This window comes from Podarcis erhardii, assembly GCF_964252035.2.
Source record: "Podarcis erhardii genome assembly, chromosome: 7".
NCBI lineage: Eukaryota > Metazoa > Chordata > Lepidosauria > Squamata > Lacertidae > Podarcis > Podarcis erhardii.
Window position 1 is genome coordinate 68,747,815 of NC_138511.1, and position 72,089 is coordinate 68,819,903.

The 72,089-nt window shown below is 44.5% G+C and overlaps 1 protein-coding gene across 1 annotated transcript; it reads right to left on the reverse strand.

Moving 5' to 3' along the window:
• Window positions 1–13,076: 13,076 nt before the first annotated feature.
• OPRD1 (opioid receptor delta 1) lies at window positions 13,077–50,990 on the reverse strand. The gene is made up of 3 exons (XM_081869348.1): window positions 50,423–50,990; window positions 17,926–18,275; window positions 13,077–16,162 (listed from the first exon to the last, which is right to left on the reverse strand). Exons 1-3 carry the CDS (start codon window positions 50,647–50,649, stop codon window positions 15,630–15,632), a joined length of 1,110 nt encoding a protein of 369 aa, XP_081725474.1. The 5' UTR covers window positions 50,650–50,990; the 3' UTR covers window positions 13,077–15,629.
• Window positions 50,991–72,089: the final 21,099 nt, after the last annotated feature.

A 72,089-nucleotide genomic window follows, 5' to 3' on the forward strand; every position in this document is an offset into this window, starting at 1 on the left:
TTGCCATTCTTCTTTGGTTGGGACCTTGCCCATTTTTGGGCTAACAAAACATGGGCCACAGTAGAAGGCATACATAAATAACCTCTTTTGACACCTGGGAATTTCAGTCTGAATTATCCCCAACAGAAAGGACTCTGATTATTTGGGGGGGGGGGGGAAGTACTTACTTTAAAACATTTTTTTCAATTTATTATGGATCATTTCCCAATACTCTTTTACCCTTTTACAAGTCCACCACATGTAAAAGAACGTTCCCTCAACCTCTTTGCACCCCCAGCACTTTTCTGATTCAGTCTTATACCTCTTAGAAAGCCTACTTGGAGTTAAATACCAACTGTGAATCATTTTCAGGTAGTTCTCCTGAAATACTTCTCACTTTGTGTTATGCAGGAGTGGCTGGCAACAACCTCCCCAGAGTGATATCGCTGCTGCTTACCAGGATTGTGTGGAGTCAGGCAGGACGGTGGTGGTCGAGACAGTGTGGGTACACCAGTGGATCATGTGGGAATGTTCAGGGATGCAGGAGAGGATATATTGTTTGATTATAGCCTTTCCAACTTGTGTTAACAGGTTTCACAATTTAGCAGAGTAACATTCCCCTTTTAAACTTACAGTGGATGCGTTTGCTCAGGCTCGCTAAAGCCTCAATAATAACTATTCTGGTATTTTCCCCTTATTCCCTCATAAAAGAAAAGACACAACACAGTCCTCTATAAAAGTATAAAAAAGAGTTTATTCACATTCTGTTCACAGTCGGATCTCAGAAGGCAGACCTAGCTTAGAAAAGTAACATATACCTAGAAACTATCTCATAAGAAGACAGTCCCTTTGTCCTCCCTTGACTGGAAGCCAAGAGAGCATCTTTGGCTAAGCAGATGTTGCTTCTTCGATGCATGTAGTCACAGAGAGAGAGATGGCTGCCCTGCCCTGTGCTTTTGTCGTTACCTGCACATTTGGTTGCATCGTTCCCTAAGATACACATTTTGCTTTGCAAAACAATTCTTTCATCCACGCTCATTCAGAAATGCCTCTTTTAGTCCAGTCCCCATCTGCTCATTCGCAGCAACCAAGCTAGCCAAATTCATGACACCACATGATTTACCATATAGGTCATGGATCTGAGAGAGGGCAAGAAGGGAAGAGAGAGGGTGTGAGACGTCTCTTAGGTATGAGCTGTGCTGGATGTTAAGCCACCAGAGATCAAGCCTTGCCTTTCATTACTTTCCCATTACTGAGAACAATTACCTGGCAAAAAATCTAAATCAAAATTATGCTGAAGCAAATGCTTTGCTATGCCTGCAGGGTCCTGGACCACAGCTGGGGAAGAGGCAGGCTGGATGGTGGAGGAGGATTATTATTAAAGCAAATGAATAAGCAGAGGGAATGTCATATCTTGCCCAGGGTTAGCTCTCTGGCCCATTTATAAGAGGCTGGTGAGTAGTAGGGATGATGGCAGTTTTTGCAGTTGGCTTGTATTTATGGGATGCTCTTCCTTAGAAAGTAGGCACAGCCCCATCGCTGGTAACTTTTAAAAGAACTTAGGTAGAGCAACCCTATCTTACACTGGTGGGATAGGGGTGGTGGAAGAATTGGATTCAGTTCACATTTAGAAGAAGAAGAGTAGAAGAGTTTGGATTTGATATCCCGCTTTATCACTACCCGAAGGAGTCTCAAAGCGGCTAACATTTTCCTTTCCCTTCCTCCCCCACAACAAACACTCTGTGAGGTGAGTGGGGCTGAGAGACTTCAGAGAAGTGTGACTGGCCCAAGGTCACCCAGCAGCTGCATGTGGAGGAGCGGAGACGCAAACCCGGTTCCCCAGATTATGAGTCTATTGCTCTTAACCACTACACCACACTGGCAAGCATTTAATGGCAAGCCCACCTATTTTGCATTTTCTGAAACAATATGTCGACTGAAACGTGGCTGTACAGTCATACCTCGGGTTACAGCCACTTCAGGTTGTTGTTTTTTCCGGGTTACGGATCTCTGAAACCCGGAAGTACCAGAACAGGTTACTTCTGGGTTTCGACAGTCGCACATCCACAGAAGTGCTAAATCACGCTTTGCGCATGTGCAGAAGCGCCGAATCGCAACCTGCGCGTGTGCAGACACGGGTTGCGAACGCTGCAGGTTGTGAACGTGCATCCCGCATGGATCACATTCGCAACCCGAGTGTCCACTGTACTTCCTAACAGTTTTCAAGGGTAGCTCCCTGGAGAGCATGTTGCAGTAGACAATATCAGAGGCTTTCAGAGCATGCATAACTGAAGCCAGATTATCCTGAGATTGTGAAGGAGGTTAGGAGGTGGCCTTTCTGCATCCACCCCCAGCATGCCTCATTTCTCCTGCTCGGCTGGCAAGACACCTATGCCAGCAAAGATTTCTCGAAGCAGAACAGAGGACTTCCAAGGGCATGCGCATGGCATGTTGTCCTTCCAGCATTTGCACCATTTTCTGAATTTCCTGCACCAATAAAGAGAGAATCACTCATTTAAGATGTTTTGCCTATAATTTGCTTTTTAATTGATTGACTCATTCTAAGGGGCTTCAATCTGGGTTTTAATTTTATTTGATACGGCTTTTATTATGCTCTACTGCTCATTGTAAGGGGTGTAATGTGGGCTTTAATTTGATGTTGCAAGTTTTTATGTTTATACAGTTTTATGTTTACTTTCAACAAGCCTTCTAAATGGATTTTCTTTTCTATCCCAGTTGGCATCTATAATGGATTTGAAATTGTTTTATTATATATATATGCAGTTGTTTTAAATATGCTTTTATTGGATCGTGAAATCACTTTGAGCGACTTCATGGGAAGCAATCCATAAATTAAATTGTTACTGTTATTAATTTACTCCTCCTTCTCCTCCTCCTAATAATAATGCTATGCAATTATTTTGCACACTGTCTTGTGAGGGCCAGCGCTCTGAAATATAATGGTTCTGGTTAATACAGGTCTGGAAAAAGTAAGCTTACCGGGCAACCCTCATGATATCCACTCATTCGAGTGTACTATTGAATCCTATAGGTCTTACTCACAAGTAAGTGGGGTTAGAGTTGCAGGTCTAGCATTGCAGCCAATGCTAATCCTACTCAGAGTAGATCTATTGAAATGAATGAACATGCCTAAGGCTGCAAATCCCAACCACACTTACCTGAGAGTGAGTTGCATATCTGTGGACTCAAACTAGCTCCAGAAGCAATGCACCAAACAGCAGTATATTATAACAAAACAAAATAAAAAAATTCCTTCCAGTAGCACCTTAAAGACCAACTAAGTTAGTTCTTGGTATGAGCTTTCGTGTGCATGCACACTTCTTCAGATACACTGTTCTTGGTATGAGCTTTCGTGTGCATGCACACTTCTTCAGATACACTTACTTCAGAACTATACACTTCTTCAGATACACTTCTTCAGAACTAACTTAGTTGGTCTTTAAGGTGCTACTGGAAGGAATTTTTTTATTTTGTTTTGACTATGGCAGACCAACACGGCTACCTACCTGCTATTATAACAAAGTATAAGATATGTATGCATTTTGGATAATGTTGTGTGAACGTGGATTAAAAACCCAGCAGTGAAATCGCAGTGAGTGCACAGTAAACAGGAGTGTGAACACAGCCTGAGTCATTCACCTGGGAGAGTGTGAGGCAACTTGGGGGAGTGTGTGGATATCACATTGCTCCAAACGCCAACTGTGATTGAAATGTAAAACTTGAGAAGGTTGCCTCTGCAAATATCAGGGTTTAGAAGGTACACAAAATCCAGCTGTCAACATGCAAATCGCCTACAAAATCTTCCTGGTGAGCAGCTGTTGTCACTGAGCCAATCATAATGCTAATTGGATTGGAGCGATTGAAGAGGGGTTAAAGAAAGTGACAAGGAAACAATTTGTCTTTTCCTTGTTTGGTTAAGCTTTCAAGATGTTTTTCCTTTCCCGCTTTCTTGAAAGGTCACTCCTGAATGCATTTCTTAAGTGAAATGAATAATATATTCGGCTTCTCAGATAAACATCCTCTTTCTAGGCCACTTTGCCTTTGGATATTCACACTAGGTATTAGGAGGGGGGGGCGGGTAGCCAATGTGTTACAAAGACTGCAGGGAATCTTTGGCCCTCCAGGTGTTGCTGAACTACAACTCCCATCACCCTGGCCATTGGCCATGCTTGCTTTGGTTGATGGGAGTCGTAGTTTCCCCACACATGCTGCGCTTGTCCATTCCTAGGCAAATGTATACAGTGGTACTTTGGGTTACATACGCTTCAGGTTACAGACTCCGCTAACCCAGAAATAGTACCTCAGGTTAAGAACTTTGCTTCAGGATGAGAACAGAAATCGTGCTTCAGCGGCGCGGCAGCAGCAGGAGGCCCCATTAGCTAAAGTGGTGCTTCAGGTTAAGAACAGTTTCAGGTTAAGAACAGATCTCCGGAACGAATTAAGTACTTAACCCGAGGTACCACTGTACAGCAAAAACAGCTGATGTGGCGCCTGTCAGATGATGCTGAATTTCACATCCTTCCCTCCCTGACCATTTGTCACACTGCCTGGGACTAATTTCCATTGCAGTCCAAAACATCAGACAGCAACATGCATACCCACCCTCCACCATCAGCAAATGCGAAAACAGTCTAGATGTCGAGTGCCAGGATGTGTCTAGTTCCCTGGTGAAGCATTGCTCTGGAATGACGTTAAGTCATGCCCCAGAGTCATGGTGGGAAATTACAATGGTGGATACCAGCCAGAACCACCCTGCTTTCATGGCTGGGCAAAGGAAAACTGGGGTGGGGGGGTCACCCAACGCTGAGAGCACTGCAAAGCCCAGGTGGCTCCAGTTGACATTTGGGGTGGGACTCGCTGGGGGCCTAGGCTGGGATGGGAAAACTCTTTTTTAGCCACAAAGCCACCTTCCCTTCTGAACGACATTTCAAGAGCAACAAATGTGAATTTTACCTCTGTACAGTAGGCTAGATTCTACACATATCCACAGACTGCTCTCTGTTCTCCATCTGTCAGGCGGCAGTAAGCAAGTCCCACAGCGGGTTGTCAGGAATGTAGAAGACAAGGAAAAGTTCTTACCATCTGCTTTTTACTCAATATTTACACAGAGAGGCCTGGAACACAGCCTCTTGGGATAATGGCCTTGTCCTGAGTTAATCTCCACAAACCCCCCATCTCTCCCACTTTCTCATTCGTCATGCTTATCACATCTACAGGTGCTGACAAGGGCCCTCTGCCTTTGAGCTCTTTCCTCTCCTACTTTCAAGGCTTGCCGGGTTCTGGGGGAGGGTGGACCTGAAATGCTTTCTAAAGACACTGTGTCCATCAGTTGTGACATCCCTGGTGCTCCCTCTTCCTCCTACTCCCCCATTATTGCCCAACTTTCCCCCTATCTGCCTCTGAGCTGTGACCTCCCTCAAACCCCTGTTGTAATTCTGAACTGTCTTCCTCTTCTCTAGAAGGGTCAGGCTGGGGAGGTTGTCTCCACCATCCCTCCTCTGCCCAGTCCCTGACACCATCCAAGCAAGCAAGGGACATTATCAGCATCCAAGCAGACATTCCTGTCAGACAGACACACCCAAGGAGAGTGTGAAGAAGGGCCTGTCAAGGGCGTGACCTATTGTAGTGGGTATGGCCTGTGGAGAACCCTGAGGAACTTGATAGAGAGGTTCCTCATCGCTGGTTTAGGCCATTGGGAATTGCCTGTTGATGTTGACCCCTGATGCCAGGCCTGCCATCGGCTTGGGTTACCCAAAACCTGGCTGCATCCCCACAGCCCTGACACATTGCCTAACTGATGATAGGCTTGGGAGTTGCCATGTGCAATAAACCATCTCCCTGCTCTCATCTAGAAGCGTTTTGCAAATGATTAGTGCCTTCACAAATGCTGGATTTATTATTGCCTTGTTACTTCTCGTTTCTACTCGGTTACAATTAAGAGTTAGGGCCAAGGCTGCTTTACAGTTTTGTTTGATTAAAATCCCTGGCTTCCCATTCACATTATTAGAATAGAGGTAATAAAGTATGCCTTCGTTTTATGGGCACTTGTTCCTCCTTTGTGTAGGAATGGCAGAGAGACTCAAATCCAGCTCAGTCGTCAAAGTAAGGGCACATGTGGAAACGGTACGTCTCATTTGGGTCCTTGGCATTTCAGCCAAAGCAGAGGAACTGGTATCTCAGCCAGCAGAGGAACATAGGAAAAGTGCTTGTACTGAAGCCATATCCATGCTATACATTTAAAACACCATGATACCTCTTCCCCCAAAGAATTCCGGGAGCTGTAGTTTGCTAAGGGTGCTGAGGGTTGTTAGGAGACTCCTCTCCTAGACTTACAATCCCCATAGTGGTTTAAGAAGAAGAAGAAGAAGAAGAAGAAGAAGAAGAAGAAGAAGAAGAAGAAGAAGAGTTTGGATTTGATATCCCGCCTTTCACTCCCTTTAAGGAGTCTCAAAGCGGCTAACATTCTCCTTTCCCTTCCTCCCCCACAACAAACACTCTGTGAGGTGAGTGGGGCTGAGAGACTTCAAAGAAGTGTGACTAGCCCAAGGTCACCCAGCAGCTGCATGTGGAGGAGCGGAGACGCGAACCCGGTTCCCCAGATTACGAGACTACCGCTCTTAACCACTACACCACACTGGCACTGGTTAACAACCAATCCCAGGAAATTCTGGAAATTGTAGTTACCGTATGTGAGAGGAATAAGGGATCTCCTAACAATGCTCCCTTTGCAAGCTACCTGCTCCCAGAATTCTTTGTGGGCAGCCATTTTTAAAGTGGTATTATGGTATAATAATAATAATAATAATAATAATAATAATAATAATAATAATACGACACCCAATAAAAGATCAAACATTAAAAACTTCCCTAAACAGGGCTGCTTTTGGATGTCTTCTAAAAGTCAGATAGTTGTTTATTTCCTTGACATCCGATGGGAGGGCATTCCACAGGGCGAGTGCCACCACCGAGAAGGCCCTCTGCCTGGTTCCCTGTAACCTCGCTTCTCACAGTGAGGGAACCGCCAGAAGGCCCTCAGCACTGGACCTCAGTGCCTGGGCTGAACGATGGGGGTGGAGATGCCCCATTGGGTATACCGGACCAAGGCCGTTTAGGGTATTATGGTGGTAGATGATTTTGCCTACCATAACCAACAACCTCTCCATCGACACTGAGCTGGATGAGTGTATTGGCAAGGCAGCTACGCCAATGATTTGCCTCTCCAAAAGGGTATGGGGGAATGTGATGCCAATGTCTAATACAAAGATGAAGGTCTACTAGGCTTGCATGTTGAGCATGCTGCTTTATGGAAGTGAGTTGTGGGCAACTTACAACCACCAGGAGGGACACATAAGCACCTTCCACATGTGCTGCATCAGGAAGATTTCAGGCTATAGCCCTTTCAAAGGACCTTGTGTAATGCAGTGGAATCTACAAATACTCTGTTTACTATTCTAAAATAATTTGTGTTATATATGCATAATTGGGTGGAAGAAAAACAGAAAACAGGGTATGGTGAATGGAATGGAGTAGCCTAAAAAGCCCATGGCTAGCTGAGTGGCTGGAATCTTGAACATGAACAGTCTACACTCCCAACATTTTGGGGCAGGCCCTGCTTGTTCACGCTTAATTCTAGCTTCTCATGAAGGACAGAAATATAGGAATCTGTCTTATATCGAATCAGATTGTTGGTCGATTTAACTATGGGTAGCCTACACTGGCAGGCAGCAAATCTATACAGGTGCTGGGAATCAAAGCTGGGACCTTGTACACACAAAGCATGCTCTTATATACACAGGAAAGAAATACTTCACACTTATGGGTCTTCCTTTAAAATGGTGGAGGAGGGAACTTGGCATTCTGCATTTGTTTCTAAAAGTGCTGGGTGACAGAAGTGGTGAAAGAAAAGCTTTTATCTCTAAGAGCATCTGAAACAGCTTAGCGGCTGCATCTTTTGTGGGTTTTTATATATACTGTTTTTTAAAAGTATCTTTTTGGAACAGAGATTGAACAACCCTGAGAAAAGAGCTTAGATATTAAAGAATGCATCAAGGAGGCTTGGTGTTTTGCTTTAGAGCTGGTGAAAATAAGAAAGTGGGCACAATCTGTTTGGAATACGCAATAAACCTTCCAGGGCAGAGAGACTTTGTTGTGTTAAACTGCATCAATTAAACTCTGCCAGTGGAATTGTTGCAATTACCGTATTTTTCGCTCCATAAGACACACCTAGTTTTTAGAGGAGGAAAACAAGAAAAAAAAAATTCTGAACGAAACAGTGGATGTATGATTTTTGTGGTTCATGCTGTGGCCACAGACATGATATCTGATTTGACGGTGAGTTTGGGGTAGCCCAATGCAAAAATCCTGAGAATCCATGTGGATCTGTGCTTTGTAACCAAGTTTTTGCGCCATTGCAGCCCCACGAAACAATGGATGCATGGTTTTTTTGTGCAGGCTGTAGCCATGGACATGCTATGTGATCTGATGCTGAATTTGCGGTGACCCAGTGCAAAAATCCTGAGGATCCATGTGCTTTTACCCCCCTCCCAGGCAGCCTCCTTATCTCTAGAGTACCTTATCTCCCTCCCGATCCCTTGCCGATCAGCTGCTCAGCGGCTTTGTTTCGACACCCCCTTCCTTCTTGTTTGCCTTAGTGTCTTTTCCTTAGATGGAGCATTTTTTTGCTCCTCCTTTTCTTCTAATTTCTCTCCTCATTGCTTTAATCTTCCTGTCTCCTCTCCTTGCAAGTTCACTGTCTTTACCTCCCACCTCCCAGGCAGCCTCCTTTATCGCTAGAGTCCCTTACCTCCCCTCCTGATCACTTGCCGATCAGCTGCTCACCGGCTTTGTTTCAACACCCCCTTCCCTCTTTCTAAAAAATAAAGCACGACCTGCTTTTTGCCCCTAGACAATTCGGCTCCAGGGACAACGCATTCGCTCCATAAGACACACAGACATTTCCCCTTACTTTTTAGGAGGAAAAAAGTGTGTCTTATGGAGCGAAAAATACGGTACATTGGACTTCCAAAGGTTTTTTTGTTTTTGTTTTAATCAGATATAGAGCTGAGCAAAATTTTGTTCCACTAGAATTGAAAGGATTTGGGGGAAAGATTGCCTGACTTTATCCCCAGTGCTTTGGTGTGTGTGTGCTACCACCACAATGTATTTTACAGTCCTGGCAATTACAGTGTTGATGTTCTTCAGAGGCTAAGTAGCTGGAGAACAGCACCATTTCCCCTCCCATCAGCCTCCTGATTTCTGACTAGGGTTGGGAGAGAAAATTCAGCTTGGAATCTAATGCAAACCTGCAAAAAATATTGCACTTCCTGAGCCAACACATGAACCGATTACACAACTCTCTTTCAAAATTCACACTTGTCTGAATTCTGCGATGCAGCCCTTCAACCAAATAATGTGCACAAAATGTCTAGATTAGTGAGAAGTGCATGCAAAAGTGAGTATCAGAGTGAAAATAATGTACAAACAGGACTTCAGCTAGAGAGAAATTGTTTGCAAAAACGCATATGCCAAGCACTGTTATAAGGTATGAGGTTAATGGGAAGCCTCCCCAACAAAAATGACCTCCAAAAAGTGTTGCTATCTTCATTTTCGCTCATTGAAAGTGAGGGGAAAAAAATCTGAGCTCAATCTGTAGTCCAGCTTTAATTCTGCCACCTCAAATCTCTTCTAGCTCATTCTGCGGTGTGTGTAGGCCAGGCCTTTGATGAGCCTGTACATGTGGACTATTGGGGGTGGGGAATTTGGGTCATGCATGCAACTCATCAGTGTAATGGAGCCCGTCAGTATAATGCTAGCAGGAAAACAGACATGTGGGTTTCTCCAGGTTTTTGAGATGCTTAGGGCTTCTTCACGCATGCTTGCAGATCATTTGGTTTCTTTCCACTTGGTAGAGAGCTGAATGTATGAACAGACTCTACTGTAGAAGTGCTGCATCTGATGTGCTTGGATGGCTCCATCTGTGGTGATGTGCCTGTGATGTCTCATTTACTCTTGCAAATTGTTTCCTGATGTTTCAGCCCTCAGACATCAGCAAGATGCATCTGCTCTTGGGAATGCCAGCTTCTGTGAGTGGACTGAAGTGAACAACTATCCTTTCAGTGGAATCAGTGTGCTTTTGCAAATACAAGTTTCCTTTCTGCCTCTCAATCGGAAATGTTCTATGGAAGCAAGAGAAGAGATACCATGGAGAAAGTAGAGCAGGGACTCTTGAGACCACAGCTGGGGGGAGGTACAGAGACATCTTTGTGAAATGAATAAAATTGTTGGGAATCACAAAGGAAGAGAGTGATGTTGCTTGGAATGGAGGAGGAATCTGCAAATGCTGGATTCCAAAGCAGACCCACCTGATACGAATCCGATATGGATCACAACCCAGTTTGAATCATGAGTCCCCTTCAGAATCCACAACCCTGTGGATCCCTTTATGAGGTACCTGAGATCTGCAGTTCCCAAAACACTGAGCATAGGGCTGGCAATGCCCCCTGTGCTGTGGTTCCCAAGCACTCAAGAGCCCATGGATATTGGGTGCATGAAAGTCTCCATGAAAGAGACTTTGATAGGTGGGCGGGTCAACCCCTGCCAATCATGCAACATCATGATTGCCCTGCTGTACTGTATTCAAGGTGCATGGTGGAAAGGAGCCCTTCGTGCTAGTTGCTTGAGGCTCTTGACAGCTGGGTGACCTGCTCAGCAGCTTTTGAAAAAATGTTGCTATACAAAGGCAGTTTTTTTTAGCCCTTGAACCACATTGTAAGCACTTTTTTAAAAAAAACACACAAAAACCTTAATATTTCTACATATTCATATTTCTTCCCACTTTAAAATCAGCAGAGAAATGGAATGCTACATTCCCAGGCAGAACAAGGACAGACCAGACTTTAATGGGTCCATCTGACCCTAGCTGTTGCATTCAGGTCCTGCTTTCAGACACCTGGTTGGCCACTATGAGGACAGGATGCTGGGCTAGTGTCAGGCTTCAGGGAATTGGCTTCCTCCCTTGTGGCAGTAGATAAGCAGAACAAAGGAAAATGAGTCTTCTTACCAGTTAGAAACTTTAATAATCACAGCAAGAAAACAAAGAACACATCTCCTAGAAATGGCAGTGCTCCCAATTAAGGAATCCATCCCCTGTTGTCCCTATTAATCTAAGTCACCTTTATGTCTTGTAATCTGAGTTTATAACCTTTGTGCTTTCTGTTTTGCCATTTTCTGAGCTATCCTTGATTTTGGAGAAGGGGTGTGTGTGTGAATGCTGTCCAGAGACTATGAACCTGTTAACCCTCTCTCTCCCAGTGTTCCTTCTCCTAGCTGTTCCTCATCCAGAATATCCCAGCTTCTGCCTTCAGAACTATGTCCCTCTGCAAACCACTGTTCCAAATCTATACTGTCCTCCTGCTCCTGGGAAGATTCAGGATCTGGACCAGGAGCAAGGGGAGGCAGAGGCTCCCACCATTTCTCCTCAGTGCAGCCCTCCTCCTCATGGTCCCTGACAGCTCGTTAGACTTGTGGCTTTTATTTATGCAGCACTGTTGCAGACTGCAATGCATCTGGCCCAGACACCACCTGCTTCTGGATGAACAAATGGGCTATTTGAGTACAGAGCTGGTGTTCCCACAAGGTGATTTTTAGGTAGCACAGCATTGTCTAGAGAGAGAATAATGTTTGCTATAGCAGCTTTCTCTCCCAGTGTGACTTGGTGGTGACTCCTACACTTTGATGACTGCATCAGGCAAGTCTCTAGGGAAAGGTCAAGGGGCCAGCAGCCAATCTGAGCATTAGTGAGAGGTTGTGGGCAAGTAATCCCAGACATTGAAGATGTAAGCATTTGGTTGGGTGACCTTTTTTTAGGATTTTACCCCAGGAAATAAACTGCCACAGGGGCCGGATTAAAACAACCGGTGGGCCAAAATGCACTTTGGACATGCCTGCTTTAAGGAGTCCAATGTGCTTTAAAACTGAACAAGCCTTGTGTGCCATCTTAAGCCCTCAGACTTTTCCAGCTCCTTGTGGTGTCCCTCTCTCCTCATATTGTTTAATGAAAGAAGCATCCTCAGCCACCCAAAACTCACTGGGAGCTCTCCGAGGTGCTGATCAGCCTGCCTGGATTTGTAAGCTTTTTGTGCCTGTATCTGCCCTGACTACTGGACATGTCAAGTAGAGTCAGGCTACTGTGACTATACCTAAGGGGTGGAGAGCCTCTGAACATGAGGCTGGATGCCACCTGCATGTCCCCAGGCCCTCTGAATCCCCTCAGGCACACCTACTGTTTAGAAGGGAGCAGCAGAAAGGGAAAGGGGACTTGGATGTTCTGCAAAGTGTGCAATTGTCTCCTTCCTCTGTGAGAAGATCTGCTTTGAGGAGATCAAAGCACGGGGGGAAGCTTCTCTATGCGGAGAGAAAATTTTGTTCCTAATAAATTTACAGAAAGCCATTAATCCATTTTGTAGTTGCATACTTGCAGGGGTTTTGTTGTTGTTGTTTTTTTAAAGTGCAATTGCATTTTGAATTTTGAGGTTTGTGAATAACTGCAAGACAGGGTTTGCAGTTCAGCTGTGCATTGGTGTTATTTACATTCTTCTGCTGGGACTGCTGAGTCCCTTTTTTGCCTTTTGTGCAGTGAGGACCACTGAGAGGTTTGTTTGTTGTAAAATTTAGTCATTTATAAATGTTTTCAAATAAATAAAGTTTGCTGGAGATCATTTTTATTTCTTTATTTTACAAACTTTGAAAAGAAAATCTATGGCAAAAAAGGGAGGTGACACTTGAGTGAAATGGCATGACACAGTTTCCATGGGAAACAGCTTTGTGTCTGTGCCTCAGTCCACATTTGGGTTCAGTCCTGCCCATGACTGGAGTGCTGCTCCCAACAGGTTTCCACAAGGTGAAAGTAGGACTTAGTCTGAAAAAGGTTCACTACCTTGCTGCACTTGCTGTGACTGTGCCTACCTAATAGGATGCAAAGTGATGAGCATTGCAAAACAGGATTCTGGGGTGCTGCACTAAATCCTTGAGGCATGGCAGATTGAAATAAATCGAAATAAATATCAAATACTTTGCAGTTCATTGACCCCTTTTATTGAGTCAGTTTTGTTTTTGAAATACAAATGTTCCTTGTCTAGATTTGTGTTTTGCCACCAATCCCCCCCCACTCCAGATACTGTGACCTAGGTAGGTCAGATATCACACCGGAGAAGCTGAGGGGCCATCTGACTCGCATGGGGGTAAGGCAGTAGTAAACAACAATGCAGAAAGCGGTTGAACACCAGACACACCAAAATGAAACACAGGCCTCAGTTGCTGATGTCCCAAAGCTTGTTCACACAGGAACTGCCACCCAAGTAACGCTGGGGCATTCCTGGGACATTGATATGTACAATAAGGGGCAGTTCAATGTGTGCCTTTCTTCGCTGCTGGAGTTCCTGAGCGGATGTAGCAAGGCTTTAGCTGGCTCCCCAGGGTTCCAATGTCAGAACGGCGAGGAAAATACAAAAGAGAAGGGAGCCTTCACAATTGAAGGAAGGCTTTTGTGCTATTGGAGAATCCTGATTTGAACTTGTAGGCTTCCTTGGATTTGTGTTGCTTTGGCACAGTAGAGCAACGAGGGTAAAGAGTGACTCTCCCTGCAGTGGTGCAACTTGCTGTTGATTATGAGGAGGATCCAAAGGCAACCCATGCACGAGGTGCCACCAACTTTTCATTTCTGTCTCCCTGTCCAGAGTTCAATTGGGTGCATGGTCCTCTTCCCAGAGCTAGAAGGGCAGCTCATATTAGAGAAGCAAGTTAATGGGTTTACCAATTTTTGCTTATCACAGAGAGATAAAACTGTAATAACACAGATGAGCAGTGCATGAAAAACCACAACATTCCCATTTCTGTTGCTGAGCAGTACTGATTACTTTGTGATAAAGCTCTTACCAGCGGAGGTCTAGAGTCCTTTCCCAGTACTGTGGCATTCCCTTCTCCTCGCCTGACAAGAGCTGGAATAAATTGACTGTTTCAAATCTGCAAATCAAAATCAAATATCTGTTCCTCTGAATGAATAACTGAATTTAAATTTGGTAGCCAGTGGCATGTTCACTAAAAAACAAAAGGAAACAAAAACATTATCTTATGCAACGTGTTGTACTTCATCACTTCAATACTTCCATTATCTGCTAAAGTGGAGTCAAAACACTAAGGGTGTGCACTGGCCACAAGATTCAGTTTTTATCTGTAGCTTTGGGAAGCAGCAGTTTTGGAGCCACTCTGTAGTTTTCCAGTTTGACTCATAATTTGAGACAAAATTATATTTGTTGAGAATGAAGCTCCCCCATCTTCACTAAAACGAGGAATCTAAAAGAAAAGACTATCTATATATTTTTTTTCATATGAGTGGATGAAATTTGCAGGCACGTTAGTTCCTCCAGAGTGGATTAAGCCAGCCAAATGTTAGGAGATACAACTAGGGTTTAGTGTGTGTGTGAACGACACTTTTAAAGTTTGATTTAGGAAAGAAAGAAAATGTATTTTGTTTTCTGCCAACATGTGATGCAATTTGCAGGCATAGTCTGCCTTTATGATGGGATGAAGCACACCAAATTTCAGAATGATAGTTGAACTGGTTCCCCTGCAAGGGAAGCATTACCGTTTTGGAGTGGATACAGTAGTATGCACAGGGGGTAATAGGGGTGGGGAAAAGAGCAAGAATCTTCAGGAAATACTAGGATGGGGGAACTGCCAATGCACTCCAGCAAGAACCTTACTACCCCATGTGTTGTTGGACTTTTGCTCCCCTGCTGGATTTTGGGGGATACAACCCCTTCTGCCTCAGGGAGGGAGATATCACCACTGACTTGTATAGAAGAAGGGGTGATGCAGCAGGTGGAACGGGACATGATCCATGTGAAGAACAAACTGTTTTAATATTTAGTCAACATTTCCGCTCCAAATCACTGTGAATGGAGTGTTCTGGGAAAATAATTGCCTCTACAGGGCATTTCCCTAGCCAGTTTCGTTTTGCTTTGATTAAAAAAGAAATGCAGTGTGTATTTTTGAGTGGGGACACAGAGTCCACAGAGCAACTTGCAAGTTTAGAGAGTCAGTGATCTGACTTGAGATGTCTCTTCAACAGTGCAGTCTGGTAATCCAGGAAGTATACAGAGCCACCGTAGATCCCTACAAAATATTAGCAAATAATGAATGGAGGAACAGAATGAACACTGATGTGTTAATCAATGGCCCAACCATCTACAACATAACAAAGATATGTGCAGTGAACTTTTCAAAATTACTTAAAGCCGACACAGGATGGTTAAGAAAACATCCACCCTGTAAAAGACATTGAATCAATGCCAGTCTTAAGAATTCACTTCAGAACCAAAGAAATTCACAGCCAAATATCACTTGGCAGTTGATGCCTCTCTTGTGGGTACTCTGTTTATGGTTGTAGGGGGGAACTTAACATTTGCAACTACTTGCAAAAGTCCACAATGTTTGTGCACTGCTCCTTTCTCCCCCTTCTGGCCATTCCTACAGTTCAGTTAAAATTCTGTAGTTGTGACCTGGGTCACTTCTGACTGCAGTTCATCCACTCTGCGTCCACGGGAGCCCCTCTTGTGGCTGTCCATGTCTAGTCATGCTGACTTATTGAGGACTTCAGAAGGAGTGCAAGTCGAGACACGCTCTCGTGTGGTGTTTCTGGCCCGGCTGAAGCTGCTCTGCTCCATGTGTGACCGGAAGGGGAGGCAGAATTCTCGGAAGCACCTCTTGAAGTTCTCATCCAAGAAAGCATAGAGGACAGGATTGAGGCTGCTGTTGGTGTAACCCAGGGCAATGCAAAAGTGGAGGCTGGCCATCACATAGGGGTTCTTCTTGTCGATGCCCACCAGGGTCCAAACAATGACAAAGATCTGGATGGGTGTCCAGCAGATGATGAAGGCAGCCACCACCACCAGCACCATGCGTGTGATACGGCGCAGGTTGCGGTCCTTCTCCTTGGAGCCTGAGAGGAGGCGGACGCTCTTCAGGCGGAGAATCATGAGCCCGTAGCAGATGGTGATGACCAAGATGGGAACCAAGAAGGCAAAGATGAAGACGCAGATCTTGGTGACTGTGTCCCAGTAGATCTGAGGTTCAGGAAACTGCAGGAGACACATCACGATGCCACCTGCAGCAAAAGGAGAGGAAGAGAGTGAGGTGACTTTCATTCAGCAGATGGAGATACAGAGATAGAGAGGTGTCCAGCTTGGACATTATTTCCCAAGGCTCCATCGGCACAGATGCTGATTTTCACTGCCATCTGTTCATTGAAGCAAATGTAGGAATATCAGGACTTGCTGATATTGTAACTCCTAACTCATGCCAACATAATGGAGTATTCCTAAGAGTGTCTTCTTTATGACTCAATCAACTAACTGGAACTCACAAAGCGAATAAAGTAGATTTCATTTTTTAATACCAATAGTAATATTAATAATACAAGTAATACTACTACTGATATTAATAGCAACAACAACAGCAGCAGCAGCAACAACAATAATGCAAGTGGAAGCTCTTCTCTGTGAGCCTACAGGCTCTCTCCCTCACCACCCAAGCCTGCCTCCCTGTCATGATCTTTCAAAGACTTTCAGCCCTCTTCTGGTGTTCTGGCTGTGGCCAGCCAAGGAAGGAAGGGACATTTACCTCTCACTGCTCCAGCACACAAAAGGCAGGGTCAGTGCAAGACATTGCAGCTCCTGAAACTGCCTCCGCCACCTATCTTCCTGCTGCTTCCTCCAACCTAACTTGCCTGCTGGCCTGGTTGCTTGCTCACTGCTAGCAAAGAGGCTTTAAAGACTTAAGGTAAATGTTAAACAGTAACTCCAAGCAACTTCACCCACAGTGCCTCACCCATTTTTCAGAGCGAGGCACTGAGCACTCATGCCTTTGTTGGCAGCTACCATGAAGGTTGGAGGAAAGCAGCAGGGTGGGGCAGAAGTTGGTAGGGAGAAGTGGTGGCAGGGCTAGCAAGCTAACCAATCAACTGGCCAGCTAGCTGCCACTCCCAATTCGCCATCTCAGCCATGTGACTCATTGTGCCCTCCACATCCAGTAGGGGAATCTTCTCTGGCTCAGAATCAAAATCTGAGATGGAGAAGAATTTGGGACTTTCAACACGTGCTTTGTCTTTGAGGCGGAACAGTATAAGCCCATGAGACTTGCATTTCCCATTCCAGAAATAGGAGTCTCTGGAACCATGCTTTTAGATAGCTCCTTTTCCTGGAGTTTAGACAAGGTGGTGGTATTTAGTGTCCTGTAGTTTAGAACTACCTTTTTTTTTTTTTGCTTTGTTGTTCTTGGTGGTTCTTCAGATCCACCTCCTGATGACTAGATGGTTGAATATACTTTCAATGGGTGATATATGGTTTTAAATAGGCAACAAGGTTGGGGATATGGTGTGCATGGAAGGGTTCTTTAACTTTTGAAAAACCAAACACTATTTTGTCCTCTGCCAAGGTCCCATAGGAACAATTTTGGGGAGGGAGACATTTTCTATCTATTGCAGGAAAAAAGCTGCTATTTGTGGCAGAACAGTTTCAAAACTGCTCTGAGAAGTCTGAGGAGGTTCATGACTGACACAGGGACTAGCCAATTAGTATTGTGGTGTGGGGAGGTGGCCTCATGCTTGAAACAGTGCTGTGCTAATATGCCTTCCACTGAAAACGGAAAGATCCAATGTTCCCTAAGCTTAGTTCAAGTCAGAAAGTTCTACGTGTGTCCAAAATGTGGTGAGGAAACTTTTACAGCAGACTCACTGATAAAATAACACACATCTATGTACAGCCTTCTGGGCATCTCTGGCTGTGGTTTAGAGAGCAGGAAAGTGGTGTCTCTGCCTTCCAAAGCCCACACAAAGGAGGATTGACTGGAATGTGGCAACAAGACACTTGCCTTGAGATCGGGTGACAGCCATGATCATGATGGGCACCCCAATGACAGACGAAAGAACCCAGATGCAAACATTGATTAACTTCGCTTTTGCTGGGGTCCGGAAATCCAGGGCCTTGACTGGATGGCAGACCGCTATGTACCGGTCCACGCTCATCATGGTGAGGGTGAAGATGCTCGTAAACATGTTGTAGTAGTCAATGGAGAGGACAACCTTGCAGAGCAGCTCCCCAAAAGGCCAGGTCTCCATCAGGTACTTAGCACTCTGGAAGGGCAGTGTGCTAGTGGCCAAGGCATCTGCCAAGGCCAAGTTGAAGATGTAGATATTGGTGGCTGTTTTCATCTTGGTGTATCTGCAGGGAGGAGACAAAGGGAAAGTCGTGTCAACTGTAGATTATGCTTGCTCTCTGCCTAGGAAGCATGGGTGTTTCCTGGTCGAGATTAATAAAGGCCCCCAAGCTGTCAGATTTCTCGGCTTTGTTGTTGTACCCTTGTTTAGCTGATGTGAAAAAAGAGGCCTGCAATTAATGAAACAGTTAGTTCAAAATAGTATGTGAAATTCAGGCCTCCACCTCTGGGGATGGATTTATCATTCTTCCTCTGGTCTCAGTCAGTTTCAAATGCATTCATCTATACATCTGGTCCAATGGCATTAATCTGCTTTTCTAATTAAAAAAATGCATGAAAATCCATATTTTTCCCCACAAGTTCTGCATTGCTAAATCAGTACACATATGCGTCTCTTTACCTTTTAAAGCAAACAACCACATCACAAAGTTTGGAGAAGTTGCCAAATTACAAGGATAGCTCTGCATTTCATGCTCATTAGTTCAGGAGGTGTCAGCCAGGTCAGTTCATGCTGAACTTGGGAAAGAATTAATTCCATATGCATCCTCCCCTCCTAATCACTTTTGGTAGGACTTTGTAAGTCAATACAAGGACCATGAACTTGGCTGGGTAGCAGGTGGGTAGCTGATGCAGCTGTTTTAACAATGCTGCTACATATTCTTAGCCAGAAACTCTCATCAGCAGTCTGGTCACTGCATTCTGCACCAGCTGGAGCTTCCAAACCAGACCCAAGGGCAGCCCCACACAGAGCACATTGCAGTAAACCAGCTTTGAAGTTACCAATACATGGACCACTGTGGTCAGTCTATGTTGTACCCCCACTGGCGGAGGCAGTTTGCTTCTGAATACCTGTTGCTGGAAATCACAGGACAGGAGGGTGATCTGGGGACCCGAGGTTGGGAAAAGCTGGACTAGCCTTTAGAATAAGGAGCCAGTGTGGTGTAGGGGTTAGAGTGTTGGACTAGGACTTGGGAGACCAGGGTTCAAATCCCCACTTGGTTATGAAGCTCACTGGCTGACCTTGAGCCAGTCACCTCTCAGCCTGACCTACTGTGGGGATAAAATGAGGAGAGGGAGAACTGTGCGCACCACTTTGAGCTCCTTGTACAAAAAAAGGTGGATATAAATGCAATAAAATAAATGCAATAAATAAATGTTAGCGCTGGAAGACCCTACTCCATGAAACCATCTGGAAGACCTGGAGACTGTTGCTGTTTATTAGCCCAAACTTATTCACAGGGCTGTCAGGAAAGATCCAGTGTGTGTGTGTGGGGGGGGGGGAAGCCATTGAGCCCTTTGGAAGAAGGATGGAATGAAAATGCAATATATTTTTTATTGAAACATGGGGAAGGAGAGCGAAGAAATGACTATAGTTTCTCCTCAGCAGGCTCCTTATTGTTCTGCCTCCTTCCCTCATCTTTCGCCTTATTCTTTCATTTCCTTCCTTCCCACATTAATCTCTCCTAGAGGGAATATATCTGACCAGAACTTTGATTTTCTTCTCTCTTTTTTACCACCAGGATCCATTTTCTTCATTTTACTGTCTTGATGAACAAGAACTTATCCATTAAATATGGATTTGAATGCTTAAATTATTCAAGGAAGCAAAGGGCTCAAACGAGTGCCTAGTTTTCCCTCCATCATTGCAGGGGAAAAGTTGAACATCTCAAAGATGCTGCCGCCAAACATGCCCAGTAGTTTCTACTGTCACATTGGAACCAGTGCTTTCTTTTATTATAGGCCAATATGCACACTTACGAGCCGCCTGAACCACTAAGACTTAAATGCCGGTAAGTATGTGCCCAAATCTGGGTGGGATTTTTAAGAGGGTTAGAAGGGATAGTTTTGCATTTCCAGCAAATCAGCTGGACTACTTGAAAGTAAAGCATAGAATTACAAGAGAACTTAGAGGTCAACTAAGCCAACCCACTGTTTATTTTTGGAAGCTGACTGCTGCAGCAATCTTGAAAGGTGGTCCTCAAGCTTCTGCTTGAGAAACTTCTAATGAGAAACATCGCTTTCCAGGCAATCTGTTTTACAATTTCATTGTGAAAACTGCCATTTTCATTAAACCTTGGAGGATTTTTATTTTTTAAAAAAGATTTATATATTTCATCAGTTATTCTTTTTCTTTCATTTGTCTAATTTTTCTGGCCCTGTTCTTTCTTCCCATGAATATTGTTAAGGGCCCATTAAATCCTGGATATCGGTTTTCAAAAGCATCGTCACCAGAGCAGTTAGAAAGCAAAGCAGAAAACCCAGGATTCAGTTGCTTTTGGAAAGGCAGCATTTACGATATACATATGAGAATGTTCCAGCATGTATCTCAGTTATTTACACAAAGAGGGGAGTGATAACAATATTGATCTCTCTGTACATTGTGACAAAATGACTAGGCTATCTTGATACACATGCACACCAACCATCAGGGATACACTTTAGAACAGAAAAATAAATAAGTACTGTTCCACCATTCAAGCCCACTCATGCAGTCATCAGATAGGTTTGCTGCATTTTGCCAAAGGCATTCATCTTAAGGCTTATCAGTATTGGCATAGATAACTCCTACCTGCTTCCAATGGCCATGTGACAAGAGGACTCTCCCCACCCTCATCAAATAGCCACATTCATTGTCCTGACCCCAATAGTCCAAAATCCTTCTGCATGCAAGGAAGGATAGATTAATCTGCCAGTTTAGGTTTATTTCAGTTTCTCATTTTCCCAGTATAAAATTCAGCTCGCCACACTTCCACATTGGTTTGCGATTTTTGAAATTAAAAAATCCTCATTGAAATGTGTCGGCTTTTTTTTGCAGGCAGTTTCCCCTGATATAATGCATGTTCATGAATGCTTGTATTTATACACAAACTTTCCCCTAATATATGCATTCTTGCACATGCACATTAGAAGGAGATTTTTTGCAAAATTCTGAGAAGTGGAAATTTGGGATGGGGGAAATAGCTGGCTTTGTTTAGACCAGAGGTCGGCAACCTAAGGCCCATGGGCTGGAGGTGGCCCATGAGGGTCGCTTAACTGGCCCATGAGCTTCCCCCGAACCAAGCTGCTCACTCGGTGAGTCCCCGCATGCTGCGCTAAACTGGTGCAGCGCAGCGCGGGGACTCTCTGCCACAGCTCCGGAAATCACTTCTGCGCATGCCCAGACGCCAAAAATCGCTTCTGCACAGGTGTGATTTTCAGCATCTGGGCATGTGCAGAAGCAATTTCTGGCCCCGTGGACATGCGCAGATGTGATTTCCAGTGTCGTGCTGTGCCAGTCCAGCCCATGGAGGATCTCTGCAGGAGTGATCCGGCCCATGCCTGGTAAGCCTTGCCAACCCCTGGTTTAGACACATGGGGACTAGGTAGGTTTGCCTTTAAATGTCAGCCAAACTGATTTTCTCTCTCATTCCTACAAGTGAGCACCTGTTGCGTTGGGGGGGGGGGTGTCCCTTGGCTGAATTCAGATGTTAGAAAACAAACACAAGAAACACCACATTCCTTTTATGCCGCACTATCTGTTGCATTATAGAACTGTAGCCTTTGGATAGCTATACTGCCATGCCATGCTGCATTTTAAACGGTCGGAAAGAGCTGTCTGTTGCGAGACTGGCCCCAAATTTCATCACGTGGAATTGCAAAATAAAATTTTCTGAGTTAACAGGGTTGCAAACTGATATTTCCTCCTCTAGAAACAATGATCACAGAAACGAGTGCTAAACTTCCAATAGATTTCACCAGGCTTCCAGAAGAGGCTTTTCCATTATGTAAAAGATAATATAAAATGCAGAAGTGAACAGGGAAGGAAATGTCAGGGGAATGGAAGAAAGGGTCATCTGCATGCAGCCCCTTTCTATGCGGCGCTACAATTGCCCCAACGGAAAGCACCTTTTCTGTCCTTGGAGAGCCCTCAGTTTTTGCACAACTACACAAACAAGGGCCTCTATGCATGCTGCTGCTGTTGAAGAGGTGACTGTTGGTGAGGCCCACATGCCAGTGGTGTGCAAGAACAGAGGCCAAAGCAGCAGCAATATATGGTGTGTGTGTGGTTTCTGCACACACTCACACAGCCCTCTCCACCCAGGCAAGCGAGAGGCACTCACAGAGTTCAAAGGCATATTCCAGCCAAGCAAAAACATTCAAAGAGGGTGAGAAACAGGGCAGTGAGGGGTGTGGCTGGGGAGGGTGTGTGACCTGAGGAGAGCCTCAAGAGCCAGGTAGAGAGGCTTGGGGGGATGCACCTGACCCCTGAGCCTGAGGTTCCCCATCCTTCCCTACACAAAAGCTACTTCAGCTCCAAGAAAGGTAAAAAGGTAAAGGACCCCTGAACGGTTAAGTCCAGTCAAAGGCGACTATGGGGTTGTGCGCTCATCTCACTTTCAGGTCAAGAGAGCCAGTGTTGGTCCACAGTTAGCTTTCCAGGTCATGTGGCCAGCATTACTAAACCGCTTCTGGTGCAACAGAACACTGTGATGGAAATCAGAGTGCATTGAAACACCATTTACCTTCCCACCACAGTGGTACCTATTTATCTACTTGCACTGGCATGCTTTCGAACAGCTAGGTTGGCAAGAGCTGGGACAGAGCAATGGGAGCTCACCCCATCACAGGGATTTGAACCACCAACCTTTTGATCAGCAAGCCCAAGAGGCCCGGTTGTTTAGACCACAGGGCCACCCGCATTGAATAGCACTCCAATAGCACTATCTGTACAAGAAAGACTGATCCTTTTATAGGATTTTATGTTTAGGGGAGAGTAAAGGCTATTGTGTGAGAATTCATAAGGAAGAAGCATCAAAATTGCTTCAAGAGTTATCTCCCCTTCCCTCCGCCCCCACTTTCCTTTGGCAAAAAAGAAATCAATTTCCCTCTATCTTTGCAGCTGCAGCACCAACCACACATTCCTCCTTCATACGGATTTTTGCTCTCCTTGTCTCTTCTTTTTAATCTAATTCCCCATGACTAAATAATTATGATCAATTGTTTTATTGTCTGCCAGGTTTGCTTTCAGAAATCTCTTTGGTAACCATGGGGAACTGATCGCCTGAAAATTTCCTGATTAACAATAATCGCTTGAAGTTTTACAGTTCTCTCCAACGATGTTACAAGCATTGCATAACAAAGCCCACAACATTCTGATTGTTTTGCCTGCAAGAAAGAACTAGGGGGGCAGGCAAGCAGACCGGTTTGGGGTGTGTGTGTGTGTTATTGCTGAATCTAGTAACAAAACCAGAAGGGACTTGTTCCTTCCAAATGCTCAGCTTCTGGTCTTTTAGTGTTTGCGTTTTAATCTAATCTTAACATGACAGTGCCACCCTACTTGTAAATGTTGCCAGGGCAGCTCACACAGCTAACAAATACAACCAAGACAGCACAAATAAGGGAGAGGTCCAAACCCCCTTTGTGATGAGATGTGGAGCAAGATGTGGGGGAGCAAGAGGTTGGATTGGGTGCTGGTTTCTTTCTGCTTGCCTCTGCTGGCCTCCAGCTGCCTGCAGAGCGATGCCAGGACCATTCTGCTAGGACAGAGTGTGCTCTTCCAGCCACCTAATAGTTGGAATGCTAGAAGTGCTGCTTGTGGGGTGCCCACCAGTTTGTCAGGGACTGGCTAGATGATGAGGATTAGTGGGAGGCTCTAGCTGGAGGAAACCCCCCCCCCAAAGCCTCAGAAGAGGAAGGATCAGAGCCAGAGCAGTGGTGGTGGGACATGGAAGACAGGTCAGAGGATGAAGTTGGGGGCAGAATGGTTGGATGCTGAGTGAGAGAGAGGATCCAGAGGCAGCAAGCACTGCACACAGAAACTCCAACTCATTTAGTGAGAAGTGAAAAGGGAAGCAATGGGGCAGACCCATAGAGTTTTGCATATGCAGGACAGCCATCAGTAATGAAATACGACAGGCAGGCAGACATAGTCTTATACCGAGTCAGATCATTGGCCCATCTAGCTCAGTATTGTCTACACTGACTGGCAGATATTCCTGGAGATGTCAGGGAGGGAAGCTGGGACCTTCTGCATGCAAAGCAGGTGCTCTATCACAGCTATAACCATTTCCCGCTTTGCCATCTCAGGCGGACATGCCATCTAACAATAAAGTTGTCAATGGAGGCAATTTATGCATTCCACTGCAAATCAATGTCACTGAGTGGCATTTTGGGAAACTCTCCTCTGGTGTCTTAGAAACATCTTGCTGACAAGCAATGCGGGGGGGACGGGACTCAACTGATCGTGGCTGGACTTCTTCCTTTAGGGATTATGTGTCAATTTGATTTTTATCTACCGCTGCCTTCCACCCAAGGCCAGTAGAAGACATTAGTCCTGCTGGCTGAAATCCAGGCTGAAGGCTTTTGCTGGTGAGAAATTATCAGACTAATACTATGAACAGTATCAGTCAATTGCCATGGAAGAGAAGAATGCCAGACACTTGGGACATGATCTACCTCTGAACTGTACCAAGAGAAGAGATCATAATTATATTATTGCCATCTTCTTTGTTCATCTTTACCTCTCTCCCCAGTCTCTTCTCTTTAACACTGAACGAATAATAAGCAAAGGGTGGAACTAGCACAAGGGGAGCCAAAAGATGTTGTTGGATGGCAACAAGTCCCATCAAACTCAAGCCAGCATGGTCAAAGATCAGGGATGATGGAAATTGTCATCCACAACATCTGGGGAGGGTACCATGTTGGATACCCCCGAATGAGAAATACTAGATGCCCAAGACATTTTTTTCTGCTTGAGGTGAAGGACAAGGTGGTCCCATCTCCCTGCTTTCCATGTACACAACCCAGCTGGACCATCACCTGCATTTTTAATTCAACATTATCTCCACTGCTAGATGCAGTTTGCCTCTGAATCCCAGTTGCTGGTAATCACAAGTGGAGAGAGTTCAGGTTCTGCCAGCAGGATTCCCAGAAGCATCTCATTGGCCGCTGTGAGAACAGGATGCTGGACTAGATGGGTCTGATCCAGCAGGGCTTTTCTTAAGTTCTTACATAGCAGCATCAATTTTCCAGACCTGTCAGAGATGTCTAAACTTATGCTCACAAGCATACAGGTTTCAAAGGACCTAAGGTTGCTTTCCTTTTGTCTAATATGCGAATCTTTCTAATTAATTTCCTGACTATTACCCACCATGTGCCACCGATAGGTAGAACTCCCTCCCTGACATTCCCTCCAACACAGGCAGCATTTAAAGTCTGCATCAAGGTTAAGTTCCAAACCACAGAGTTGAACTTGAGTCGCAATTAGTCTCTCCTGTAATGAAAAGGCTCAGAGCAATAAAGGCAGCAGCACCTCCTCCCGGTTTGACCTGATCGTCCTTCCTCCCTCCCACTGCTCAGAGTGAAACAAGTAGTGTAGAAACCAGAACCATGCAATTGCAATTTGAAGAAACAGCAGTTACAGGATGCAGAGATGAAAGTCTAGCGGTTCTTTTGTTTGCATGGCAGTAAAGATACCAGATGTCAGAGGGAGGCTTGATAGGCGCCTAACAGTGTGATCTCATAAATTGGGGGTGAGGAACCCATGATCATCCATATGTTGTGGGACTCCAGCTCCCATCAGCCTCTGTCAACATGGTCAGTGCTCAGGGGTGATGTAGCTCCACAGCATCTTGAAGGCCAGAGATTCCCCATCCCAGCTACACAGAATTACTTAAAAACAAGCCCCATTGAATTGAACATGATTTACTTCTGGTTAATTTGGTATGGCAGGATGGGGAACCTATAACTCTCCAGACCTAGCTGCACTACAACTCCCATCATCCCTGACCGTTGGCCATGCTCTCTGGAGATGATGGGAACTGCAGGGCTGGCTAGGGCTGTGTGAGCTCCCTCACCCACACTTCACTTCAGGGTCCAATTAAACACTTTGTATGTGGCCTCTATGAATTCTGGATCGCTCCTAGGGGGCCTTTGCTCACCCCTTGGCTCACCCCCCCCCCAAATCTGAAGCAATATTTGGAAAGCCTAAGCTTTGGTTCTCTGTTTAACTAACCTATGCCTTGGGTTAATTTCCCATTCCAAAGCTGGCGGCAGGCTTGCAGATTCTATGAAGTCTCACTGTGCCCAGCAGTGCCCAGTGGGTGCTGATCCATTAGGGCTTAGCCCAAGGGTCAACATTTTTTCAGGAGGGGACCGGTCCACTGTCCCTCAAGACTTGTGGGGGGCTGGGCCCAACTCTCCCAAAATCACCCCCTCCCGAAAGGACCCCCCCACCGCCACTCATGCCGCAGCCGCCGATGCCGCCTCATCTTCGGCAGCGTTGTTATCATCCTCTGCCTCTGCCAGGGGTCTGCAGGGCACAGAGTCCATGCCGCTGGCCTGGGCAGCAGAGGCAGCCTCTCCACCGCTGACACTTCCTCCCGCTCAGCTATTGGTCATATACAGCCACCTCAGCGGGAAGGAAGAGGCGATGCCCAGAGGCGTCTGTAGCTTCGGATTGGCTTCAGGTGCTTCCTGCAGCCAATCTGAAGCCGCACCAGCATTGTGGAGGTCAGTCCCCATGCGGTGAGGCCTCCACGCCATGCCAGTTTAGCGTGGGGACTGACTGAGCGGGTGGGCGGCAGGGTTCGCAAGGTTTGCGGGCCGGATTAATGAGCCCAGTGGGCCGCATCTGGCCCCCGGGCCTTAGTTTGCTGGCCTCTGGCTTAGCCCTACTGAGCGAAATGTCAAGCTTTTTATTTAAGCCCCCATCCCTCGACAAATCTCACCACCATACTCTTTCCTGTTCTGTTCATCCTTCCATAATCAACCGGAATTTAGAGACTCCTTCGGGAGACATTTCCATCAATGGTCCTGTCAAATGAGATAGTTCACTTTCACATACAGATAGGTAGCCGTGTTGGTCTGCCATAGTCAAAACAAAAAAAATTCCTTCCAGTAGTACCTTAAAGACCAACTAAGTCAGTTCTTGGTATGAGCTTTCGTGTGCATGCACACTTCTTCAGATACACACTTCTTCAGATGGTATCTTCAGATGCACACTTCTTCAGATGGTATCTGAAGAAGTGTGCATGCACACGAAAGCTCATACCAAGAACTAACTTAGTTGGTCTTTAAGGTGCTACTGGAAGGAATTTTTTTTGTTTTCACTTTCACAGTTGCCAAATTTCATATATGATGGAAATTTTCAAGTTTTACCCCTCTACTCATGAAAAACATTGCTTTTCATTTTTAAAACTTTGGTTTTTAATTTTTGGGTATATTTTCAGCTTGAAATAAACTGACAGCCTGTACTTAAATATTCCTGTTATGTTCAGAATCTCTCTCTCTTTCTCTGATTTTGAAAACACCTGTCTTAAAAGATTCCATTTGTACATCCTTATTGGCTCCTGTCTGTGCTTCTTTGCTTAATAGGGACTCAGAGATGAAAGTATCTCTGCAAAAGGTGAAAATCTACCTGTAGACGTTAGCTAGAGACATTTTAGCTGTCAGACAGATGTGCCCAATTAACACCTGCAACTAGATTGGGAATGTTTGTCTGACTTGACAGAGATGGAAAAATAAAAGATCCTACCATCAAGTTTCATAACTTATTTTTGAAGGATTTGTGGTCCAAATCTATTTTTAATTACCCATGTGAAAATGTTCATGTTAAATTGTTATGCTAAGGGAATATCAACCCTCCACCAAGAAAAGGCGCATTATATCATGTCACTCATATCGTTTTGCTTCTCATATTTGCACTCATATTTGGCTTCTTGTCTCACTTGTTCTACTTCTAGTTATGGAAAGTAGCAAAGACTTGTTCAAGACACTGATGTCTTCCTCATTAGTTTCTGCAGCTTCTGAAATGTCAACAAACATTTCCTCCTCACTTGCAAATCTGTCATTAATGAGGACTAGAATATTGCTTCCTAGGTCTGGGGAAGAACTCTAGCTTGGTTAGCATTCTAATGCAAACCTACGAAATTTCCCAAAGCAATATGTGAACTGAAACAGAGCTATCCTTCAGAACTCACCTTTTTCTGAATAACGTCATGCAGTTTTGCAGCAACATTTTTGCATTCAAGCAATTTTATGATCGCACCACCACACCATGCAGGATTTCATATGGGAAGCAGAATTTTAATCTGGCATGCTAAGAACTGGAGTTTTGCTGCTGCTGATTTTAAAGGCAATTTCCTAGTTCTTAAGAATGCAATGAAAAATGTGCGTAGGCAATGTTTGTTGAAAGCTTTTGTGATAGGGCTCAGGAGTTGACATCATCAGGCACCTGCCAAGGCCTGTGCTCCAGCAAGGGACCCACTGCTAACCTTAGAGCTCTCTTGCTCTGCTGTTCCTCCCTACAGATAGTTCTGCCTGCACATGTCTCCTCCGTGGTGGAATGCGCAGTGACAGGAGCACAGAGAGCAGGCAGCTGTCTCTGTTCCGTCTTAGCCTTTGCCTCTGGGTGGCCAATCACATTAGACCCAAGAAGAAGAGGGCAAACAAATGATGGGCAGGGCTGGCTGTGGCAAGGAGGAGTGGGCAGGACACTTGCTCAAGGGCCTCCTTGAATATGGAATTGGCAGGGTACCTTTGAATGATGCTTTTTCATCTGGCAACCCTCCCTAAAATTGCCGTGGTATGAGTCCAGCTGTGATGATGCTCTGAATGTGGGAAGAGCCATCATGTAGCGGCAGAGGGTCTGCTTTGTGTGCATAACCTTCCAGGTTACATTTCTGGCATCTCCAGGCAGGGCTGGGAATATTCCTTATCTAAAACCCTGGAGAGCCACTGCCAGTCAGTGCAGACAATACAGAGTGAGATGGGATGAACCTGACTTGGCATGCAGCAGCTTCCTAAATTCCTAACGTGATCTGATTCAGTGGGGTTTTTTTTGGCTCAGGACTCTGTACCAGGCAGATCTCTGGCTTGAGCTAAACCCTGCTGATATCACAAACTTGTGGAGTAAGCAGAGGTAAGATTAGCAGGAGCACAGAGATTACAATCAGGCTGAGCCAGTTTCCTGCACATAACTGCAAGATTATTTGCCAGATAACTCTTCTGGGCCACAGTGAGCAATGTTCAGTGCTGATGTGTGCATCAAAAAACAGTTTGTGAGTTGGAGCTAATATCTTGGTACATGCACTGAATACATTTTCCACAATATTTTCCTGGATGAAAAGGATAGTTGGCAGCTGTTTGCAGTTCAGTGGCATTCTTATTCTAAGGCTATGGGCTCAAGCATAATAATAATAATAATAATAATAATAATAATAATAATAATAATAATAAAATGAGCTAGACCTTGCAAAACCTTTGTCCGTGCACTGGAAAAGGTAAAGAATGGATACTTGAATATTTGGGGGAATCACAGCTAAAGAATCCCCAACAGATGGAGTCACATACTTTTATGTTTGGATTCACTGAGGATGCCTTCTGGATTTGCATTTCTTGCCCTCTTGTGCAACAGACCTGCTTCTGTTTAAAAACAAAACAGCAGACTTTTGCAGAAAGGAAAGTGATGGGGGAAAAGGCGTGCTGGAAAACACCAAGTGCTTGATGTGGTATTGTGTTCGCTCCCTACAAACAAATCAAAACGGGATTTCCAATAAACAGCCGTCATCACAAAACCTCCCCACAGACTTTCTGCAAACAAATCAGGATAAACAGGTTGTCTGGAAGCGACTTGACTGGGGACCAGTATAAGCCTTGAAGCATATGTGCTTGGTTTCCTGCTAGAAGCGACGAGATGGGCTGCTATCCAGAGCTGCCTTGGAAACCTTCATGAGTTTTACTGTTGTTTTGGGTGTCAGGTCTATTTCCTGGCAGCTGAGAATTCTATACCAGCCAAGGACGATATGAAGGACAAGGCGGGCAGGAGACGAAAAGGCAGTTTCTATGATGGAAGACTTCGAGAACTGCCAAGCATATGGAGCCGCTCTGCCCTTGTAACTGGCGTGTCCCTGATGTATCATGATTTGTAGTGATTAAGCAGCTAGTTAAAGACACAATGAATTTAGAGGCACATTTGGAAGGGATTTAAGATTTAAGGAGGCAGTGCAAGGATGAAGGAAGGCAATGATTTATTTTATTTATTTATTTTTTAAGCAATGGTGGGGAAAATATGGCTCCAGAAGGTGTGGCCCAAAGTAGGTCCATCCAGGCCATACTCTTTCTCCCCCCCCCCCACACACTCTTGAATGCAGGGGTGGGGGGCAGGTAAGCCCGGCCCCACATAATCAATCACAAGATGCAGCACATGCGCACCATTTGAATAGTAATGCTCATTAACTTGGGGGGGGGTCTAGCCCCCTAAAAAAAATTATTGGGGGCACCAAAGGGACCTCCGTACTTAGGAGTTGGCTCCTATGCTTATTATTTCATTTCATGCTGTGCAACTTTGTGCGAGGCTGTTAACATGGAAATAAAATGGAACAGAATTGCATCATTGCTGCTGTTGCTAATGATAAACACTGCGGAAGATAAAGAGTGAGAATTTCCCCCTTCTCCTCCTCCTCAAGTGTTGACGTTTCCTAACAGGGCTCTTGTGCCTTGAACAGCTGCGTGGAAGACAGAGATGCCCCTTCCCTCCCATGCCCAGCTCATTCATCATGTTCTGATTGCACTATAAGCGACGGAAATGACTCTTCTGGAAAACATGAAAGTTCTCAGCTAGCTAAGCAGGACCAAAAAGATAAGAAGAGATGGAAAGAACAGTTGAGTGCCTGTGCAGGGGTCTCGATATGATCAAAGGTTCCTAGACGGAAACATCAACCACATTAGAAGTAATGTAAAGAGAGAGAGAGAGAGAGAGAGAAAGTTGACATGCATTCTTAGCTATTTGCAAATGGATCAGACTTGGTGGCTATCGGATTGGATTTTATTTACTCTGACTGCTTCTCTTTCATTCATTCACTCTCTACAGATTCTCAGTAATTATGCAATACACAGACGAATTACTTGCCCCGTGTCCTTCACTCACAGAAGAAAATGTGCCTTCGGTAACTCCAGATCAATGGATTGTTTTGTGGATGTATACCTCAACATCTCATTGACACAATAATAGTTCATTAGCGGTGGATTTATACTGGACCATCCACACATCATTCTGGTTGGTTAGCTGCTCTGCAGTGCTTCCCTAATGTCATTGTATTATTGCCGTTTAGTGGGGCGCCCTTGTGCTACAGCACAACAGAAGAGGGAGAGATAAAAAAAGATTTGGAACAATTGTGGCATGAAAAATTTACAGAATTTCAGCAGGAAGCTATAGGCCCTGCCCTGCTTTGGAATGAAGCAGTGTGCCCATCTTTGGAGGGAAAAACAAAGAAGGGCATGATGTCTCCCCTTGCCCAGACATCCTGCACTTAGAACATCATGACTTAAAATTCGGCTGGCATGCATGCCTATGGGAAGGTGAAATTTTATAAAAGTTTTATGAACCATATTCTTAGGAAGAATCTGTATAGGGTTTGGGAGAAATATAAAAATCTGCTGGAAAGGAAAACACTTTTACGGCTATCTCCTATGAAGGCTATTACAATTAAGAGAGTTAATATGGATAGACAGTGGGTGACTTACAGGGAATTGCTCCACTTTACTGGGGGGTGGGGGGGACCTAAACTGAAGTCAATGGGAAATGTCAGGAGCCATGTTAATGGATTGGTTACAATACCATCGGTTACATTAAATGTTTAAATTAGATAGAAAAAATGGTTTTTCAGACCAAAGCTCAAATTTGAAAAAGAACTTCTACAAAACAAAGAGAAACTTTTGTCTAAAATGTATAATCTGTTATTAGACTGAGAAACAAAAGATGAGCTTGTTAAAACTTCAATGACACACTGGGCAATAGATATAGGACAAAATATAGATTTTAACCTATGGGGAAACTCTCTGGAAAAGTGACTTGAGGTTTACAGCATGTTTTTCTTTGAAGGAGAACTACCTGAAAATGATTCGCAGATGGTATTTAACTCCAAGTAAGCTTTCTAAGAGGTATAAGACTGAATCAGATAAGTGCTGGAGATGCAAAGAGGTGGAGGGAACGTTCTTTCATATGTGGTGGACTTGGAAAAGGGTAAAAGAGTATTGGGAAATGATCCATAATGAATTAAAAAAAATGTTTACAAGTACTTCCCCCCCCAAAAAAAACCCCCAGATTCCTTTCTATTGGGGATAATTCAGACTGAAATTTCCAGGTGTCAAAAAAGGTTATTTATGTATGCTACTACTGCGGCCCATGTTTTGTTAGACCCAAAATGGAAAACGAGCGAGGTACCAACCAAAGAAGAATGGCAACTTACCGTATTTTTCTGTCTATAAGTCGCCCCCATGTATAAGATGGCCCCTATTTTGGGGAACTCAGATTTAAGAAAATGGGGGGAGATGGCCTTGTGTATAAGACGCCCCCTAATTTTTGACATTATTTTTAAGGGGGGGAAACCTAATCTTATACACGGAAAAATACGGTAAGTTGACAGAATATGCACAACGTGCAGTCTTCATGGGCTGCTGAAATAGAGGTGCATTTTGAGCATTTTTCGGGGGGGGGAGTTCATAAATTTGATGAGGCTGGGGATTTTTCTGGTTGCTGTTGGTTCCTCCCCATCCCCTACCCCTATTGAAACTTTGCTGCTTGTAGCTACCTGTGAACTTTCATGTTCTCCACACTTTGTCTGGTTGAACACAAGAAGAACCCTGCTGAGTCTGGCCAAAAGCTCATCTAGCCCAGTACAGTGGTACCTCGGGTTACATATGCTTCAGGTTACAGACTCCGCTAACCCAGAAATATTACCTCGGGTTAGCGGAGTTAATTATCTTTGCTTCAGGATGAGAACAGAAATCGTGCTCTGGCGGCGCGGAGGCAGCAGGAGGCCCCATTAGCTAAAGTGGTGCTTCAGGTTAAGAACAGTTTCAGGTTAAGAACGGACCTCCAGAATGAATTAAGTACTTAACCCGAGGTACCACTGTATTGTGTTCTCACAGTGGACCACCAGATACTTATGGGAAGCCGGGAAGCAGGAAGTGAGGGCTAACAGCACTCTCCCAGGAACAGATATTCAGAGGCATAATGCTGTGTAACAGTTTAGGGTTGCTCCAGAGATCCTGTGTGTGTTTGTGTGTGATATAGTAACATTTTAATGCATCTAACCCAATGGCCTTCGCAAGACCACTATGGCCATACATTCGCAACAAACTAGTGATTGACAGGAAACAATGATCGAGAATATAAGAAAAACATACATAAAATCTGTACCCACCATATTTGCTACTCCTATAAATCAATTCAGGTAAAATCGCTAACAGAATTCATTTTTTAAAAAAACAACAACCATGTGCTGAGTTGTTTCCTAGCAGCTGGTGCACATAAAACCATCCTATATATAATATAATCCTGGTTAAATATTAAAAATTCTGCCTATATATATCTTGGGGTGTTTTATTTATTTATTCCAGTACTGGGAAATTATATTTGCAAAGAATTTCCCCCTTGGCTCAGCATATAATGGTCAGAATAATAAATAGTGAATTATACATCCAATTCAATTGCATCCAAATAGTTTTATGCCTTTTCTCTCTCCCCTCCCCAGTGTGTGTGTACATGGCAGCGCTGCTTTGGGGATGGTGGGTACCATTGGAATAGGCACTGTGGGAGAACATGGCGTCTATTTGGTAGTGGAAGAGTGATGATACTCATTTATTTGCATTGTTTATAGGCTGCCCTAGAACTTAAGAGTTCCAAAGAGAAAAGAAAAAGACAAATACATTTGTTTATTCTCCAAGGAGGTGTTTAACCTCCAACAGCAACCCTGTGAGATAGGTCAGGCAGAGAGGCAGGGTCTCCTGGGTCATAGTCTGACACTTTAACCACTACACCACACTCATAAATGAGGGGGTTGAGCCTCAGGCCTGGGCACCCAAGTGCCACCATCCAGGCTATCAGAAATCTCCCTGGGCCACAACCACTATTCCACACCCCGGCCCTGATTTGCACCTTCCTCATGTGTCTTTGCCTGGCTGAAACATGTCATTGAACCATGACAATACTTCTTGCTTGCCTGGATGAAGAAAGAAAGAAAGAAAGAAAGAAAGAAAGAAAGAAAGAAAGAAAGAAAGAGGGGTGTGTGCAGAAACTAGTTCTGTGTACAAATGTAAAACTTTACATTTGCTGCTCTGTCTGCTTTTATGTCTGGTTCTGCCCCCCACTGGTATGTGGCCCTTGGAAGCTTACCCAGAAAGAATGTGGCCCTCCTGTTGGAAAAAAGTTTTCCATCCCTGCCATAAAGAAACATCCATCTGCAGCCACCGCTTCTCTCTCCATAACATGACACAATCTTATTTTGTGGATTTCACTAAGCACAAATATAATCCCTATCATACATGTACTATGCATCTGTGTGGGAATTAGGGGCAGGGGTGAACATAATGCTACAGGTAATGTTCAGTATCATCCCCCTCCCCTCATGCCAGTGGTACAAACCCCTACGCTTAGCTCTCTCTCTGTCTCTGGACCATACCACTTTTCAGGTGGTCAGTCCTGTGACTGGATGTTCCCCAATGCAAAGCATTCCTCACATACAGAAAACAAGATGCCAGGTGGAAGGGTTCAAAAGGGATATTGATAAACTGGAACGTGTGTAGAGGAGGGTGACCAACATGATAAAGGATCTGGAAACCAAGCCTTATGAGGAACGGTTGAGGGAGCTGGGTATGTGTAGCCATCTTCAAATATCTGTAGGGCTGTGGAAGATGGACCTGAATCAATGGGTTCAAATTACAAGGAAGGAGATTCTGACTAAACATTAGGAAGAACTTTCTGACAGTAAGAGCTGTTCGGCAGTGGAATGGGCTACCTCAGAAGGTGGACTCTCCTTCTTTAGAGGCTTTTAAGCAGAGACTGAATGACCATATGCTAGGCATACTTCATCTGTGATCCCTTTGCACCCATTCCAACTCCACAGTTCTATGATTCAATGCTTCTCCTCCAGCCTTCTTCCTGAAACGCTAGCTTTACACATGCAGTGCTTTCTTCTAATTCTTCATGGGGGAGCATTCCATCATAATAGCAGCCCCCCCCCGGGAGTCTGAAGTAATATAGCTCTGAGATAGATATGCCACTTCAATGAGCACCAGGCCTAAATAGATCTGGGGCAGCATTTCCATCTCTTCCAGACAGTGAAGTGCTAACAGAAGCATCATTAACACTTCCGTTTCAGATTTTGCAATTACAATTCTATTGACACCAGCTTCCACCAATACCCCTGGAAACCATTTGGCAGCGGAGGAATTTTCACTCTGATTTGCCCGCCACTTAATGGTGCTATCAGAGATAATTGCCAAAGCCCGAATCCTAGCAACAAATTGAGTCCCACCAGAGCCAAACGCCTCTTGTACAATTGCCTGGTGCCCAGTTTGCCAATGCTTCAAAGATTTGCAAAGATAAAACTGAGCTACATTTTTTTTTTAAAGCCCTGTGGCTCAAAGGTTATGTGATACAGCCCCACCCAGGCTAGAAAGAGCTTCAGTGGGGTGGGGAACATATGGATTTCCAGGCATGGTTGGACACCGAATCCCACCCTTCCTGATCATTGGTCATGCTGGCTGGGGCTGATGGGAGTTGGAGTCCCCCAGTCCTCCATTGGAAACAGGTTCAGGGGAGAAATGCAATTAAATCTGCATTGAAAAGCAAACCTACTAAATTAGCATTTTCTGAAACAATGTGCAAACTGGAAATTCGCACATTTCTGAATTTAGCAGAGTGGTTCCCCAGCCAAGTAAGGTGTACAAAAATGAATAGACTAAAGGAAAGTGTGCACAAAAGTCCACATAACAGCGAAAATGACACACCAAAACCACATTATATTCAGGGAAATTGTTGCATACGTAAGGCAAAATTGCAAAAAAAAAAAAAAAAAAAGGAATGTGAGAGGGGAATGTGCACTAAAATGCTGCCTCCTATCCAGGAGAATATGGAAAAACAAAATTTCTGGAGAAATGTGGAGAAATGAATTTAAGACTTGGGGGGGGGATTAGAGAGTGAGAGAACGGAAATTGACAGAGCCAGCCACACCTAGTTGAAGATCAGAGCTATGTGTGACAAGTGCAGGTCAGAACAGAGGTGTGTGGGCCAACTGGCATGGGCCTATGATTTTGAGGGGCCTACTCTGAGCCCCCCTGTTAGAGGTGAAGAAATTAGCCTGCTCCCTCAAGTGCCCATTGCCAGGGTTCAAGTAAGATTCAGTTGCCCCCTGCCCAGTCAGTTTTTCCTCAAGGAGTGGTGATGGAGCACCTTCTTTTCCTTTGCTTCCAGTAGCAAAATGTGGAGCCAGTGTGGTGTAACGGTTTGAGTGTTGAACTATGAACTAGAGGACCAGGGTCCAAATAACTACTCAGCCATGAAGCTCACTGAGGGGGCCTTGGGCCAGTACCTGCCTCTCACCCTAAACTATCTCACAGGGTAGTTTTGAGGATAAAATTATGGGAGCAAGGGGAAAACGATGTGCCCCATTTTGAGCTCCTTAGAGAAAAAGGTGGCATATAAGTGCATCAATAATAACTTTAAAAAATGGATTGGTGGAAAAAAACCAGATTGGTGGGAAAGAATTCCTGTTACAAACCAACATAAATAAATTTGATATGTGAAATAATTTTGGGATCCAAGGGCACTTAAACACAAACACTGAATATCTACTTATTTCCACAGCAAAGTAATTCAAAAATGAACAGTCTGTGCTGACACAACATCAGCAGTGGGAACAACTACAGCTCACAAAGCATCAGAGAACCCAACTGCGTTTCAGCCTTGGTCTTCCTCAGTGGACTCTGAGGACCACAGCAGATGTGGCTTGACAGATAAGACCATTTTTATATACACAGAACACAAGTAACGCTGTCAGCTGGGGCTAGTAATAATAATATTTATCTAGCCTTTGAGCAGCTTACACAAATATATGAATACATTGCCCAGTCAAATAGGCTCTGAAAGAACTTGGTCTGTCCTTCCAAATGTAGCAAGTGTCTTCAACTGGTACAGCTAGCAAGCCATCAAATGGCTTGTACTGTACATCCTGGGACTCGCAGCCAACGGTATGACTTGTCACATATTTTTGTGCATGCCAAAGGTCACCTTAGGCTAGAGCCTGGACCAGCCTGGGGGCTGAGGCAGCCGCCTCAGGTGGCAAAATCCCAGGGGCATCACTGTGGGATCCCCCATCACCAGGCAAGTGAGGAGAACCAGTGGTGGCTCCCAGGTTCTGGTGAAATCTCAAAAGAGCCCTGCAAAGATCTCGTGGGGCTCTCATCAGATCTTGCTGGAACTTAAAAGCCCCCCCCCCCCCCGCAGCTGCAGAACCCTGGGAAGTGAGGTTTTGGTAGGAGCGCAGGTCAACACCTTCCCATTTTGCCTCAGGTGGCTTAATGGGATGGGCCACCCTGACTAGAGCAGTGTTGAGAGTGATATGTGCTGGGTCCCTCAAGGCAGCTTCTGTAAGTTCTCCATTTGGAGAACTGGTAAATAATAGGGCTGGTAAATAAAAGCCAGTGACCTCTCAGCTGCGTGAGTCTTATAGAAGCTTTAACAATGGCAGATTTTCACCCTGAGGTTCTTGTGGTAATAGGAAGCCATCTTATACCTGTTGGAGTTTGGTAAATGCATTGTGGTGCCGTGCAGAAAGAAATGGTCTGCAAATGTGCAGTGGGGAAATATGCACATTTGCATAATTTATGTTTATTTTGCATAATTTATTCCGGTTTTGCTGGTAATGAGGAAGGGCAAGGAGGCACGCACAACACTGAAGCTCTCTGGCTTCCGTGGTTTCAAAAAGCATCATTCATCATAAGGGCTAGAAATGAGCCGTTTCAAAAATGAAACCTGAGGTTCCAGGTGAATTCTGCTGTCAATACCATATTCTTTGCTTTCTCTCCTCCCACAGATATATGAGATGCACATGAAATGTACTGAAATGTACTGGAGGATAAACCTTAAATAATAATCAATATTGGGATAGGAACTCACTTCAAACTCTGATACGTGTTTATATATTCATGGAGTGAATCAGGGCTGGAAGTCCACAACCTTGGCAAGAACAGTGACATTTGATTGGTCTCTCTTGGCAAATCCTAGGGCCACATCCACACCATACATTTAAAGGACTCTTATACCACTTTAACAGGCATGGCCTGTTAAATCCTGGGAATTGTAGTTTGTTAGGGACGTGGGTGGCGCTGTGGGTAAAACCTCAGCGCCTAGGACTTGCCGATCGCATGGTCGGCGGTTCGAATCCCCGCGGCGGGGTGAGCTCCCGTCGTTCGGTCCCAGCTCCTGCCCACCTAGCAGTTCGAAAGCACCCTTAAGTGCAAGTAGATAAATAGGTACCGCTTTATAGCGGGAAGGTAAACGGCGTTCCGTGTGCTGTTCTGGTGCTGGTTCGCCAGAGCAGCTTCATCACGCTGGCCACGTGACCCGGAAGTGTCTGCGGACAGCGCTGGCTCCCGGCCTCTAGAGTGAGATGAGCGCACAACCCTAGAGTCTGTCAACACTGGCCCGTACAGGCAGGGGTACCTTTACCTTTAAGGGTGCTGAGAGTAGTTAGGAGACCCCTATTCCCCGCACAGAGCTATGATTTCCAGAGTTCTTTAACAACTGGTCCTTCTTCCCAGGGGAATCTAGAACTTGTAACCCTGTGAGGCGATTTGGAGCTTCTGACAACTCTCAACAGCCTTAACAAACTACAGTTCCCAGAGTTCTTTGGGGGAAGCCATGGCTGTTAAGGTAGCCTAAAGCACTTGAAAAGTACGGCGCAAGTGTGACCTGGGGGAAATGATTATAGGAACAATAGCATGGTTGATTATCTTTGATGGTATAGATTTCGGAGCTTCATAGAGAAACACAGTGAAAGACGCAGTAGTTCCACTCTGTAGTTTCCCAGTGTGATTGCCACAGTCTCTACAGTTCCTTCCACTACTATCTAGGCAGATGTAAAGACTTCTGCCCACATTCTCCAACTTTGTGGCATGTTTACAAACCACAAAAGTGTCAGAATAGGCATCAAAAAGCAGTAGAACACATCCGTTGCATGCAGAAGGAAGACCCCACCTTCATTGTCTGGCATCGTAAAAGGATTGGGTAGCAGGGGAAATGAAAGGCCTCTGGCTGAGAGCTCAAAGAGTTGCTGCCAGTCAGAGTAAACAATACTCTGAGTAACAATACTCAGAGTAACAATAGGTAATCCCATGTTTTTATGCTGAATAAGGCAGCTTGGCAAATTCATTAACCTTCTAAGAGACCAGCCATTATTTTCATACTGAACCACATGGTTGGAAGTCTGTCAGCCTGAATTAACAGTCTCTGGAGATTTTAAATTGAATTTATATCCCAACCTTCCCGCAGAAGGAACCCAGGATGGCAAACACATACACTTTTTTTAAAGCCTTCAAAACATCTGAAAACAGTTAAAACATCTTTAGTTAAACTAGCCATAACAATTAAATTACATCTCTTTTAAATCTATTTAACATTCCATTTGTAGTCGACTTTTGCTCCAAAAAGCTCAGGATGGCATACATGGTTCTCCCTGATTTTATCCTCACAAAAATCCTGTGAGGTTGGTTAGGCTGAGTCAGAGACTGGTCCAAGGTCACCCAGTGAGCTTTATGGTCAAGTGGAAATTCGACTTCTGACCTCCCAGCTCCTACTGCAACACTTTAACCACTATACCACACTGGCTCCTATCTTGGTGTTACTAAGAACAGCTTTTTTCTGCAGCATAACTTCAGTTTTCCAAATGGTTTTCATCTGCATTCTATTCAGTGAGGCAAATTATTGGTAACCCCATTTCACAGATGTGGATCTGAAGGATAAAAGGTATTGCCATTTTGGCAAGCGTATTTCAAGAAGCTACATTTGATCATGGATTTTCCCATCCCTAGTGATGCATCCAGAAGGTCGCACAAGCCCATCTTTAAAGGGCCTCCTTTTGATGCCCTGTTTATCTCGAAGATAAAGAAAACAAGCTACAAACATTCCATCAGAGCAAATCTGCTGAAGGAGGTATACTGGCCATTTGCGAGCCAAAGCAAGTGGTGTGTGAGAGAAGTCCAATTCCATTCTCATTTGAAGGTGGGCCTGCCTAATTGATACTTTCCTAAACAAGACACAAACCCAAACATAGCCATTATTTGCAACCCACGCTGCCTGAATTTTGCAGTGCAGTATATCAGCCAAATAATGTATACAAAATGCATATTCTAAGGTAAAATGTGCACCAAAATACATTAGTTTAGAGGAAAACACGTCACATAAATATGAATATTAGACCAAATTGCTTACAAAAAAGGGAGATGTTTGCATAAATCTGCTGAAGAATTCTCATGAAGTCTTTTAATTATAATAATAATAATAACAACAACAAACTGGTGTGAAAATCTGGAGAACTGAACTTATGAGTGGAAAAATGAGAAAATGAGAGAAACCAAAACTGACGGATTTGCTGATCTTTAGCTGGGCCACCTGCTTTTCTGTTTTTTCCCCATACCCCATCCCTCCCTCCCTCCCTCTCTCTCTCTCTCTCTCTCTCTCTCTCTCTCTCTCCTTTTCCTCCACAGTTACCAAACTACTGGGGGGGGGGGGAGGTCTGACCCAGTCACTTCTAGAGGGCTGTTGTTACGAGGGCCACATAAAAAGTGACTGAGGGCCACAGGTTGACTGCCCTTTGTTACAGTACATAAACCTGATGTGCTTAGAAGAGCCATACCTTTTGAGAAGTAGTAAAACACAAACCTGTAACCTTGGTAAATAAAGGCAGACTCCCATTGCACCTGGCCACTGTGCCATACATAGTACCTGCAAGATTAATCTTTCCTAATAAAACTCTGGCCCTGGATGTTAGTCCCCTTTGGGAGCTAGACCAGAGAGAAGGTTAATAAGTGCTCAACCACCAAGCAGGCAAGGTTGTTTACAGCCTCAATAGAGGCAGCATTTTATAGGGTGGGTTTTATTTTCCTCTGGTGAGTCACGATTTCGTTCTCAGCCGAAGCCAAGCCAGAACGACCTTGCGATGTGGCTGCTATGTTCTAAATGTGATAGCAAAAGAAGAAAAGAAGGAAGGAAGGAAGATAGGAAAGGTGAATAAAGAGAATCGGGACAGGCTAAAATGTAAAATTCAGCTGTGCTGGCTAAATTCCCCATCTCCTGTGGGTTGTGCTGTGTATACCTAAACACAGGACTTAGGGCTCCTCCACACTCCCACTTGTCCATGCCTAGGGAGCAAGGATCTGAGCAGTTTCCTGTTTGCCCATCTCCTGTCCCAGGGAAAAACCCACTCTTTAGTGCTAAATTGGAGCAAATGTCAAACTGGAGAAAACCCAAATTGCTGTTTGCTCTGATTGAGTGCTAAAGAGCCATTTTCCCTGGAGGAAAACAGCAGGATGAGAGGACTTGTGGATTGCCCTTTAGTGTACCACCCTGCCTAGACTTAGGCTAACATTTGTCATCTTTTCGGCCTTCCTGGAAAGCAACGATTCCGGAACAGCCTCTAAGAGGTAACTGTTTTGGTCATTAACCTCAGTTCACTTCATAGATGTGCACTTCATTCTTCATTTATCAGTCAATATGGGTGCTCTGGACAGAATGGGTAGTAGTGGGAGGGGAGCGGTTTTCTTTGGGGGTCTTTCTTGACTTCTCACAAACCCTTTCTAATGGTTTGCAGCTGAGTCGGGGAACAACCAGAAGATGTGTTCTGAACTGACTGTGGTACCTGAGCCATTTTCAAAGGCAGCCCCATGAAGATCCCATTGCGGTAGTCCAGCATCAAGTTCCTCAGGGCATAGATAATTGTGACCAAACTCTCTCTGCCTTGGTATGCAGACCTCTTGGAAGGAAATTTGATATGGACTCTGGCAATGGCTTGCTGAGTCCAGTGGGGCTCTTTCCCATGTACACAGGCCTAAAATCACAGACTAAGGAAGGAGGGGAGATTCAGGAACACTCTTCTATACAACTAAAGTGCAACCTTGTCTTCTTTTGCATCTGGCTAATGGAGAAAAGAGGTGATGGGCCTCATGCAAAGCAACACATTGAAAGTCTATTCAGAAGTAAGCTCCAGCGGATATAATCTCACAGCCTTTGTCTATGATCTTTGAGAATTATTGGAGAACAGGCGAGGTCCTTGCAGACTGGAGGTGAGCAAATGTCCCCATCTTCCAAAAAAAAAAGGGGGGGTGAGAAGACTCAGGTAACTATCAACCAGTGAGCTTGACATGGATGGTGGGTGGGAAGCAAGATGATGGCAAAGAGCTTGGTCATACCCTGGAGGAGAGCCATGGCTCACTGAGCACAGCACACTCTTGTTTTGCATGCAAGAAATCCCTGGTTCATCCTTGGCATTTCCAGGAAGAGGTAGAAAAGAGTTCCTTTTTAACAGCACCCATAACAAACTACAGTTCCCAGAATTCTTTGGGGGAAGCCATGGTTTTTAAAGTGGTATGATACTGCTTTAAATGTTTAGTACCAATGAGCGCGCTCTCTCTCTCTCTCTCTCTCTCTCTCTCTCTCTCTCTCTCTCTCTCTCTCTCCTTTGCCTCCTTCCACTTACACAGGGTTTCTCTTCTTACTTCCATTGCCCTCTGTTTGGGGCTCCAAAGGTTACAAGTGTCCCACTGCAGGTGGGTCTGATCCAGTGTATGGCCACTTCCTATCTCTTTCTGCAATGATCACCAGAAATGGTTTGCCTGAAGGGGTGGAACCTATGCTGGCAGGGAGCTTGGTGTATGATCATGGTACTTAACTAGAAGGAAAAGCCATTACATAGACAATGGAACTGGTTTGGCGAGCTTGCTCATATATTACACACACACACACACACACACACACACACACACACACACACACTAACAGGTTTTGGGAAGAACACTGGGTATCATCCAGACGGAAACCCCTCCATCTCATAACAGTGTACTATTTTTTGCAAACAATTTCCCCTAATATAATGCATTTTATGTGCCGTTTCCACTAATTCCCCCATGATAATTTTGTTTCTGTTCACATATTGCTTTAAAATGTGTGAAAGAGGTAGCTTGTCATTCAAATGCAAGCAAAAATCAAATTTCTCCCCCATTTGTAGTTCTGAGATATCGCAGATGTTTCTCTCCCATGATCCTGCACATAGGTCAAGGAAGCACTTACAGACCTATTTCCTTTTATCCCCAGGTTAACACTGGGAGCTGGTAAGTTGCACAGGCCACCCGGTGAGCTTCATGTCTTATCAAGGATTTGAACCCAGATCTGCCACGTACTGCATGCACACTCATCCTGCTAGCTTGACTACTCTGTGTCCTAGTTTCCCTATATGTATAAGAGGAGAATCCTATCTATGACGTGCTTTGAAATCAGAAGCGCAGACATTCTGTGCTAAACGTTAGTCAGCTAGCCTAAGGGGTGGGAAAAGATAACAGCTGGCACAATTTAGAACCACTGAGACTGTAAATGTGTGAAATTGGCATTTCAAAGGATAGAACTGGCACTTGGGAAGAACTGAAGAAAATGACCCTGAAAGAGCAGAGGCATCAGCAAAGGAGCAGGAAGCAAAATACGGGGCAGTTATATAATTCCTGTCCTTAAAAAAGCAAAGCAAAACATTTCACCCCATCCTAGACATCAGGGGTTGGGGAACGTGAGGCTCTACAGATGTTGTTGGATTCTAGCTCCCATCAGCCCCAGCCAGTAGCGAGGGATGATGGGAGTTGTAGTCCAGCAGCTTCTGGAGGGTCTCCAGTTCCTTATCCCTGTGTTAAAGGTAGAAAGAACTGGTTTCTGTGCTGGGCTCCAGAGGCTCACAGATTTCCCCTGCTAAAGCGTGTTTCAGTGCAGGGATGGAATTTGTAGGGTGGTGGAAGAAACCGACCTATGCAGATATCTTAAAGAGATGATTCCAGCTGGCTCCTGGAAGGAAAACAGCTGGCGGTCAATGCTATTCCCTGAACTGGATGGAAGTAAGAAGGCAGGCAGGTGGAGGCTGACGAAGGGCAGAAAGGGGTTGGTGGGACAGTGTCCCCATTTGTCCTGACAGGCCAGCCTCTACTGGTAAATGGACACCTGGGAACCTTGACTGATCAAGGCTCTTGGACAGCTGTCCCCCCCCCCCCGTTTCCGTGGAATAAACCCCCTTCAGATAATACTGTGTGTTTGTTCACTGAAGGATAAAGTGGTGGGAACACTTCTCTCTCCCTCTCTTAAAACATAGGCTACTGTTTATATTTATCAAAGAGACCATCAGAGTAATTCCCAGGAGATGACAGAAGCTTTGGTTGACCAGGCTGCCAGGGAAAGTTTTCAGCTTAATGCACTGCAACTGTGAAAAAGAAAAATGTCACTCTGTTGGGAAAAGAACTTAAAAGAAAACAGCAGGCCTTGCAGCTCCATTATAGAGTCTAAGAGTGTTTGCAGAACACTCTGTGCTGTTGGAATTACCACATTTTTAAAATGTTCTGAGAGAGCCGCAGAAGATGCGCACACACAAAATGCCCAGCAAAAAGGATCACATCTTGGTTACAGGGAACAACCAGCATCTTCCTTACAAAGAAAGGCTTAAGCCAGATGTGGGGAACCTTCAGGCCTCCAGATGTTGCTGAACTACAACTCCTATAAACCCTGGCCATTGTCCGTGCTTACTTGGGCTGATGGGAGTTGTAGTTCTGGGCCAAAGTTTCCCCATGCCTGCATTAAGCAGCTGCCAATGTTTAACTTGGGAAAGAAGCAAGCTGGGCATGTCAGGGCAGAGAGCTGTGAAAATTGTGAATGATGTGGAGATTGCAAAGGGAAGTAAATGTCAACATATTGTAATCCAATGATTTTGACTTGCTGTTAATCAGTGCTATTGTCTGACAAGTTTGCAAAATCAAAAACTCCAAGAAATGCACAAGTTACCTGTGGGATTCATTGCTATAGGCCAGGGGTGAAGAATGCTTTGTCTTGTTGAAGGCTGCATTCCCTTGGGCAAAACCTTCTTAATTTATGTTTCCACCTCTATCCCGCCTGTTCTTTGAGAAGTTTAAGGTGGCCTTATCCTTCCAGGATCAATCTATACCACTGCCCAAAGAAAGAGAGAGCAGATACTCATCCTCTCATTCCACATAGGAGAAGGGCCATAGCTCAGTGGTAGATCATCTACTTTGCATGCAGAATGACCCAGGTTCAATCCCCAACATCTCCAGGTAGAGCTAGGAATGTCCCCTGCCTGAAGACCTGGAGAGCCACTCAGTGTAGAGATACTGATGGACCAATGATTTGATTCAGCATAATGCAGCTTCTTATGTTCTGGTAACTGCTCACATGTTTGGAGAGAGCATATAAACAGGCAGTGACATCAAGGAGGTGGAGTGCCATGGAACTCTTGGGATTGACTAGTGGTCTTCTACTGGGATGTGGGCCTCAGCTGATGCCTCACATCGCTGACCCCAAGTACTGGATCCAATTGTAAGTCATGACCCATTGCTGGTTGAAGAACAGGGAACCTATGGGATAAAGCCACCAGACGCTATCCGTAGCTCCCAATTAGCCCTCGTAGTTACTAGGCAACTCTAAATGTGCGCAGCACTCCAAAACTCAAACTCAATTAAAAATATTATGTCTGAAGAGTATATATAATCCTTTCTGGTTGTCTCCCTGGTGGTTTTTAAAAGAAATCATTTGTGCTCCTCCGCAGCAACTGGGATCTCTGTCATTCTGCTGCTGTTGAGAAAGTTGACTCCGCAGGAGGGGATTTGTTACAATTCTCAACATGCTCAGGATTACATTTGCCAGTTCTGATCATCATATACAGCTTAACCATAGCTTTCCGATTTGTGCAGCTTTTCCAGCAGGGGTTTCAATGAGAGCAGAGCCAAATTGTCACAGGGTACTTTGCCCTTCCCTACCCTACACCTGAGAAATTTTCCACGATTTGCTCTTTCATCTAGGAAAAGAAAGGCAATTTGCAGAATTCCACCCCCCAACCCGAATACTCTCTGCCATTCATTGGAGGTGGGGGAAGAGGGAGGTTAGTTGCTTCCATTCCACCAACTCTTCCACCCAGCACTACCCTGGAACAATACTAGGCCTGGGCCATAGTGCAGGATGCAAAATGGTGGCAGTGCTGCCAAGCCCACAGCTGAGTGGTTGGGCATCTGCTTCACATGCAGAAGGTTCAATCCTCAGAATCTCCAGCAGAGCTGGAAATGTTCGCTGCCTGAAACCCCTGAGATTGGCTGCCGCTCAGTGTTGGCAATACTGAGTTAGATGGGCAGGTGGTGTAGGCAGCATCCTCTATTCCTAAACTGTTGCTGGTACTTGCAGCAGAAAAAAATTATGCTGCTACTACTAATGGTGAGCTCCATCCCCAAGGAACAGTTGGAGAATTTCCACACCCTCTGGAGAAATTCACTGGAATTTCTCTGTCTTCAAATAAAGGTAGAGAATGCAAAGAGTTCTGGAATGCTGTGTGTATAGCTCTGGTAGTCACACTTCAAAATATATATTTATAGACTGCCTCTCACATCAAGCACCCACTTATACCTCAATTGCCAGAATTTGTTTCATTTTTAAAAATAAAAAAGTCTGAATAATTATATGCCAAAGAAGTATATTATACTTACAACAATAAAGAGCCAAGAGTTATGTGATTCTATTCTTTTGCACCATCGTTTTTCAAGTATTACTACATGAACATTTTTATACATCTGTACGCTTTGCTGTTTGTATCTGTTTATGTGCTAGTTACTTTAGGAAACCTGGAGTGTAGATGAGCATCATATTGCCTGCATAAGAAAGTGAGAATTGTTCTCTCTCTTTTTTCTTTTTTTCTTTTTGCAGAACCAGTAAAGAAACATCTTCCTTCACATGGAGAGCAAAGAGTCATATGGGAATTAAAGAAAATCCATGCAGACCAGCTTGACATTTAGATGTCCAGAAAATCCCATGAAATTCACCTAGTCCAACCCCTGCTCCACACTTGATCTGCAATACAGTCTGCAACCAGTGGTGGCTTGTGCCCATTGGGACTGGTAGTGCTGAAGGCAGGGAGACCAACAGCATATGGAGTCAGAGCCAAGGACAGGCAGGGCCAAACCACTGTAGTGCTGCTCCACATCCTCCTCTCTGCTGAATTCTACAAGGGCAACACTGAGCCACAGCCACCCCTGGACTGCTGAAGGCAAGAAGTGGGGGTTGGCTGAGGTTGGTGGAGCAGTGCCCCATTTGTCCTGATGAGCCAGCCTCCCCTGACTGCAACGACAGCATCCCTGACAGATGCCTGCCCAGCTTCTGCTTAAATTCCATCAGTGAAGAAGAACTCACCGCTTCTGTTTCACTGCAAAACAACTCTTAACATTAGCAAGTGTGTCCTAATGTCTAGCTAGAAGATGTGTCCCTGCAATTTCCACCCACTGGTTCTTAAGCTGCACCTCTGTCCCATCCCAAAGCAACATTCTTGGAATGGGAAAGCTAGTGAACCTAAATAGGAGTAGGGGAACTTTGGCCCTTCAGCTCCCCACCCCTCTTGTAAGGGCTCCAAGTTGCTGTACTTGTGCCACTGACACTCTGCTATCTCACCTCAATAACCACCACTGGTCACACATTCCCAGGCAATTTTGAGAGTTTGGGGGAAGAAAACCAGGAGACACATATGCAACATTACCCCCCCCCACCAAATTTAATTTCCTAAGTAGAATTTGCATTTTCTAACCACAAAATTTGATGACCTTGTTATGCAAAGTTAGAATCTTCTGACTCCAGGAATCTTGTAGCCTTGCCAGAGCTTCCACTTTTGCCAAATACAGAGGGAGGATGTGAATCTAAGGATGACTCTTCTCTCTCTTTTAGATTGTTGCATGCATGAGTACAGATCACTTCTGCCTACAATCTTGGATATTCTACACAAAGCATGACTCAGAAAAAAACATAGAAAAACAGCCAAGGTATAGCATGCAGATCAAGGGAAGTAATAGTACTGCTCTAGTCTGTCTTGGTCAGACCACACCTGCAATGCTGTATGTAGTTCTGGGTGCCACAATTTAAGAAGAACATTGACAAGCTGGAACATGTGCAGAGGAAGGCGACCAGGATGACCAAGGGTCTGCAAACCAAGCCTTAAGAGGAATGGCTGAAGGAGTAGGATATGTTTAGCCTGGAAAAGAGGGGACTGAGAGGAGATATGATAGCCATCTTTAAATATCTGTAGGGCTGTTACATAGAAAAGGGAACAAGCTTGTTTTCTCTTGCTCCAAAAGGTAGGACCAATAGATTCAAGTTACAAGAAAAGAGATTCTGACTAAGCATCAGGAAGAACTTTCTGATGGTAAGGGTTGTTCAACAGTAGAATAGACTCCCTTGGGAGATGCTGGACTCTCCTTGCTTGGCAGAGGTTGGATGGCCATCTGTCATGTATTATCTAGTTGAGATTCCTGTGTTGCAAAGAGTTGAGCTAGATAACCCTCAGTGCCCCCTCCAACTCTACAATTCCATGATTCTATGAACATTAGAATGAGCATTCTTCACTGCAATCCTCCCCTCCAAATGTGTGAATGGTAACAGCCTCCCAACAAACCATGATTTTCATGGGATGCGGGTCTGTGCAGATGTACACATGTGTTGCAAAACAAGTACCTCAAAATAAAAAGCCACTATGAGTCACTCTCTTGTTTGCCCAAACCCCTTAACACCTGAGGAACTTGCTTTATGGAGGCTACATATGAGCACAAGTGATGCTAGAAAACAGTTAATGCAAAATACAATTTTGAGAGCAAAGCTCTCCCCATAACCCTAAGCATGAGAGTAAAATCATTGCTTGTGCTCCCCTAATTACCTCCACTCAAGATTAAAATACTGGGCTGGATGGAAAAATGATTTGCTTTTGTATACAAGACAGTTTCCTATTTTCATTAGACAGAAGCATTTTGATGGCACAGAGTAAGCATTTAAGGAAGGAGCAGAATTCATTCTGTTGATCCAGTGGCAGAATTTATTACATAAGATTGTGATTTCATGGATAGTCCTGCTGAGTATGGTTACCCCTACCACTTCAACAAGAGGCACCTGCTGCTGTAAATGTCTCCCTACAATAAAAAGACTGCATTGCTTATTCATTTCATTTATGAATCACTTCCCTTAAAGCATCCCAAAGTGATTTAACCATAAAAATGCATAGAAAAAACACTTCCAATTTCATTTATTATGAACCAATCCAAGAGTCAAAGGAACATGCCATGTTCAAGATAAGCAGGTGCTTATACATGCACGATACACACATTGTGTATGTACAATATACTCACACTGCAATGAAATCAGAGTTGGCACTCTTGCATGCAGGCACATGTGGTCAATGTGAAAGAACTAAATCATGTTCCCCCACGCCCAGTTCATAAACAGTCAGATCAATATATCTTGTATTCATTGTGCAGCTGGTCTCTAGGATTAGAAGCTACTCCATTAGAAAGGCAATACATTTCCTGTTATGAAATGCCCCCCTCCACTCAAATGCACCCACATATAACATCCACAGAATGGACAGAATCATAGAGCCCATACATAAAATCAAAGTCCCATGCAATGAACTGCAATTGCCTGTCCCAACCCCCATAATAACATATGGTCCTCTTGTTGTTTTGCATTCACAAGTGCACACATTAAGCCTGCGATCCTATGCTTAGTATGCAAGCCCCACTGAATTCAGCTTCTAAGTTGACGTGCCTAGGATCGCGCTGGAAGACAAAACTGTCTCCTGAAGCTGAAAGAAATCCCCGCGTTCTAATATCCTGCTGCTCTGCCCCCTTCCATATAGTAATATATTGCTTAACGCAGAGGCAAGGTAGGGTCCTCAGCCAATCCAAAAATATCTGGATTTCTTAGGTGAGAGGATACTTGATGCAACATGCTGCATTCTTTCCCAGACACAATCTGCATTATCCCATACATTCTCTCTCCGCCCACTTATCTTTATGATTGTATTACACACCGTTCAGTGAACATGCACGTGATGTCTTTCTTCCCCAGATACGCACACATGCACACACTTTTCTCTCCAAGTTAGTGCCACATACACTTCTACCGATCATCCTACACAATACACAGCATAGCCTCTTGCTATCCTCGCTGCCTCTATATTCCTTTGGGCGCCCACCCAAGGGGAGACGTGCATAGGACTTTCCCGTGGAAGCATCTAGGGATAAGCCCCTTAGATCCCGGCTATCCTGCCCTTACCTGACAATGCCGTACATGACCAGGATGTTCCCCAAAAGCCCCACCACGCAGACGACTGAATACAGGGCAGTGATGGCGATGGCGATGATGATTGAAGTCGTGTTCTTGATCGGGGACTGACTCGTGGCGTTGGACGTCGTGAGAGAAGTCGACCCGAAGTCTTGAAAGGTGCTGTTGTAGGGGAAATCGGGGTAGGGTTCAGCACCGGGAAAGGTGGACGGCTCCATCTCTGCCGGGAGCTTCTGGATCCCACCCCGAGGTCGGGCAGACGGGGAATACTACAGGCTTCCTGGGAGCTGTCCCGTCCTGGTGGTGCTGAAATAAGCGAAGTGCATCGAAATAAACCCAAAACTTAACCAGGGGGTGAGGTGGGGAGTTGCCTACCAAGGTAACGACGGGCTCTCTCAGTAGCAACTATGCTAGCCAGAAAGGTCTGACATCTCCTCTAGTCTTTCTGCAAATACTGTTACAGACACAGCACTGCCCTCCCTCCCTTCCTGGTCTGCTGCTGAGCATCTGAGCACGAGAAACCGTGAATCTGCAAGCTCTCCTAATGGTTGTGATTTCTTTCTCTCTTTCCCCCCTTCTTTTTTTAAAAAAGGAGGGGATATCTGACATCTCTCTTGGACGTCGGGAACGACGTACGGGGCTGCAGATTAAAGGGAGGGGGCTGCCCATCAAAACCCTTTAAGGACTGGTGGGGAGAGCAATTTTACACATTGCTCTCAGCTGCCTTGGAAATGCGGTGCCCCTGCCTAACGCGTGTTTCTTAGGGAGCTACTGATATCATTAGAGATCTCTAATAGATGTTAACAATGGAGGCATCTATTAGAGATGTTTAACTGCATTTGAATGGGGGGGGGAAGGGTTGGAGAAGGTTTCCAGTGAATTTATCGTGGAACATCCAAGCAAAACAGCCACTTTATTTTCTTTCTTTTTAAGGCTAATTATAGATGGAAAAAACAGCCACTATGTTCCACCAGAAGCAGTGGAATTGGTTAGCATTAAGCACACAACGTCGGAATAGCAAAAGCACTCAGAGAGGCATTGTCCACGGCAGCCCTCGAGTTTTAGAATTCTTTCCCGCTTATTACAGCTCAGTTGTATAGAGCAGTGTTTCCCAACCTTGGGTCTCCAGCTGCTGTTGGACTACAATTCCCATCATCCCTGACCATTGGTCTTGCTAGCAAGGGATGATGGGAATTGTAGTCCAAAAACAGCAGGAGACCCAAGGTTGGGAAACACTGGTATAGAGCAGTGTTTCCCAACCTTTGGTCTCCAGCTGTTTCAGACTACAATTCCCATCATGCCTGACCACTGGTCTTGCTAGCTAGGGATGATGGGAGTTGTAGTCCAAAAACAGCTGGAGACCAAAGGTTGGGAAACACTGGTATAGAGCACATGCAATGTGGGCAGAAGGTTCAGTCCCTGGCGTCTCCCAGTAGGGCTGGAGAAGAAAGACTCTTGTCTGCAACCCTGGAGAGCAGTTGCCAGCCAGTGCAGCCATCACTGAGTCAGCTGGATCAATGGTCTGACTCGAGATAAGTAGGCTTCCTACACAGGATAATTTAGCATATTTTAAACAGTCACTTTGGCATGGGATGTCTATCAGTCCAATTAATAATAATAATAATCATAATAATCATAATCACAATCACAATCATAATCATAATCATAATCATTGCTCCAAACAACAACTTTAAACACTGGCCAGTTCAATAGCTTTGTGCCTGAACAGAGTCCATCTATAGAGGTTTTAAAAGCACCAGATAGACCTTATCTTCCAATAGTTACAAAGAAAGAGGAGGCTTGCGTGCTTTCAATTTAAAAAAAAAGCAGTCATTTTATCTGTAAACATATTTCCACTCCTTAATTGCCTTAGTGCTTTCTCTTTGCATAAAATATGGGTTTGTTGCCTTCCTTCCTGAGCACCCTCTTTTTATTCTCAACTCCCCTTCTACATGTTTTTTTTAAAAAAACCAAAACCAAAATCCTTACATCTATATGATTTAAATAATAAGAATAATTTTAAAAACCCTACACTTCATCCAAATAGCTCAGGGCAGCATACATAGTCCCCCCCCCACCCAACTGTATCCTCATAACAACCCTAGAGTTAGGCTGAGAGACAGGGATAAGTCCAATAACACTTTGTAAGCTTTGCAACTGGGTGGGAATTTGAACCCAGATCTTCTTGATGCCTTGTTAGTTGGACACCCTGGTCTCTCAAAACATTGCCTGTCTCCTTCTCCAAATCAGTCCTGTTGATAACTGTGTAATATTTTAATCAAGGAGAGCCCTTAGATCTTGCACAGGAAGAGTTCTGTTTTATAATTCCCAGCAAGTTATGTAACTGAATTCATATCCTCATATATGGAGAATATGAAATATCTGTGTGTATTAGATTAGAGACCACCTCTTCAACGTTAAACAAGATAAAACCAGGGAGCAGATGGGAAGAAGGGTGCTTGATTCCCAACCCTCCTCCCACCCTTGCTAATAGAAAAGAAGCAGTTTAGGTCTCCAGATATTCTACCAAGGGATGAAAATTGGAACCCAGAACTTCAAAGCAGATTTATGCCATGCAACTGATTGCATCTTAAAGTCTTCCACTATGACACCCAACTGCTTGTTTTTTATTTTTTGTTATTAAATCCTGTTATAATTCTTCTTGTTGTTCTCTCTCTCTCTTTCTCTTTCTCTCTCTCTCTCTCTCTCTCTCTCTCTCTCTCTCTCACACACACACACACACACACACACCTCCCCACCTTTCTATTTCTTGCCAAGCTACATCTGTTTGCTTAAGTACCATGTCAGGCCTATGCTCCACCATGCCACAGGGGGTTCCCAAGATGCGTCAGGGTTGATCACCCAGCTCCCCTCCATTAACACCCACATTCAGGAAAAAAGAAATGGTCTGAATGAGGAAGATGAGGAAATGGAATCAAACTTTCGTCAATGTTTATCTCTTGACAGAGGCTGTGTACACATGTCCATTTACTCTGCATCCAGTGCACTCCCACCACTGGTTTGGTAAGCAGTGTGCATGTTAACCACAATCCATATCTATCCTGCTGTTTCTTATGAAATACTGCATTTTGGTGCATTTTCCTTCAAGTCAGCATCAAACTGAATTGAGAAAAAGAAGAACCTAGCAACGTTTTAAGCTGATAATGTGTACACAGGCAGAGCATTTTGAGGAAGACTTCTTTTACATTTGGAGTTTAGTAATTCACTTTAAAAATATATTATTATTTTTAAAAATCCCTTATTACCAAAATCCTCTCTTCTACTTTCTCTGTCTGTCTATCTATCTGTCTGTCTGTCAGCAGCAATCATGTCTATACACTTGCCTCTCAAGCATTTTGCCATCCCATAATTTAGGAATAAGGAAACTGAGACCATCTAGCTTTTGCTGTACTGCAACTCCCATCATCCCTGGTCATGGGCCATGCTGGCTACGACTAATGGGAGCTGGACTGGAGGGCCGCATGTCTCTCAACCCTGCCATAATTAAAGCAGCAATGCTTAAGGCACATAGGGGGAAAGCCACTTGAGTTTGAGACATACTTCTGAGGAAACAGGCTTACAATCACACAGCCCAAGAGAAATAAAAAATAGTATACATTTGGGGTTTTCCTGTTCATTGTTTTGTTTTTCACAATGTTGCTGCTGTTTGCATGCATGCAAGATTGCATCTGCAATCTATCACAAACGGGATTTGCAACAAAATGATGCAGCGTGGAATGCAGTTTTTCAGGGTTCTAGACACTTCAATCCACTGTCCCCCAGTTTTCCTCACCCCTCGAGAATAAGCTGGCATTCCATGCCCGCCGAGCATGCACACTGGGCTATGGGGGGTGCTTTCTTTCTCTTCCTTAGATTTCCCCCCTCTTAAATCCTTTTGCTCTTTCTGCAAATCTTGGGTCTCCCTGAAGTCTGCTTATACTTGTGAATGAATAATGCCATGTTGGCTACAACAGCGCTCACAGCCCAGATATCGGAAATGCAGGGAAAGGTGGAGTAGTGGCATCTGGACTTCATCTAAAGCTGGCTTTTCTCTCGCGAAGAAGAGTTCTGTCCCATTCAAAAGCTTGCTGCACAGCTGGATGATTTATTTGTCTTGTTTCCCCCCCAAAGCATCACTTTGCCTTTTCCCAGTTCTAAGTAGTGAGAAGTTCCAGGGGTAGCACTAAAGAATTTTGTTTGTTTTCAGTGGTTGCTGCTGCAGCCAATGTCAATAAGACCGACAGTAGGTGGAGCCCAAGCTACTGACACTGGCAGCCAACTAATTCTAGGTTTCTGATGAGTTCTACAAAGGCAGCTGAGAGCTAAGGAGGAGGAATTTGGCAAACAGTGCCACCCCCAGGACTGGATCTAAGCAAGGAGACAGGTGGTCAGGGATGATGGGAGTTGTAGTCCCAAAACATCTGGAGGGCCGAGTTTGCCTATGCCTGGCCCAAATGGACCAGCCTCCACCATTTGTTTCATTTGGCTGGGAGAGAAATAATGATTTATGCTGCCTCTGTGATATCTGCTTTACTGACAAGCATGTAAGCAGGGGTCAGTGGAGGCATATACACCGCCATCAGCGGATCGCACAGCTGCTAACCCTGCACCAGCTCCCCAAAGACAATACCAAGGATGCTTCAGCTCACCTCATTCACATCTTCACCTGATTTTCTTCCTCAGCCAAACTGGGCATTTCACAAACACACAAACTTCTGCAAAAACACTGGTCTCAGACCCCATCACTGACAATACTAGGGGGAAAAATAGATATGGGGGATGGGAGTCAGGGTAAAGTGCCCTAGCCAGGAAGTCTTATTATCACATATACAGTTTCTGAAAAACAGTTAATGGTAAATTTCACATTGGTGCTCTTATCTGAAGCATTCACTCCCCCCACCCCCCCAAAAAATGTATCAGAGAGTCTTGTGACACCTTAAACAAGGGTGGTGAACCTCAGGCATTTCTCTATACCCTTCTTGAGTGCTTTTGCCTGGTTCAAAAGTTTCCTTCTGCTATGGTTGTAGTTCTTGCTTGGCTAGATGGAGGATTGAAAGGTGTCTGTGTGTGTATGATAAAACATCTGATTTTTGCATGGCTGGAGTGTAGCCTACTGAATAAGACTCATATCCATTGCCCCACTTAATTTTGCCTTCTTCCTTCCCAACCCGGCATGTGGCAAGTGGAAGGTTGTCCACAAGTTGATGTTCCTCTTGGGCTTAAAAAGATCCACCACCCTCCTCCAGCACACATGCATACTATGCTCTAAAGATGAAGGTGTTTATTGTGGCACAAGGTTTTGGGGACCGTAGTCCACTTCATCAGATCCACAAAGTGTAATTCTGAATTGGCAGGTGTATATCCACAAAGGGTTTGGAAGGGTGCAACACAGCTTCCTGAGAGCATTTTGCATGGGTTAAGATGGATAGATGAAGGGACTTCCAGACTACCCCTCTACCTTTATCACTATGCTGACTTCTCTCTTTCTCTTTGATGTTTAGATGGTTTACATCTTAAGTTACAGCCTGTTTACAACTTCCTGGCCCTCCTCACTTTCTTTCTCTGAACTTCAAGGCAAGAGGTCACCTTGGACCTCTCTCCTGAGGACAAAGTGGCAAACATGGCTTCTTTGTTTCTTCAAACAGATAGTTAACTAGCACTATGAAACTCTTTCCTATCAAGAATGTTCTTCCTTTCATAAACATAATTATTTTATACCAAGTCTCAGTCTGAATACCTTTCAGCTAAAGGGGTGCTCCAAGCATGGATTTGTTTAACAAAAGTTAACTTCTGCTGCTGCATATAAACCCTCTATGCTAACAAAGGGTTGGAGTGGATTGGAGGGAACGGAACACAAAAAAAGGACAGCTGGGTCCTGCCTCTGCCAGTGCTCCTTGCCTTCCCACAACCATTTATGTTTCTGGGCTTTTCCCAAGCAATTGGAGACAGTGCCTGCATGAAGCTAACCTCTCCTCTGCCCTTTCATGCCTCTTCTGGTTCTGGGAGACAAGGGGGAAAGGAGCTTGTCACAGCAGGAGGGGGAGACATCCTTAACTCTTCACTAGCCCAACTCACCTCTTCCTCTTGGCCTCCATCCTTCCACTCTCCTGCTTCTGCTTCTGGACTTCTTTCTGCCACAGACTCTCCCAGCTTACCGTCCCAATCTTCTCCCTCTTCCCTCTCTGACCGCTCATTGTTGTCCTTGAGCTCTGAGCTGCCTTTTCTTGGTGGTTCCACAACTGGTTCCTGCCACTGCTTCTCTGAGTCCAACAAGTCAATGGCAGCTGGAATATAGATTATTGTGCAAAGGTAAAAGTCACAGCCAATACTCTACCCAGTTTTGCCCAAGGCCCTTCTCACCTCTTTCAAGTGCTCTCCCTAGAAGGTTGCCCATGAGGGAAAGCAATCCTTGGGGGGAGGAAGATTCCCCACTCCTGAGGTAGACAGTTTCTGCCACAATAAACGTGTTTGTCTTTAAGATGACACAAGACCTTTCATTGTGTGTGTGTGTGTGTGTGTGTGTGTGTGTGTGTGTGTGTTTCAGATCTCCCTTCTAGAAAATATTTTCTCTGAAATAGGTTATTTTTATTTCAGTGGAGTGAACTTTCAGGTAAACAGACAGTCTCATTTTAACATCTACTCTATGACTCAGTTATAATTTGCAAGTGAAAAGTGCCTTTCTTTCATGTAACTACAGAAGTCCAGCTATGGGGATGGAAACAAATGGAAAATGAGGAAAACAGGAAGCAGGACAAACTCTGGCAGAGAGAGAGGGGGGGGCAGGCGCAAGCAAACAAGAATCTGAAGAGCACATGGCTAAAAATATTAAACATGACAATTTATTTACATACATCAGAAGCAGACAAAGGAAGTAGCAGCAAAAGAATTAAAAGTATGCTAGAAGTCATGGTGAAGATTGAACATAGCAGCCTGCTTTATAGGAAGCCAGACCATTGGTCCATCTAGTTCAGTACTGCCTACACTGACTGGCAGCAGCTCTACAGGGTTTCAGGCAGAAGTCTCTCTCAGCCCTACCCAGAGATGTCAGGATCCGAATTTGGGACTTTGCATGCAAGGCAGATGCTCTGCCACTGAGCTACAGCCCAGACTGGAGATAAGCTGGATCATTTCTTTGCATCTGCCTTATTGGTGAAGGACAGTTACTGCACTAAGCCAACTTTTTCTGGGCATCTGAAAAACTGAGTAAAATAGATACGGCTAGTGCCAGGGCTTATCGACAAATTAAAACTGGACAGTTCACTGAACCAGCTGAGAATTCTGTAGGAAAGATCTTGGATCTGAAATTGCTGATCTTCTTACACAAGTATGCATGTTGTCACTAAAACCAGCCTCTGAATAGAGGATTGGAAGGGAGTCTACATAATTTGATTTTTTTTTAATGCAAGGATCCGGGAAATGACAGGCCAGGGTGATATCCACACTATACATTTATAAAGAGCTTGGTTTCTTGCACAGAATCATGGGAACTGTTGTTTACCCCTCACAGAGCTACGTGCCCAGCACCCTTAACAAACTATGGCTCTCATGATTATTTGGTGAAAGCCATGTGCTTTTAAATGCATGTTAAATGAGCTTTAAATGAATGGTGTGGATGTGACTCAGTTAGCTTAATAGCTGTTCCTTCCTGAGAAGCTGGAAGTAGGATTAGAAGCTGAAGTAGAAGCTGAAGTAGGATTAGAGATAGAACAGGTGGCTACTGCAACAAAATGTTGTACCGTGGAGGATTCCTATTCACTGTTTTGGTGTTCCCATCAGTTAGCCATGCACTCTTCCATTATAGTTCTACCCACACACCACAGCAGTTGGCATCCCATGGTCTATGAGAATATGCTTTGGGCTGTTGTTTTGCGGGTTCCCCTTCTAAGGCATTTTTCTCTCCTCATCTGGCTTTTCTTTTTTTACTTCACAAACCTCCCAGTGCTTGCTGGTCCCTTCCCTTTGTGCATGGACAGAGCTATTTGTCCCTATACAGTGGTACCTCGGGTCACAGATGCTTCAGGTTACAGACGCTTCAGGTTACAGACTCCGCTAACCCAGAAATAGTACAGTGGCACCTCAGGTTACATACACTTCAGGTTACAGACTCCGCTAACCCAGAAATAGTACCTTGGGTTAAGAACTTTGCTTCAGGATGAGTACAGAAATCGTGCTCCGGTGGCGTGGCAGCAGTGGGAGGCCCCATTAGCTAAAGTGGTACTTCAGGTTAAGAACAGTTTCAGGTTAAGAATGGACCTCCAGAATGAATTAAGTACTTAATCCGAGGTATCACTGTATACACAAACACACTCATAACTGAATGCCTGAAATTAAGAGAATGATTATCAAGCATATAGAAGAATTGCTGAGAAGGAATCAGCATGGCTTCTGCAGAGGGAAATCTTGTCTTACCAAACTCGTGGACCTCTTCAACATTGTCAACAAGAATATGAATAGGGATCATCTGACAGACGTTGGATTCTTGGACTTTTCCCAAAGGGAAGGCTAAAGCTGTGGAATGTTAGTTTTGGGGTGGGGGTGAGGAGAGATGTCAAAAGGTTTAGAACAAGGTTAGCCATTGTGCTGCCCTCCAGATGTCGTTGGACTCCAACTCCCATCAGCCTCAGACAGCACGGTCAAGGGTGATGGGAGTTGTAGTCTAGCCACATCTTGAGTGCAGCGCTTTGGCTACCCCCGGTTTAGAACATTAGCTTAGCAGGGAAATAAATATGTTGAAGGGTTTGGGAAATGATGCATGCCATTGTGGAGTACATGCATAAGGGAGACCTTTTCCTCCCTGCCTCATCAATCATTTGAGCTCCTTGCAGGGAAATTGATTGGCAGTAGAGTCAGGACAGAAAGAATAGCGTACAGCTTCACACAATGCACACATGATTTATGGAAATCAATGTGAAGAGGTGTGATGATGGGCCCTAGAACAAGTGGCTTTAAAGAGGGAGGACTGGCATGTCAAGCGGTTTTAGTCAAGACAGCCAAGCTGAGCATCCACATGCAGAGGCAGCATATTGCTGAATACTCCTGAAGGGCCATAGCATAGCGACTATCTGCTTTGCATGCAGAGAGTCTGAGGTTTGATCCTCAGCATCTCCAGGTAAGGCTGGAAATGAATATTGTCTGAAACCCTGAGGAGCCAGTGCCAGTCAGTGCAGACAGTACTGAGTTAGATGGGGCAATGATTTGTCAACAGCCTTTATATGCAGCAGCAGAAGCTAACTTTAGTTAAACGAATCCTTGCTTGGAACAGCCCTTTAGCTGAAAGGTTTTCAGACTGTGACTTGGTATAAAACAAGCAAGATGAAGCACTGTCTTGATGGGAAAGAGTTTTATAGTCCTAGGTAACTAGTTGAAAAAATAGAGAAAACCTATTGGTGTTTTGCAACTTTCTGACTTGTTGCAGGATCTTAGCCAGACCTAGCAGAGTAAACTCAGAGTCCACGAAAGCAATTGGCAACTTGGCTGCAGACAGGATGGACGAAGCAGGAACCAGGAACTTGTAGTTAGGTGTTTATTATATACAGTGGAGTATTTACAGGAACAAAACAGAACACGGATCTTAGCTAGCTCTCTCCTACACGACTCCCAACTCCTACACTCAAACTCGTACTAACACATTCCAGTTAGTAGGCCATTACTCATTATTCCCGTGAGAGAGCTTGACCAATCATGGAGCTGTCTCCATGCCTCTGTATCACCAGGCAGACTTACTCCTTCACATTGCCTTGGCTGTCGGCCAAACCCTAATTGACTCTGTGTGTGTAGCTGCACATATTCAGATTCCCAACAGCTATGTTTGCTGCTGTGTCCTCAGAAGAGAGATCCAGAAGAAAGGCCTCTCACCTCAAGGTCCAGAAAAAAGTATGTGAAGAGGAACAGGAAGTTGTCATTGGGATGCAGCCTAAGAAATATCAATCTGAACATGAAAGAGATAAGCAGAAGTCAGCATGGAGATAAAGGTACAGGGATAGTCTAGAAAGCTCACTTACTCTAGGTGTCTTAATCCATGCAAATTCATCTGAGCAGCCAAGTTGCACCTGAATTTCTAGTACGGTCTGATCCTTAGTAAGGCAGATTCCTTTGTTCATATGTTCCAGTCATTGGGATCAACAGTGAGAAAAGGCTGTTTTCTTCAAGCTCTGTTTGCAGGATTCCTGGAAGCATCTGGTTGGCCACTCTAAGAGGCAGGATGTTAAGCTAGGTGGGGTACCTGCTGGACTCAAGCTCTCCCCAGCCCCACCTAGCATGGGCAATGGTCAGCGATAAGTCCACTCACCTTCTATGGTGGGCAGTGTTGTGGCCAGGCCTCAGGCCATGCCAGGTGACCCGACGAATGGCAGGCTGGATCGCCCAGCTGCCAGCTATTTGGCCAATGCCGGCAGTCTTTAGTCAGGCATTCCAAGGGCCCAATCAACCAGTGAGAACACCGGGGAGTGGGGATAAATTTTGGTCTGCCCAGTGCCCTTCCTCAGCATTTTTCGTTGGATCTCCTCAGTCCCACCTAGCATGGGCGATGGTCAACCATAATGGGAGCTTGTATTCCATCAACATCTGGAGAGCCACAGCTCCCCCATCCCTTGGGCCTGACCCAAAAAAGCTCTTCTTATGCATGGACCACAGAAAGTTCATTTTCACCTTTTCCACCCACCTCCCCTCCCCTCCCTCCCGTTCCTTTGTACCTTCCACTGCCGCCGGGATGAAATAATCAGTTTGCTTGGTCGAACACATGAGTGAAGATCACCAAACAGGATGTCAAATTGCTGCCTCATTGAGCACCATACCAGCTCACGATGTGTCAAAGCGCAAGACTGACAGATCTTGCGCAAGAGGTTTTCACAACAAAATCATTCTCTTGAGAAGGAAACATTGGTTCATTTGCAGGACGGGGAGAGGCTGTTAGGGATCAAGATGTTTGCACTATATCCATTTGCTTGTGTTTTCCCCTCACCTCTGCTCAAAGCTCCCTCCAGTTTATTTATAATTGAAAAGCTCTGGGGAGATTTCCCAGCAGCTCAGCTTGGCATCAGGCTAGCTGCAGCTTCTGCACTGGATAGTGCCATAAGGCATCCCCTCTTTTCACACTCCACTGGTGCCCTCCCCTTTCCTGCTTCCAAAGATGACACTCATTTTCCTTGCCAGCTTCGCTACCAAAAGTAATTGGACGGTGATCAAAGCAAGCCACTTGTGCCAATCTTGTGGGGCAATGGATGGGCGGCGGCAGAGGCGGGGGGCACAGATGTGTCACCTTTGTACAATAATCTATATTCCAGCCATGTAGGAAACAGAGGTTTCTATGCAAACACGTCTCTATCCATTCATCCAAGCATGCAAGAGGCATTGTCATAGTGCCAGGACTCAAAGTTGGATCAGAGAAGGATTGAGGAGAGCTTGACTGGTTCGCCCACTCTGAGTGCCAAGCTGAGAGGGTGCTGCAACAATGATGAACAATAGAAGGGGAGAGGTGGGGTGTGTGTGTGCTGAATTTTGGCATTGCAGGGGGCGCCACTGAAAGCCCAAAGTCCACCACTGGTTGGGCAGGAACAGGGCGAGTGAGAAGTGTGGCCTGGAAGGGACCATTGCCTGCAGAGAGTCCTGAGGACAGTTGCAGTGGTCTGGAGAGTCACATTTGCCCACACCCCTAGGGCCCAAGGCTCCCCACCATTAGGCTAGTTAATTGGCCTTAAGGTTCAAATGCCTGGGTGGCCTGTTTGGACAAGCCACTTCCAGCAGCCTCAGCTCCCCAGCTACAAAGAGGACAAAGTCATGACCTGCTTCTACAGATGCTGATGACATGAGCAAACAAGGGAGTCACAGTTTGGATTTTTCACTGCTTGGCGTCCCAGTATTTATTGCAAGTCTTAGGCGCCCTTTACCCCGGAACCCCCTGCCAGCTCTTATTCTGCTTGAAATTAATCAGGAATGTTTGAGATGATGTCCTGCTTTTTCTGCCTGTGTGGTTAGCAGCATTCATCAGACCAGGTTGACAAGGCGGGTAACTCCCGCTGTTGGCTCATTCCTAGAACCTGATTGCTTTTAACTCCTTACAAAGTCAGGGCTGAACACACTGGGCTGTGTTCTGTGCTAATCCTATTCAGAGTAGACCCATTCAAGTTAATGGATGTGCTTGTTGGGGCTAATAGGAGTTGGAGTCCACCCAATTCCTCCAATTCTTTTCCCTCCCAGCACTATTCTGGAGATTCTCCTGACTCCCCAGAGCAGATTTGGGGTGTGGGTGGGTGGCACATGGGGAAAGAGAGAGTGGAAGTCCTGTTGTGCCTGTTGCCCTGGCTTCCCCTAGTGCACCAGATTTAGTTGAATCTTCTGACCCATTGAGATTTAATGTTACTCATGTGTTTAAGTAGGACTAACATTAGATGCAACTCTTTTGTTTGATGTTTGGAAGGTGGGAACATAGGAACCAACTCCTAGGGGAACAAAATAAAAAAATTCCTTCCAGTAGCACCTTAAAGACCAACTAAGTTAGTTCTAGGTATGAGCTTTCGTGTGCATGCACACTTCTTCAGATACCAACTCCTAGGGGGCGAGGGGTCTTCAGCCCCCTCATGTGCACTGCATCACATGATCAATTATGCGGGGTGGGGCTTACCCCCCCCCCCAATATTTTATTCAAGTTGGCATCCCTGGGTGGGAGCAAGTTAACTTTACTGAGTGATGGAAAAGAATAATGCCAGAATAATTTTCCTTTTAATTCCAGGAATTAAAATATAAAATGTAAGCTATAAATTCTGAAATGGCTGTGGAATATCAGCCTTGCCGCACAGCTATAGCTCTGTTCTTCATCTCCCAGTGTACAAATTGTGTTGTCAAGAAGAGAGCATTCTTGGCTGAACTTAAAGGTCATTGTAAAGCACAGCCAAGATGGAGGTCTCTAATGAACATTAGGCCAAGGCATTTTGCAGTTTTATAGTTCAAAGCCAGTGCCTTGAACTATGTCCAGAAGGTAATAGGAAGACAATGCAGGTACAGATGTGTTGGCACCATATTTGGCCTGCAAGGGACATTAATCAAGAGAGGGCTGTTGAACGGTATAGTGATTAAAGTTTCAGAGCAGTGATCGTGGCCGATCCCACGTAGGGGTGGAGGAGAAATCTGACTGAGCTTGCATTTAAAAGCAACCCTAGAAAACCCCTCACTTTCTGAAACAATACACGAACCAAAACACAGCCATCTTTTCAGACTCTCATTTCTCTGAATTTTGCAATGTTGTTCTCCAGCCAAGTCACACAAATAAAGATGCATACACTGGGGTAAAATGTGCATTAAAATCCATGTATTAGTGAAAAGAACATGCATATGATTAGGTTGAGTTGTTTTTGCAAAACTGTGTCCATTAGGCAGAATTGAATGCATTTTTAAATTAATAGGCCCTTCCTCTCAGTTTCTCAGAATCCGCTTTTTAAATCAATCAGGTACAATTTTCTATTTCGGTCTCAAGATCACTAGCTACAAACACACGCTGTGTACCAACCCAAAACAATCTGTTATTCTCATTTTCTTTTCATTTCCCATGGTTATAAATCTCAAATCCCAAGAAGACCTACTATTTTTTTTTACGAGTTTCTTTTTAAGACAGGGACTTGGGGTGGATTTACTGCCACCTATTTCCACAATGAGTGCTTCTTATTTCCTTTAAAGCCATAGAAGGCTGAGGGCCAAGATGAATAAAGAACCACTTTCTCCCACAAGGGAAGGGCCATAACTCAATGTCAGAGCACATTCTTTGCATACAAATATCCCAGGTTCAATCCCTGGAATCTCCAGGTAGGGCTGGGGAGAACTCCTCTCCCTGAAGCCCTGGAGAGCTGCTGCCGATTAGTGTAGTTGTTAATACTGAGCTGGAGGAACCAATGAGTTGTCTCCTTGGCAGCTTCCTGTGTCCTGCAAAAATCAGCTGCCAAACTGGGGTTTCTGCATGCCTGTAGGAGACAGCTTCCTGTGCGCCACATAAATCTGTGCATCCTTTCACCATCAGCAGTATGGCTGTCAGGAACACGAGAACCTTCTCTGTTTCAGGTCTAACTGGGTTTATCACAACTTTGTTTTCATATTGTCAGCCATCATTATACTTCAAGGGCAGAAGGACAAATACCCACCATCTGCTACCAGTGGTTTGAAGATCTCACTGCCCTCACTGAGGTCCTCCTCTGAGGGTCTTCTAGCAGTTCCCTCACTGCAATAAGTGAAGTTACAGGGAACTGGACAGAGGGCCTTCTCGGCAGTGGTGCCCTCCCTGTGGAACGCCCTCACATCAGATGTGAAGGAGATACACAACTTTTAGAAGACATCTGAAGGCAGCCCTGCATTGGGAAGTTTTTAATGTTTGATGTTTTACTATTTTTTTTATATGTGCTGTAAGCCGCCCAGAGTGGCTGGGGAAACCCAGGCAGATGGGCAGGATATAAATAATAAAATTATTATTATTACTACTATTATTAACTAGGGACGTGGGTGGCACTGTGGGTAAGACCTCAGTGCCTAGGACTTGCTGATCGTAAGGTCGGCGGTTCGAATCCCTGTGGCGGGGTGAGCTCCTGTCGTTCAGTCCCAGCTCTTGCCCACCTAGCAGTTCGAAAGCACCCCTAAGTGCAAGTAGATAAATAGGTACTGCTTTATAGCGGGAAGGTAAACGGCGTTTCCGTGTGTGGCACTGGTGCTGTCTCGCCAGTTGCAGCTTCGTCATGCTGGCTCCGTGACCCGGAAGTGTCTTCGGACGGCGCCGGCTCGCGGCCTCTTGAGCGAGATGAGCGCGCAACCCTAGAGTCGGTCACGACTGGCCCGTACGGGCAGGGGTACCTTTACCTTTATTATTAACTAAATGCATGGCCTATAATTATCAATTTCATTTAGGTACCTTTTTGGATATTTGGACTGCCTATATTAATTTCTGCATTTAGATCAGGATTGGTGATTCTTCTTGTTAATGCCAGCAGCCAATGGTGTTTGTTGTTGTTGTTGTTGATTACTCTTCTTTTATTATCATTTGTTTTTCTCTTCTTTCTTTCTGTTACATCCACAAATAAAAACAGTACAATCCTATGCCTGTTTACTTGGCAGTCTCACAGTGTTCAATGGGCCTCCTAGAGCTACAATTACTAGAATTTCCTGGAAAGGGGAATTGATCATTAAGCCATTCTGGGAATCATAATTCTGTGAGGGGACTAAAGGTCTCCTAACAACTCTCAGCACGCTTAATAAATTACAGTTCCCAGAATTCTGTGCAAGAAACCACACCTGTTTAAAGTGGTGCAAGTGTGCTTTGAAAATATAGTGCACATTTCCCAGCTCAATTCGTCCTGGCTGGGTTTGAATGGAATCAGGGTTCCAAATTTCTGGAGGGCACCAGATAGGGGAAGGCTGGTGGAAAATGAAGTTGTATACTTTTACTATTTATTAAGAAGATTTATGTCCCGCCTTGCTATAAAATACCCCAGGTGACTCTGACTCTCTCTCTCTCTCTCTCTCTCTCTCTCTCTCTCTCTCTCTCTCTCTCTCACACACACACACACACACACACACACACACACCATATAAAAAGCATTCACAGTTATATGCAAATTTCTAGAATGCTCTATTAATAAATCAACTGCTTGGAGCAAATTAGCAATACATGAACCCAGATGCAGTTTTGCAGCCCAGAAGCAATTATGTGCTTTCAAAAGGATATTTTGCTTCATGTGTGTGTTTTCTGTAAACAAATTAACAGCCAAAACATTTCTGACACAAGGTATGATGACTGCCTCCATGTTCACCTAACCACCTTCAGTGGTACATGCTAGGACTTGGTCCCTGTCACTAGGATTCCAGAAGGAGAGGTCAAAGCTAGAAACAGAATTGTTAGAACCCAATACTAAGAATCTGTCTAGAATGTACAATCTGCTGCTAAAATGGAACACACAGGATGAAACGGTCAAATCAGCTATGATTAAGTGGGCACAAGACATTGGTCATGACATTATGTTTGCTGACTGGGAGCAGTTATGGACCACAGGTATTAAATTTACGGCATGTAGTGCCTTAAAAGAGAATATAATGAAAATGATCTATAGGTGGTACATGACCCCAGTCAAGCTTGCAAAGATATATCATTTGCCCAATAACAACTGTTGGAAGTGTAATGAATGCGAAGGAACTTTTTATCATCTTTGGTGGACCTGCCCGAAGAAATGATCTATAATGATCTATAATGAAATTAAGAAAATCCTTAAGTGGACATTTGCAAAGAAACCGGAGGCTTTTCTCTTGGGCATGGTAGGCCAAATGATTCCAAAGAAAGATAGAACATTTTTTATGTACGCAACAACAGCAGCAAGAATTCTTTTGGCAAAGTATTGGAAGACTAAAGAACTACCTACTCTGGAAGAATGGCAGACCAAGGTGACTGAATTTATGGGACTGGCAGAGATGACCGGCAGAATTCGTGACCAGAGGAGAGAGACAGTGGAAGAGGACTGGAAAAAATTTAAAATTTATCTTAAAAATTGTTGTAAAATTTCGGAATGTTAAGATGTCAAGGGATTTGATATAAAGAATTACAGCTGTAAAAATTTAAGCTTAAGAAAATTTTAAAGAGAATTAAATATAAAAATGGATGAAGGATTGCTAAAAAAAAATTTAAAAACAAGGATGCAGTGAAGGGGAGGTATGGGGAAGTCATGTTATGTTTGTTTGTATTTTGTTTATGTTGTAAAATTAATAAAAATTATTTAAAAAAAAAATAGGACTTGGTCCCTGTCTCACACAAGCATCCCACCAGCATGCAGAAGTCCTTGCTAAAGGAATGGACTCAGCTACATATAGGTCAGGTAAGCGCAGTGTGGTTTAGTGCTGGCAGTGGTGCTCTGGACTTAATGAGCATTCAGCATAGCTCCAAGACTTAGGTTCCATCATCCTCACTCTCGCACGTCACCCTGCATACTCCTAAATCTGTTCTGGATTTCCCCTGCAACCTTCTAGAGCAGATTTGGGGGGTGGGTGCAGGTGTGGCAGGGGAGGCAGAGGGAAGCCCGGTTCCACAAAATCTCTGCACGCACATAAACATTTTGTTGATTACCGTGCAATGGTCTTTACCAGTCCATTACTCTGTAGCAGTGGTGGTCGGTGAGACTGAGTGGGGTGGGACGGTATTGCTAACCTATCTTCCCGACACAGAGATTGCTGCTGGTAACCAAGAGAGACAAAGGGAGGGGTGAAGTGGCAGTGCCATCAATGTGTTGTGGGTACATTGGTAGAAGTCTGTGTTACTTCATTATGACTGTAGCATTTTTATCCCACCCTTCCTCCAGAGAGCTCGGGCAAGGGCACATAGTTCTCTCCCAAACCATTTTAGTTCCAGAACAACCCAGCAAGGTAGGTTTGGCTGAGCAATTGTGACTGCCCAAGGGCAGCCAGGAAAAACTTCAGGGTAAGATGAGGCTCTCCCTAGTTCTGTACTGATGCCGAGGCACCCTGCCTCATGCCCATCTGGGCCCAGGTTGGGAAGACCTAGAAGAGACTGGGGAGAAAGCAGATCATAGCATTTCCCCTTCCACTGCAATTAATCCCCTGCAAAAGCCTCCATTGTGCTATTGCTGCTCAGATCCCAGCTAATCCTGTTTAATAAGCTGGCTATGATGCCAGCAGGGGTGAAAAGTGGTCAGTAATAAATACTGTGTGTGTGTGTGATTTAGAAACTGCCAGCCAAACTGGCATTATTTTGTTGTGGCCTAAAACATTGGGGGTCTACAACCTTCAGTCAGGTGGTCTGTGGCGAGTCTGTGAGGACCGCTTACAATTTGAATTCTATGGAGCTGAAATTGTATTATAATAAAATACAACATAAGAAACAAAAGAAGTACAAAAATCATTTCAAAAACATTCAGCATCTAACGCAGTGCATTAAAATTTCTACAAAAGGCAGAGGGATGGGAATCTTAAGTGGTCTTAGTAATTTTCAAGTAGTCTGCCAAGACCCTCAGTAATTTTCTGGTCGATGCAGTGGGAGTTTGGGAGCCATTGTTCCAGGGCCTCTCCTATAGGCAGAATGTTTCCACCTGTTGCTACAAATCATAAATGCAAAAACAGTAGGGATGGGAGGAAAATTCAGTAAGTTCAGATATAAAAGAGTATCCAATTAACACTTCCAGAAACAATATGTGAACTGAAACGCAGCCACACTTCAAAATCTGCACTTCTCTGAATTTTGCAATGCAGTTTTCCAGTTACACTATGAGTACAGAAATGAATGTACTAAAGTGTGCCTAAAATGCCTATGGTAGTGCACATTATGCACAAAATACATGATAACAGGTGAAATTGCTTGCAAAACAAACAAGCAAACAAGCAAAAACCCCACATGTATATCGGGCAAAAATGCATACAAATGTACATTAGAAGAATTTTGCACTAAAATGCTAATGAATTTCCACAATGACTTTCTTGTGTTTTTGTTTTTAATGCAGAAAAGTAGAGAACTGAGTTTAAGGTTGAAAAAATGAGAAACGAAGAGGAACTGAAAATGGCAGATCCATCCATCCTTAATTGCAGCTCTAGCTCCAGAAGAGGTGAGCATATTTCTAACAATAGACTATGCAGCAGCAGCAGCAGTGTCAGACTATCATCATTATAACTCATCTTTCTTCATCTGGTGGGAGAAGCTCAACTTTAAAATACTTATTTTAAAACTTGCCGTCTAAAATGGGGAGGGGACAGAAGACAGATCTGGATCTGCTGATACAGCTATGGATGAACTGCAGATCTGCAGGGGTTTAACAATAGTGACAACAGGGGGGCCACTAGGGGGCGCATTGGAAGATGGCCGACAATACCATCTCTCTGACCCACACAGGGTAATTAAGAGGCTGTTATGGGAGTAGGCAGCCTCCCTTGTTGCCCCAAGGAAATAGGAACACTGCCCTTGCCTGCTGTGCCCATAAATCACCCCCTAATTCGAAAGAAGGGGGTGAGGGCCCTAGGCAGAATGCCCCCGTGTGGACCTCGGCTCTCCTGGACGCTGTCTCTGATCGCGCACTAGTTGCAGCAATTTGGAATAATTAATTACAAAAGAAGCAAATGCACATATTTCAAATGAAGAAGGGGAGTGAAGTCTGCTAATTTAAATGACCTCTGCGAAAGAAGAAGACGGGTTGGAGAAACAGGAATATTTTACGATGAAGATACACCAAAGGCTGGGTATGTTGACAACGGGACTGGATGGGACTTTTTTACTTTCCTTCTATGTGATTTACAAGAACCCCTCCTCATTAGAATCATCGGTTGAACTGACCCAAGCAGGATGATTAAGGTCTGTGTGGAGATAAATTTTAACCAAAAGTATGCTTTATGGAGATCGAGAAGCAATAAGAGCTTTTGGGAATGGCGCAGCAATTAATTCGGAGTCGCCATCTTGCCAAAGGATTTATAGCCAGGAGGAAGAACGGACTTGTTTTCAGACTGCATTCTTAGTGAATCTCCTCAGAGGTTTTGAGGAAGGAGGCAGATTGGTGAAGATTAATGACGCTAAGACTGTTTTGATGTATGGAAATGATGTTATATGGAAAACGTCTGGATATGGCTACTGGATAAAAAAAATAATATCCACGCAGGATTACAAACTGTTCTAACCAGCTTGCGGAGATTATCAGAGGTCACAAAGAGAAAGGAAAAATATATGAAAATAACAACAAGAGATGTGGAAAAACAATAAGAAAGGACTGGATAGTACTGTGAACATCATAAGGTTAGATTTGTGGACATTAAAACAGCAATAAGAAGCAAAAAGTTGATTGGATCCCCTTCGGAACTTGAAATATGGGTACCCCCAACAAAAATTTAAAATTCGGCTGTGAAATTTGGAATTTATGTAATTTGGTTTGATTTGATGTGATTGGTCGTTTAATAAAAAATTATTCTTAAAAAAAACAACAATAGTGACAACAAAAGGCTTGTTTCCCCTCCTAAATGAGACCACTAACATAAATGAAAGAGGCTTGTGGGGAGGGGATGCAGGGGAGAACAAAGGGATTTGTGTGCAAGCTTCAATTCAGGTTCCAGGTGTGGCACCAGCAGTTGACCTTGTGTTTGCTGACTACAAAGTCTGCTTGCCACTATTTTCCCTCCTATTCCCCCTCCCCCTTCAAGTTACATTGGCTGGGATGCCGATTCAGAGGACAAATGCTTATCCACTTCTTGTTGTTTAGTCGTGTCCGACTCTTCGTGACCCCATCCACTTACCCTTCCACACACACACAAAAATCAGACTCTAACATAAAGAGGGAGCCAAGGGCTTTGCAAGCCTCTTATGTGAAGACACCTCTAGATTTATTGCACACCCTCAGCTGCTTTGATTTATGAGGGACAGAGCCACAGCTCAATAGCGAGGCACTTATTTTGCATGTAAAAGGTGCAAAGAGTTTATCGCTGATTTCTCCGGGTTGGGCTGGGGAAAGACTGCAGCCTGAATTCCTGGAGAGCTGTGGTCAGTCAGTATTAGCAATACTGAGTTAGATGAGCTAACTCCCTCTCCAGAGAGACAGAGATATTCACTGCAAGGGGTTCCCTAAGTTAGTCATGTTCATTAATTTCAATGAGTCCACCCTGATTAGAACTAGCACTGGCTACAACCCAGATTTGTTTATGTGTTTAAGCTGCTCAAAAAAGTCTGCTGAACCAAGCCCTGAAGAGTGGGAAGTTTTATTTTCGTGCATTTCCGTCTTTTCATGTAGAATATGAATTCTACAAGAAAGCTGCGTATCAGCCCTATGAGACCTTTTCTCTTTCAAGCCTTTTACAAATTCATTACTCCATATGGACGCCTCATCCATCCTTAGTTTCCCATAGGGATGGGATATAAATAGAGGAAGACAGTCAAAATGAGAAAACCTGACAGCAGATGAGATGAGAGACAAACAAGCAGTCAAAGCCGATATGTAATCAAAGGAGACAGATAACCTATGCAAAAAGAGAGAAAGAGAAGGGGAGTAAGACTAGCAGAACTCTTTGGCATCACTTTATGGCATTATTCCAAGATGAGCATTATCCAGTAGCAAAAGCTCCCGAAAGGAACGCCACCTGAGCACTGCCATTGCAATCTATGTCTTCAATTAGCATTCACCCCAAAGTACTTTTAGCTGGTTAGATTCAAAAGGAGGGGCAAGAGATTTTGTCATGAGCGGCTAATCTAATATTGAAAGGACACTTCATACCAAACTGTGTTGACCTACAAAAAACAGTTTAGCCCCTAACAGAACCAAGAACAGGTAGAGAGTGTAAAGAACATAAGAAGATAGACCAAAGGTCCATTTAGTTTAGCAGTGAGGGACCTTTGATTTGCAGATCTAATTTTGCCCACTAGGCCATTTTGGCCAAGCCGAGCTGCCCCATCCCTGAATTGACATTAGGTGTGAGGCAGGTCAAAACTGTTGGTTCATGGAAAAATTAGTATACAAAACGGGGAATTCCTAGATGCCAATCTCCAAGTTTGAGGCAAGTACTCTTTAATGTCACAAAATATGCAACAAAATAAAGTGTGGGAATATTGGTTTTTAAAATATACCCTTCAAAGTGATTGCCAAAGCTTCCCACTTCCCCTAGCATAGAAAAAGTTAAAATGGGTTTACTTACAAACTCTCCAAAGGTCAGATTCATGTGC

Bases quoted from the DNA above. Each gene is read 5' to 3' on its own strand.
- OPRD1 (XM_081869348.1), bottom strand. From the start codon at position 50,649: ATGGAGCCGTCCACCTTTCCCGGTGCTGAACCCTACCCCGATTTCCCC. The intron at 18,276-50,422 runs GTAAGGGCAGGA...TCCTCCCTGCAG, and splicing joins GTCATGTACGGCATTGTCAG to ATACACCAAGATGAAAACAG. The intron at 16,163-17,925 runs GCAAGTGTCTTG...CTTTTGCTGCAG, and splicing joins GGCTGTCACCCGATCTCAAG to GTGGCATCGTGATGTGTCTC.